The sequence below is a fragment of the Somniosus microcephalus genome, chromosome 18, assembly GCF_052327205.1.
Source record: "Somniosus microcephalus isolate GS21.2 chromosome 18, FLI_Smic_1.0, whole genome shotgun sequence".
NCBI classification, from domain to species: domain Eukaryota; kingdom Metazoa; phylum Chordata; class Chondrichthyes; order Squaliformes; family Somniosidae; genus Somniosus; species Somniosus microcephalus.
In genome coordinates this window covers 27,354,990-27,418,910 of record NC_141004.1, presented here as the reverse complement: position 1 = coordinate 27,418,910, position 63,921 = coordinate 27,354,990, and the positions used below count along the sequence as shown (strand labels likewise).

General features: G+C 44.7%; 1 protein-coding gene across 2 annotated transcripts; it reads right to left on the bottom strand.

The window, feature by feature from the left end:
• Window positions 1-10,896: 10,896 nt before the first annotated feature.
• Window positions 10,897-59,813, bottom strand: lamb3 (laminin subunit beta 3). 2 transcript variants are annotated; one of them, XM_086011261.1, is made up of 22 exons: window positions 59,757-59,813; window positions 56,826-56,989; window positions 45,987-46,113; window positions 41,579-41,652; window positions 39,550-39,735; window positions 39,194-39,257; window positions 38,146-38,345; window positions 35,358-35,478; window positions 32,553-32,741; window positions 31,404-31,559; window positions 28,592-28,788; window positions 27,045-27,153; window positions 24,824-25,193; window positions 22,589-22,758; window positions 21,454-21,662; window positions 20,314-20,502; window positions 19,434-19,578; window positions 16,937-17,144; window positions 15,900-16,041; window positions 14,793-14,969; window positions 13,249-13,399; window positions 10,897-11,432 (listed from the first exon to the last, which is right to left on the bottom strand). In XM_086011261.1, exons 1-22 carry the CDS (start codon window positions 59,785-59,787, stop codon window positions 11,293-11,295), a joined length of 3,519 nt encoding a protein of 1,172 aa, XP_085867387.1. In that variant the 5' UTR covers window positions 59,788-59,813; the 3' UTR covers window positions 10,897-11,292. The 2 variants fall into 2 exon arrangements, with proteins under 2 accessions (XP_085867387.1, XP_085867388.1); XM_086011262.1 differs by lacking the exons at window positions 56,826-56,989; window positions 59,757-59,813 and adding an exon at window positions 53,011-53,191.
• Window positions 59,814-63,921: the final 4,108 nt, after the last annotated feature.

The window sequence follows — 63,921 nt, the reverse complement described above, 5'->3', positions numbered from 1 at the left end:
ACTTCCCCATGGTGCAGGGCGCCATTGACTGCACGCATGTGGCTATACGGGCACCTATCGACAATGCCGAGAATTACCGTAACCGGAAGGGCTGCCATTCCCTCAATGTACAGCTGGTGTGTGACCACAGGCAGCGCATCCTAGCTGTCAATGCCCGCTTTCCAGGAAGCAGCCACGATGCATTTATCCTGCGCCAGACTACTGTGGCTGACATGTTCGAGGCACAGCCTCCACCAAGGGGATGGCTTATTGGGGACAAGGGCTACCCTTTGTGTACATGGCTCATGACCCCGCTCCGCGCGCCCAGGACTCCTGCGGAGGAGGCATACAACGAAAGCCATCAAGCCACAAGGAACATCATAGAGCAAACGATTGGCATCCTCAAGCAACGGTTCCGCTGCCTGGATCGCTCCGGCGGATCTCGACAGTATTCGCCGGATAGAGTCTCCCAGTTCGTCGTCGTTCGTCGTCGTTTGCTGCATGCTGCACAACCTGGCTATCCGCAGGACTCAGGCACTGCCACCTCACGTTGGACCACCACCTCAGGAGGACGAGCAGGAGGACCATGAGGAGGAGGAGGAGTACCAGCCCAGGAGGGAGCCACAAGGTCCAAGGGCCGTCCGCCAGCGGCTTATTGAACGACACTTCTAGGCCCCCTGTCAGGGAATGGCTTGTGGCAATGAACGCACCTGAATGCAGCCGCTCCGCAAGCCCTCAGCCGCTTAACGCAACAACCACTGGAAACATGACACCTGGACAAGCTGAATAAATAAAAAGCTTTATTTAACAAACTCAGGGCCCTTCCCACATGAAACAGAAAAACAGACAAGACCCCCAAAAAACAGTCACAAAAATATCTCACTCCCACAACCTGGGGAGGAATAACAAAACTTGCCCATCCAATTGGCCTTCATCCTCGGCCTTACCAAAATAAGCCCCCCCCACAACACAAACACCCCCATATAAAAAAAACCGTTGCCAACACACTCTACTGGGTGTGCCGAGAGGGCGAGTCCTTGTGCAGCCTTGTGCGGCCCCTGCCCGACCTGTTGCTCCGCCTCAACCTGGGCCCTGTGGGTGCTGCAAGGCTGGGGGAAGGCTCCTGAGGGGCAGAATGCGTGACGGCAGATGCCCTTGGGGGTCGGCCTAGACGAGGACCGGCCCTGGAGGGGCCGGCTGCTGACTGCTGCAGCTGTGGCTGGGCAGCATCAGTCTCTGCAGCAGCTTGTCGCACCTTGGCTGGGGGAGTTGCAGTGGCGGCTGCAGCAATGGGGGCAAGCTGGCTGATGCCAGGCGCTCGCTGGTCGCCAGAGACACTGGCACTCAGCCGGGCTGGCAGTGCAGCAAGCGCAGCAATCTGGTGGAGGCCAGACCGCTGTGCTGCAGCAGGGCGGCGGGTGCCCTGGCGATGCTTCCGTGACACAGCAAGTGTGGCAGAAGTGAGTGCCCGAACTGCCCTGGTCTGTGCCCGCATCAGATCAGTGAGTGTCTGCACGGCACCACTCATGAACTCGTGACTCGCATCCTGCGCTGCCGCGAGTTGCTGGACACCCCTGTCCTGTGCTGCCGCGAGTTGCTGGACACCCCTGTCCTGTGCTGCCGCGAGTTGCTGGACACCCCTGTCCTGTGCTGCCGCGAGTTGGTCGACACCCCTGACCTGTGCTGCCGCGAGTTGTTCGACACCCCTGGCCTGTGAGTCCCCGAAAGCGGCCACACTATGAGCCAGGGACTCAATGGCCTGAGGCAACTGTCCCACAACCCCCATGAACTCCTTGTGGCGGCGCTCAGAATCTGCGGACATTTCATCTAGGAGGCGCACCTCCTGGGCGAGGATTGTCTCCGGACTGGAGGCCGGACTCTCCCTCTGGGGAGAAGGCCGCCGTTCTGCCCGACCCTTCCCACGTGCCTGGACGCCACTGGGCCCAGGAACTGGCCTCCCCTGCAACACTTGCCCCCTCTGGGGAGAAGGCCGCCGTTCTGCCCGACCCTTCCCACGTGCCTGGACGCCACTGGGCCCAGGAACTGGCCTCCCCTGCAACACTTGCCCCCTCTGGGGAGAAGGCCGCCGTTCTGCCCGACCCTTCCCACGTGCCTGGACGCCACTGGGCCCAGGAACTGGCCTCCCCTGCAACACTTGCCCCCTCTGGGGAGAAGGCCGCCATTCTGCCCGACCCTTCCCACGTGCCTGGACGCCACTGGGCCCAGGAACTACACCCCCCTGCAGCACTTCCCCCTGGCTCTCCTCCAGGCAAGACGTCTCCCCTCCATTGCCATCCCCTGGCGCGGATGAGGCTTCGCCCGATGTGCCGCCTTCCTGTTGGTCCTCGTCGTCCTCCTCTTCCGAGGGACTGGCACTCTCAGCTTCAAGGACCTCCTCCTCACCAGCTGAAAGCAGGAAGGCACAAGAGTAGCTTTAGAGTGAGGACAGGGCGTCAGCGAGGGAGGCATGAGTGGTGGCATTCAGCGCATTGGTCGGACAGTGGCAAAGGATGTAGATCTGATGCGCTAGGGGAACGAGAGAGGTCCAAACGGTCATGTCCTTACCATTGGGTCGCAGCACAGGGTCGGCATCTCCAATGGCAACAGGGCCAGTCACCCGGCCACGCATGAGTCGAGCCACGCTCTCCTCCAGCTCACTGAGCTCCTGGAACTGGGCACGGCCTCCCCCGGTGACATTCTGGCTCTTCAAATTCCGGGCCATCTTGGCCTGCAAGAGAAAGGACGGCCTCTAAGTACATTGTGGTGGCCTGTTGTTGTGTGCACTGCCTCCCATGGTGGAATAGCTTGGCCAGTGTGGTGGCCTGTTGTTGTGTGCACTGCCTCCCATGGTCGAATAGCTTGGCCAGTGTGGTGCCCTGTTGTTGTGTGCACTGCCTCCCATGGTCGAATAGCTTGGCCAGTGTGGTGGCCTGTTGTTGTGTGCACTGCCTCCCATGGTGGAATAGCTTGGCCAGTGTGGTGGCCTGTTGTTGTGTGCACTGCCTCCCATGCTCGAATAGCTTGGCCAGTGTGTTAAGTGCAGAAAGTGCTATTGAGGATCATGCCAGTGCCATAGCTGCGGGAGGAGGGCTGGCCATTAGGCCTTTGAGGTCCCTTTGCCCATAATGTGAGGTGCACATGCAAGGATGAGGAGGACACTGGAAAGGCTACTCACCTTGACCATCCGAGTGAGGTCGTTGTACTTCTTGCGGCATTGGTCACCAGTCCTGGGGACATCGCTGTTGACTGACACCCTGTGGGCGATTTTCCTCCAGGCTCTCCTGTACTGCCTCCTGGGAGCCTTCTTGCCACTGTCTGGGCACAAGATCTCTTTGTACCTTTCCAACCCCCTAACCAGCACCCTCAAAGCATGCTGGGAGAAGCGCTGCGCTCGTTCACGGGCCTTCTCCATGGCTTCAGGCGCTATTTGGGTCCACCAGCAGTGTTCAGGCCTAGCTGCAGGGCTCCACTATCCAGGGCGTGGCTGCAGACCAAGTCGACCCTTCCCCCTTTAAGAGCTGGCCGGCGTCAGGGTGTCTGCTGTCAATCAAAACATGACCGCACCTGCGCTGCGCCCGGCCTCGGCGTTATCAGTCCGCACCGCCGGCTTAGCGCCTAAAGATAGGAGTGCAACGCCAGTTTCAGCGCTCGCCCAAACTCTTGGCCAAATCTACTGAATTTCGGCGAACTGACCTGCACTTTCCGGCGGGCGCTAACTTTAGCGACCGCCCGACTTTACCGCCCCAAAAGTGGCTATACTGAATTTCTAGGCCATAGTGTCAGCTGTGGCTCAGTGGGTAGCACACTCGCCTCTGAGTCAGAAGGTTGTGGGTTCAAGTCCCACCCCATGAGACTTGAGCATGTAAATCTAGGCTGACGCTCCAGTGCAGTGCTGAGGGAGTGCTGCACTGGCAGAGGTGCCATCTTTCGGATGAGATGTTAACTGAGGCCCCGTCTGCTCTCTCAGGTGGATGTAAAAGATCCCATGGCACTATTTTGAAGAAGAGCAGGGGAGTTATCCCCGGTGTCCTGGCCAATATTTATCCCTCAATCAACATAACAAAAACAGATTATCTGGTCATTACCACATTGCTGTTTGTGGGAGCTTGCTGTGTGCAAATTGGCTGCCACATTGCAACAGTGACGACACTCCAAAAGTACTTCATTGGCTGTAATGCGCTTTGAGACATCTGTCGGTTGTGAAAAGCTCTATATAAATGCAAGTCTTTCTTATTTAAATTGTATAGTATAATCATGTGAAATAATAGTTATAAAATTTGTGGCTGGTGGTCTTTGTATTCGCAATCACGCTACTTGTGTGTCCAACAGTTGGGTCAGGTCCATCAATATAAATATATCATGGGCTCTCTGTAAAATAAATGAACGTCAATCTTATAGGCAACTAAACAGCAAGTAGAACTTAGTACGGCAATGAGAGCTTCCATAAAGGCAGAAATTAACAGTGAAATTCATAGAACAGGCCCACCAGACTTGTACTTAATATTAAGTGAAATAGTTTTGTAACTCTGAGTAAAGGTGTATTTCACATATTCACTAGTGAATCTGGTAAAATCAAGAACTGTATCCAAACTCCCCTCGTTATAATTGGTTCTTTATATACAGTAAAGGGGGATCATAGAGTCATAGGCCTAGAAATTGGGTTTGGGCGCCAAAGTGGCGCAAAAGTCGCCTGAGCGCAGGATTTAGCGCAGCGTTCGAGGCTTTAGCGATTGTCAGATATTCAGTTTCATTGCTCCTCGAGGGACACGGGGCGAGGCTCGAGGCGCTCCGCGTCCCTCTTAGGGCGCTGAAACTGAATATCGCAGCGCAACGTGCCACAGCGCCACACGCTGCGGCACGGCACGCTGCGGTACTGCAGGCCTTCCTCCCACTGTTAAGGGGGAGGTGCCTGCAACAGCGCGATCCCCGCTCGCGAGTGCCGGCAAATAAGCCCGGCACCAAGGAGAAGTGCCGGCCTCTTGGGAAACAGCCGGCAATGCCGCGGGGGGGTGGTTAGGAGGTCAGGGACGGAGGTGCTGGCAGGCGGCCGCCCCGCACCTCCACCTTAACTTGCGCCGCTGCCGGCACAGTAAGACCCCGTGAACCGGGCGAGGGTAGTGAGCGGCGCAACTGCGGCGTTTGCTACCAAATATCGCAAACGGGGCACATCATCGGTGGCGGCGCAGCACAAATGCCTAACGCCACCATTAGCGCCCCTACTGAATATCGCGGGAGACGCAGCCAGTGGCACTACAGCCACTGACTGCCTCTTTAGGCGCTAACAGGTGGCGCTACTCACCCAATTTCTCCCCCATAGAGTCATAGAGTTATACAGCACAGAAAGAGGCCCTTCGGCCCATCGCGTCCGCACCGGCCATCAGGCCCTGTTTAACCTAATCCCATTTTCCAGCATTTGGTCCGTAGTCTTGTATGCTATGGCATTTCAAGTGCTCATCCAAATGCTTCTTGAATGTTGTGAGGGTTCCTGCCTCTACCACCCTTTCAGGCAGTGAGTTCCAGATTCCAACCACCCTCTGGGTGAAAAAGTTTTTCCTCAAATCCCCTCTAAACCTCCTGCCCCCTACCTTGAATCTATGCCCCCTTGTTACTGACCCCTCTACTTAAGAATTAAAATAGTAAGAAAACCAATCTATCTTATTTGCAGCATGCGGTCCTTTTTTGTTGGAAACACAGTGCAAGATTTCTATGTCCTCTCACTTGAGTGATTATATTTAATCAGTGGGATTTGGCAGCAAAAAGTGAAATAGTCTTCAGGATAGCAGGCCTGATTTGTAAACAAAAGATTAATTTGCAACATTCTGTCTTTTGGGAGCTGCTGTTTCCTAACAGAGCTGTTTTTCTTACGCCTCCTAGTTTCACAGTTTGTTGCAGGTCTGCTTGATGTTTGTGCTGATTCTTTGCTGAGAAAGCAGATTGGGCACGAGTAGAGTACACGTTGTTGCTTTAAGTGGTGCCACAGACCCAAACTGCCATGATTCATGTACTGTATTTTGATTTACACCAAATTCTTTGTGGTAAACAAAGATAGCCATAGTATAACCCCCCATTGATCCAGTGAGAATTGCAGCAGAATACAAAGATAAAAAATACCCTAAGTCAACATGCTGCCACCTCCATATTCTAATCTCCATGGGTGTGGAAATGTGCACTCAAATGTCTGAAACATGATTTACAGAAAGTTACATTAATGAGGCATGCGGTGGTAGCAGTTACTCACCAATGACCTGCTCACTGATGCCCACTTTGGGTTCCGTCAAGACCACTCGGCTCCCAACCTCACTACAGCCTTGGTCCAAACATAGACAAAAGAGCTGAATTCCAGAGGTGAGGTGAGAGTGATTGCCCTTGACATCAAGGCAGCATTTGACTGAGTCTGGCATCAAGGAGTCCTAGTAAAACTGAAGTCAATGGGAATCAGGGAAAACGCTCCACTGGCTGGAGTCATACCTAGCACAAAGGAAGATGGTTGTGGTGGTTGAAGGTCAATCATCACAGCCCCAGGACATCACTGCAGGAGTTCCTCAGGGCTGTGTCCTAGGCCCAACCATCTTCAGCTGATTCATCAATGATCTTCCCTCCAACATAAGGTCAGAAATAAGGTCAGCACGGTGGCATAGTGGTTAGCACTGTTGCCTCACAGTGCCAGGGACCCGGGTTCGAATCCGGCCTCGGGTGACTGTCTGTGTGGAGTTTGCACATTCTCCTCGTGTTTGCGTGGGTTTCCTCCGGGTGCTCCGGTTTCCTCCCACAGTCCAAAGATGTGCGGGTTAGGATGATTGGCTATGATAAATTGACCCTTAGTGTTAGGGGGATTAAATACGTGGGGATAGGGTGGGATATGTGTAGGGGTTACGGGGGTCGGGTGGGATATGTGTCGGTGCAGGCTTGATGGGCCGAAATGGCCTCTATCTGCACTGTGGGGTTTCTGTGATTCTGTGAAATGGGGATGTTCGCTGATGACTGCACAGTGTTCAGCGCCATTCGCAACTCCACAGATAATGAAGCAGTCCATGCCCGTATGCAACAAGACCTCGAAGACATTCAGGCTTGGGCTGATAAGTGGCAGGTAACATTCGCACAACAGAAGTGCCAAGCAATAACTATCTCCAACAAGTGAGAGTCTAACCACCTCCCCTTGACTTTCAATGGCATTACCACTGCCGAATCCCCCACTATTAACATCCTGGGGGTCACCATTAACCAGAAACTTAACTGGACCTGTGAAGGAATAAGCCATATTCAGAAAAATACACCATTCTATGAAAGAATTCTGGCCTTTGTAACATGACAAACTGGGCTTGAAAATCTAAAAACCTAACAATGGAGAAGCTGTGAACAGCATTCAGGCTATTGAGATAAGATAAGTTGTTGACACTGAATCAATAGCCTTGTTGAAACAGAAGGTTAAAGGTTCCTGAAGTCTGAAGCTTTGGAAAGAACACAATGGTACACCCTGTTAAGGTGCCCTAATTACACTTTGGAAAGAATCACATAAGATTAAGAAACATATGCCTTTGTAAAAATGACATCAAATGAAACACAGGAGACATGATTCTGTGTTGCAAACAGCTGAGGTAAATAAGAATTGCATAGGTCACCCTGGTTGAGGAGTTTTAATTTACATGTCATAAAAAGACACAAACAGAAGTCCTTGGTAAGAATGACATCAAATAGATGCACCGGCTGGTTACACCGTTTTTATGATAAGCTTCGAACACCTAGGATAGAGACATAATTCTTAATGCTACCAGCTGATCTAACTGTAAAAATAGCAGGGGTCAGCAGAAAAATGACTAGAGATAATGAGCTTACATCAGCAGAAAACTTCAAAGGAAATACCACTGCAAAAGGGTATAAAAATTGAACTTTCAAATGGGATGATAGACTCGCTTGAAGGGGCAAAGCGATTCTCGGCTTCAGAGGCAGGCTCTGTAAGTCTACACCTCTTGGTACCTCGGGTATCAAAGATTTGATTTTGGTGGATATCCTGGAATAAACTAAGAACTGTAAAACTAGCAAAGTTAAGATTTGAGAATAAGGATCTCTGATAATAGAATGGTAAGCTTTTTGTATTTGGAACTGTTAATGTTGTGATTGAATCACCAACTGTAAACTGCATGTCGGTTCTTTAATAAATCAATATATTTTTAGAATTGTCTCACATAATACTTCTGTATCAAACTCGCAAACTCAATCTCTGTACGCTCCTTGGTGAGGAGTTGCAGAATTCTGAGGGAGTTTTCCGGACCCTCATAATATCCAGAACATTACAGTCTAGCTAAACTTATGAAAAGTGCTATCTGGAAGACGGTAACATCTTCAGGTTGTCCCTTTCCTTTAGGGAGAGATAGTCTGGATCTTTAGACCCAGCTAAGCGTCTTTAGGATTCGGCTACCTCAAACTTTAGTTGAAAGTGAATGTCTGGGGAATACGCCTGATCTGGGGTAGCCCTAAAGGGGCTAGGGCTAGTAATTATCCCTTCAGACCAGCCACATAAATACTGTGGCAACAAGAGCAGGTCAGAGGTTAGGTCTTCTGCGGCGAGTGTCTCACCTCCTGACTCCCCAAAGCCTTTCCACCATCTACAAGGCACAAGTAAGGAGTGTGATGGAATACTCTCCACTTGCCTGGGTGAGTGCAGCTCCAACAACACTCAAGAAGCTCTACACCAACCAGGACAAAGCAGCCCACTTGATTGGCACCCCCTCTAGCACCTTAAACATTCACTCCCTCCACCACTGGTGTACCATGGCTGCAGTGTGTACCATCTACAAGATGCACTGCAGCAACTCGCCAAGGCTTCTTTGGCAGCACCTCCCAAACCCACGACCTCTTCCACCTAGAAGGACAAGGGCAGCAGGTGCATGGGAACACCACCACCTCCAAGTTCCCCTCCAAGTCACACACCATCCTGACTTAGAAGTATATTGCCGATCCTTCATCATCGCTGGGTCAAAACCCTGGAACTCCCTACCTAATAGCACTGTGGGAGTACCTTCACCACATGGCCTGCAGCGGTTCAAGAAGGCGGCTCACCACCACCTTCTCAAGGGCAACTAGGGATGGGCAATAAATGCTGGCATTGCCAGCGATGCCCTGATCATATAAACGAATTTTTAAAAAGTTTGAAGATTTATACAAATCTGCTAGATGATGCATGCTACCCTTGTGCATTTTAACAACTGGGCCCATATTCTTCAGCTGATTGCCGCTTTAGGATGCCTTGCAGTGTAGGCCAGTTAATCTCCATAGCCACTCAAACTCCAATCATTTATCTAGCTAATAAATGAGCAGAATTAGCGAGACACTCGGCTTAATGCCAACCATTTTGTAAAATTAAATCATTTTTGTTCTACGTTGTTTGCTTTCAATACTTTATTGCTGTGTGAAGGCACCAAATCTAACTTTAGTTAGAATTGGATTGAGCTGGGAACGCGATGCTTTGGAGTAGATTTTGAACTTGCTGCTCGGAATTAAAACTAGCATTGTGGATCAGCCACCCATTATAGAAACTGCATGATTTTATTTCCCTTGATCTCAATGGAAATGAATTTGCTTTGGTTGCCTTGGCAATCAATGCTTGCAGAGCTGGTGTCTGTGGGTCGGATTCTCTCACGTATTTTTTGCAGGATGAAGCCATTCGGTTTGAAGCGGTGGATTTAATTGACTCTCAAAGCTGCATTTTGTAAATTTAAACAAGTAAATTATGGTTTGTGAATAGCCTATAGTGTGTTGAACAAAGTGGCAAGTATTTTGTCTGAGAAATGTTGCTGTAGATATAAAGATTAAAGTGCGTAAAATGAAACTTGTTTTTTTCATTTAAGGGTCTCACACAAGTCGTTTTTAAGCAAGTCACTTGAGACTTGTTAATTTTAAATCTGTGTCCTCTCTTTCTCTGTTCACAGTCTAAGTCATATAGCTTGCTTCTGGCTACATCATTTATGCCGCTCAAGATTTCAAAGACCTGGATTATATCTCCCTTCAATCCTCTTGTCCCCATTGAAAACAAGTTCAGGTTTATGAGTTTTTCTTCATTACTAAGAGTCTTAAGAACACAAATCATTCTTATTCTTCTGAGCCCTCCCAATGCAGTAGTGGCATTTTAACGGTAGGGGGCCCAAAATAGGGTACATTTTCTACTTGGGTGCCAAACGGGTGCAATATTGGCGGTGCACCCATGGTGCTTGCCCAATGCGGCGGCCAGGAGGGTTGAAATATTTTCAGGTTCGGGCCTCATTAACATTTTTCTGGCGAGCTACGGTGCCAAACAGGTGCGCCACTGCAGCTTGCCCTGGTATCCTGCCGCTTGTAGCATGCAGCCAACCAGCAGGCAAGACCGGTTGGGGAGGGAGCAGATGCTGAGGTTCTACGAGAATGGGCCGGCAGTGGGAAGAGAAGATTTTTGTTTGTCCTGGAGGAGCATTCCTGCTCCTTTTGGCCCCACAAAAATCTTTTTTTTTAAATTACCTTTTCAGAGAGGCCTCCAACGCTCCCTTTAAGGACCACCAGTTTGGCCTCTCAATACCCAGAGATACTGGGACTAACATGCTCCACCCATTTCTCCATGAAAATTGCAATCAGGGTCCTACAGCAGGTGAAGGACCCCAATGTGCATATTTAAACAGCTTCTCGCCTGCTTTGGAGGGGAGTGCTGGGTGCCGCTTTGAAGGCCTGCCTGGAAATTAATTCAGGCAAATGGGTACAAAAGGTTCCCGCCAGATGTTCCTCTGCCATCGCCCATTTTTCAAGCGAGAAGCAGGGAGCCAGCAGTTGAAAAGTCCCCCAGTTCTCCAAATAAGGCAGTGCTGTGTCTAGGAACAACACTGGGATGTAAAGCTCAATAAGTCACTCTGTTGTTGATCACATATTTTCAGTGATCTCTGCAATTAATTCCAAGAGTCCCAGATTGTATATTGAAGACGTGATAAATTAGCATTTATTGAATCACAGCAACTCAATACAATATTGTGTTTTAGACAGGTTCTGAAATATTTAACATTGAACATAAAGGTTCTCATTTTGTAGCCCGGTAAAGCTACATTTTTTATTCACTAAAATTGGACTCATGGTAATGAAAAGATGGAAACGTGCAAGTGAAAATTAAAATATTCAATAGGGTATTTCTTATTCATACTTGATGAGGGCAAAGTTGTTTCCAGGTACTGCTGAAACACACAGTCCTCTTGAATTGCATATTTAAAGGCCCAACCTGAATATAGTTTCAATCTTCAAAAATAAAGATGACTATAAATGAAATACCCTCTGTAAATCTCACCCAATGCCCATGAACAGTTATGGTGTGCATTGGTCATAGAAGCGTGCTTGAAATTCAATATATTGCTTGATCTTTGTCACTTGATTCTGATAATCTTCCAGTTGAGCAGATTTGTTCTCCAGTTGCTTATTTCCCGTTGCAAGAGATTCTTCAATTGCTAAAATAAGAACAGATTCAAAATGTCAGGGTACTATTTTGAACTCAGACCATGATATGGTCGATTGTTAGGTACAAATATGCAAATTAAACTCTTATTTTTGTAACTGCTCCCTTTAAATGAGCGACTGGTACCAACATTCCTGTTAGCTGCTCTGCACAGTCTTGCATTCAGCTTCTGAGTTTCTGAGAACTCAGTTTAAGATAGTTATATCTTGGAACCAAGCCCTGTGTCTTGGGGTGCCGAATTATTAATGAGTTTTGTTGATCAGTCTTAAGCTATTCTTTATTCATTTTCGGGATGTGGGCGTCACTATCAAGGCTAACATTTATTGCCTGCCAGAGGTCAGTTAAGAGTCAACCACATTGGTGAGAGACTAGAATCACATATAGGCCAGACCGAGCCAGGAGAGCAGGTTTCCTTCCCTAAAGGACGTTAGTTAACTTGACAGTTTCACGGTCACTTCTACTGATGCCAGGTTAGATTTTTTTTTAAATCTTGAAACATGGTGAGATTTGAACTCACATTCTATTAGTTTAGGTCTCTGGATTATTAGTACATTAACATGACCGTTACTCTAACATACCCATTCTGTGTGAGCGATATTTAAAGGAAGGGGATAATCAAAGGGGAAAGTCACAATACGATGACAAAACTTCCGAAAGGTTTTTGAAAAGCTCAAGAGACATCTCAACCTTTGCCAAAGCTGGTCAGAAGTGCCAGGCAAAAATGAAGGGAAAGGGAACCCCCAGAGTGCAGTATCCATCTGTAGGGCAAGTGGTAGAGCAGCCCAGCACCCAACCCACTGTTTGATTGTTGCTAAAGTTTCAAGCCACAACTGACAATTTCAGTCACTGGCTGGGATAGACCTATATTGCACAGTATCCTTGTGGCATAGCACTGCATCTGGCTGCCTAATGACCAGATCCTTTGAAGACGGTTCACACATGTTGTTGCCAGGCAGCTGTGCCAGAGCCTGCAGCTATGACTGGTGACACCTTAGAAGATGCAGCCAATCAGGCTATGGTGACGGCTGGCCAGGGCCTGTTGCGCCTCACTTCATGCAGCGCTACTGATAGAACAGCGGACTGAGGAAGCAACCAACATTAATGGTCGTGAGGCAGTCACATATTCAAGTCATGTCATGAGGCCTGCTGTCCTGGCATCCTTTGGAAATAGGAGCCTTCATTGTTATGCCCCTGTACTAATCATCTGCCAAAGTAAGGGAGGTTAATCCCTGTCTGCAGATGTGGGCATACAGCTATTGGCAGTTGGGTACAGAGCACCTCTTGTGCAGCCTGATGATTGTCAGTTCTCTGATTCTTCCAAGAACCTCAGACCGGGGTATTCCCATTGAAAATCCCATTAGTGCCAGTGATGGTGTGGGACCAAAACTATTGGAACAATTGGCATGAAAGCTCGTGGAAACCAAAGTGCCAGCAGAAAAAGTACATTAAAAAATAAAAACCAGTTCCCTTTTTATTACCCTACCCTGCTGTTTGACATCAGTTCCTCATGACCCTGGATGCCCAGTTTCCGCCGTGTTATTTGCACTGGACATTCTGCATGCCCAAACGTGTAGGACGCCCTGTCCCACTGCCATACTTAAATGATTTTCCAGACAGGAGCTTCTGCTGCCAACCTCAAACACCACTGGGAACTTGAATGGTGTGCAGAATGGGCACAGATTGGTCCTAACTGATCTCTGCCCAAATTCAAGCACTTTGCAACTTTGCTTATTTCCAAGACATACCAACTAGTCTTTTCATAAAATATCTAACTCTGACTTCATGGTAAATGATTTTCAATAACTTACTTCCAATTTTCTGTAAGATCTGTTGAACCTCTTTAAAATAACGACCGGCCTCAAATTTAATGTAATTTATTCGATCTAACAGGTCATCTGGGAGTGATTCTGGAGCCTTATTTCGAAGTTTCTCGTACAGGAAAATAAGTTTATTCATATCCTGAACAAGAAGGAAAAAAATCGATTCAAGACATGCCCCCTTGAGCTTTAGTAATATATAAGGCACACATTTCACACTAGAGATAACCAATCGGAACTATGCATTTGTTGTTGATTTCCCCATTATATCTAAGTTTCTTAAAGGCTGTAGTTTAAAAAAAATTCTCTGGAGAAGCAAAGACTGATGGCAACAATTCATTCGATTTCCAGCCTGGTCGTGGTCATGGAGTTTACCATCATTTTTGTAATAACTAGATTTCTGAATAGTTTCAGAAATTAAATGTACCTATTGAAACTATTTGAACTTATATTCTGGTGGAGTCCATCCCTGTGTCATTTTGAGCCTTTTAAGTATATACTGCAAAACAGTACAACTACTTTAAAGTAAGTCGCTAAGCTTTTTTTCTAACACAGGAAGCCTGTCATCAGCTACATCACATCAAGGACAAGGCACAGGGATGAACTGCAAGCAGCACATCATGCACTTGTTCAGGTGACATAAAATAAAAACTCATTCTAATAACCAATAGAAAATCTTCTGGCATTCGTACAAAGGGTAATCTAATACGCAATATAGTCACGTTGTTGAGTTAAATTTAATTAAAGTCAACAAGAGGCTGTTTGAAAATTGCATTTACCAGTTTGCAATCAGTGATAATACTGTGTCCTCCTTACTGCAATTATATAGGGCTCTGGTGAGACCATACCTGGAGTATTGTGTACAATTTTGGTCTCCTTACCTAAAAAAGGATATACTTGCCATGGAGGGAGTGCAACGAAGGTTCGCCAGACTGGTTCGTGGGATGGGGGGATTCTCCTATGAGGATACATTGAGTAGACTAGGCCTATGTTCGCTAGAGTTTAGAAGAATGAGAGGCGATCTCATTAAAACATACAAAATTCTTACAGGGCTTGACAGGGTAGATGCAGGGAGGATGTTTCCCCTGGCTGGGGAGTCTAGAACCAGGGGTCACAGTCTCAGAATAAGGGGTCGGCCATTTAGGACTGAGATGAGGAGAAATTTCTTCACTCAGAGGGTGGTGAATCTTTGGAATTCTCTACCCCAGAGGGCTGTGGAGGCTCAGTCATTGAGTATATTCAAGACAGAGATCGATAGATTTTTGAATATTAAGGGAATCAAGGGATATGGGGATAGTGCAGGAAATTGGAGATGAGGTAGAAGATCAGCCACGATCTTATTGAATGGCGGAGCAGGCTCTAAGGGCCAAATGGCCTACTCCTGTTCCTATTTCTTATGTCCTTATGTAAGTCTAGTAGTTTAGATGAGAGGTAAGTTTCTATTAAATTAATTAGTGAAGAATTAAATATATAATTAATAAATGTTGAAACCCCATTAAAATGCTTTTTTCCTATTTCATTTTATGATTATCTACCAGCTGAGCCTTTTCACCCATGTCCTGTGCGTCGGTAGCACGGTCTTCTAATGTTCCGGCCTTCTGCCGGTTAAGATCGTTTTGCTTCTGCAGGTTGGTGATTTTATTAGTGAGATCCCTTAGACGATCTGTTATATCCTGCAAATTAGTTTCTGTCTGAGTGAGCTTGTTCTCAGTCTGAAAGATAGATGGACATGTTATCATCACAGCCACAGAATGGAAGCACAGACAATCACAGTATCTCGTGTACGTTGGGTAACCATATATGGTGTGCCAATTATCTGTAATATCAACTTATGCGTTTCTCGTAATGCACCTGCAATGTACGTCTGCAAATTATGCATGGAGGGAAAAAGAGAGGAATTATCTCTAATTTAGAACAGTTCCGTATTCCTTTACTGTAACACACAGAAAACAAATCTTAAATGTATAATTTTCAGAATTTGCTTAGAAACATTCCGAACATCAGTTTATAGCTAAATGAATAAAATTGGGCAATGTCACCATTTCAGGACTAAATGAGTTGTTTTATTTTTGAGTAACGATGTGTTCTCTGTCACAAAGAGATGCCAACAAAATAAAGATGAAAAAATACGTGCTCATGCGTGGTCGGCTAGTAACGTAAACGGTAGCGCACTTGGCTTGTGATCAGAATATTTTGGGGTTCAAATTCCAAAGCTAACTGTCAATCAAATCCATCTGCTGTAGTTGGCTGAGTGTTTTTTTGTTAGCTGCACTGGGCAGATACAAAAGCAAGGTCCTCCATCACTGGAGGGGAAGGAGAGAAAAATGGCATTTTATGCTCTGCTCAGTTTGAATTCAGCTTGTTTTGACTGAGTAATATTGAGCAATATTTGGAGCAATATTGAGAGAAAACGTGGAGACATCCGGAATTCAGGCAACTGGCACTCTCTCTGTGTAGGAGGAAACTGTGTCATGGTGTGGAAAGAAAGAAGGGAGAAAAAGAAAACTCAAAAATTAAACTATCTCTGGTTTAGCTACAGGTAAATTCTAATTCAACGTCTTAGGGGGACAAAGTGCAGAAATATTACTGTGATTTTTCATTATGGTTGAAGGAAGTTCGAATTTATAAAGAGTTTCATTTACCTTTGTCACTTGTTCCTGTGCGGTGCCAATAGCTTTGGTGACATCTTCGATCACATTGCTCACCTTCTTCAGGGCATCATCGGCATCACGCAGAGCATCACGCGCTTCGCTGATGTTATTCTTCACTCTGTTAGCTCGGTCCCTGGATCACAACATCAAAGAAAGAAGAATGAGGTCACCTTAATTTGAATGTACCTTCAATAATCTCGAGGCCAATGACTGTTAGATCGAGAAACTCTTTAAGGCTTAGAAAGATTATAGATCCCTTTCAGGATTGAAGGGCTTCTTTTAAATTTCAATGTGCGAGCATAGTTCTCTACTGATGGTGGTGAAAGCTGCACAACATACTATAGGAATTAAACTACCTGCTGTGCAGGATATCTACCCTGAGAGGTGCCGGGGGAAGGCCCTGAGAATCATCAAAGATGCGAGCCACCCCAGCCACAACCTCTTCACCCTGCTCCCGTCCGGTAAGAGATACCGAAGTATACGGTCTTGTATCAGCAGGTTTTGAAACAGCTTCTACCCCCAGGCCATAAGACTCATGAACGAATAATTTATTATTATTTATTACTGTTGTCTTATTTATTATTACTGTATTTCTATTAGTATTTTTATCATTGCTATGCCATATTTATTCCAATGTTGGGAGGACTTGTAAAAATCAACATTTCATTGTGCAGTACATATGTCTGCTGCATATATGACAAATAAAATAAAAAATTGAATTGAATAATACTGGGGGAAGGGAGCGGATATTTGACATCTAGGTGTCCTTTTACAATCATATCCTACCTTATTTTAGTTGATTTTTTTAGCTAGGACCAGTGTAAAGCACCAAGATACAGCATGACTCTAAGATTGTTGGTTATAAATATATATTATTTTAAATAAACTTTGCTCCAAAAAATTGAATCATTTAAAATAAACTCCATGCAGGAATGCATCAATTGGTAATAGATGACAGTGGTGAAGCATGATAGGATTGCCTCTCTCTCCCAGGCCTGATAATATCTATAATGAGATTCATTTGGTACCTGGCTTTGTTTGCATCTTCAAGAAGCACCTTAGCCTTGAGAACATCATCCTGTGTATTTGCCAGTATTTCGCTTACGTCAGGAAGCTTGGCTGCAATGTTGCGTAAACTGGTAATCCTATTTCTGATGGTAATAGCATCCGTGGGAAGTTTGAGTGAGAGAACATTCTCACTAATTCTCTGAATTTCATCTGGGTCTGCCTGAGTTGCTGTAAAAATTAAGTAATATGTAAATAGATAATGTTATTAGAGCACCTGGGAAATAAAATGGTATCAACCCAATCCATCACCATCATCAAAACTTCATAATTTGGAATCACCCACCCTTGGGCATTGTCAAAGGTACAATTTTTGCTTCCCCTTAACTATCTTTTACTATGCGTCCTTTTAAGATCTTACACCACAGTGAGTAAAGTAAAGTAAATCTGAAGTGAAGTGGGTCTTTATGCACATAAGCTTTAAAACACTGTTGGCCACATTATAGCCTCAAAATAACAACAGAAAATGCTGGAAAAACTCAGCAGGCCAGGCAGCATCCGTGGAGAGAGAAACAGAGTTAACGTTTCAGGTCTGGGACCCTTCATCAGAACTGGAAAAAGCTGGAGATGTAACAGATATTAAGCAGGTGCAGAGCCAGGGGGGGAGGAAGGAATTGAAGGAATATACTGTGCTTTTGTAAGAGGCAAGAAAGATAAAATGTTGCAAATGGGAATGGCAAAATCATACAGCATGAAAAATGGGGGCAGGGGTTATAGTTGTTGAACTCAATGTTGAGGCCAGAAGGCTTTAAAGTGCCTAATCGAAAGATGAGGTGCTGTTCCTCGAACTTACGTTGAGCTACATTGGAACAATTTAATAGGCCGATGACAGAGAGATCAGAGTGGGAGTGAAGCGGTGAATTAAAGTGACAGGCGACCAGAAGCTCAGGGTCACCCTTACGGACTGAACGGAGGTGTTCCGCAAAGTGGTCACCCAGTTTGCGTTTGGTCTCCCCAATGTAGAGGAGACTGCATCGTGAGCAGTGAATACAGTATACTAAATTGCAAGAAGTACAAGTAAATCGCTGTTTCACCTGGAAGGGTGTTTGGGGCCCTGGACAGTGGGAAGGGAGGAGGTAAAAGGGCACGTGTTGCATCTCCTGCGCTTGCAGGGGAAGGTGCCAGGTGAAGGAGAAGGGCTGTTAGGGTGATTGAGGAGTGGACCAGGGTGTCGCGGAGGGAGCGGTCCCTTCGGAATGCTGAAAGGGGAGGTGAGGGGAAGATGTGTTTGGTGGTGGGATCACGTTGGAGGTGGCGGAAATGGCGGAGGATGATCCGTTGAATGTGGAGGCTGGTGGGGTGAAAGGCGAGGACAAGGGGAACCCTATCATGGTTCTGGGAGGGAGAGGAAGGGGTGAGAGCAGAAGTGCGGGAAATAGAACGGACACAGTCAAGGGCCGTTTCAACCACAGTAGAGGGGAATCCTCGGTTGAGGAAAAAGGAAGACATGTCGGAAGCACCGGTATGGAAGGTGGCATCGTCAGAACAGACGCGGCGGAGACGGAAAAACTGGGAGAATGGAATAGAGTCCTTACAGGAAGCTGGGTGGGAGGAAGTGCAGTTCAGGTAGCTGTGGGAGTCAGTGGGCTTGTATTGGATGTTTGTCGAAAGCCGATCGCCAGAAATGGAGACGGACAAGTCAAGGAAGGGAAGAGAAGAGTCGGAGATGGACCATGTGAAGGTGAGGGAAGGGTGGAAATTGGAAGTAAAGTGAATGAACTTATCAAGTTCAGGGCGAGAGCAGGAGATGGCACCGATACAGTCATCGATGTACCGGAAAAAGAGGTGAGGGAGGGGACCTGAGTAGGACTGGAACAAAGAATGTTCCACATATCCCATGAAAAGGCAGGCATTGTCCACTATATTAGCGGAGGTGTTAAGGTGTTAAGAGTCAAAATAGTGAACAGAGGAATTCACTCAGTGTTCATCCACTAATATTAGCAAAAGTCATTTTTAGGCTCCTGTGAGTTGCAGGGCCTGAGGATCTATTGGCTCAGGTGGAACCTAGAGTATCGAATAGGGAAATGTGTGACATTTATGTCGGCAAGAGCAGCATTGCTGATCTTCAGTTTTCAATGTGATATGTTCACATCATTGTAGCAACTAAGTAATTGAATCAGAGTGTGTGGTGATCGCGCTGTTAAATCACTCTTACTGTAATGTAGCTTTCACATAACCTGAAGATAAAGGTTTACTAATACAATGTAGTACAGTTAGACAAATTCCAATGTTTGTGAAGGACACATCATTCCATTATTTTAGTATATTCCACTTCTTGCTTTATGACAAGTGCAATCAGTTCATAGAGACAGGCAAAGGGATAGAGTATGATAGATGAGAACAGCACTGCACTCTCAATCTATCTCAGTCTTAGACAGAACTCTGCTCTGTGCTTTTTTACTCATGACAACCAGGGCAAATTAATTAAAATAGATTAACAAAAGACAGCTGATCACATACACGTCAGGAAATCTTTGATCGTGCTGATGAGGGTCTTGATGTCTGCAATGTTTTTCTGCATCTGATCTTTGGCTGAGACAGCTCGATTTGTCAACCTCAAGGTGTTGCTTTTAATCCGTTGCGCCATTTGGTCTGTACGTTGAAGCTGGAAACAAGCCCAGGTTAGGTTACAGCCCATTCTCCACTACTGAAGTGTTCACTATTTGGTATCAATGTTCAAACCTAACCAGTTAAAAACAGCCAATTGATAACAGGGACATTCAATTACTTATAGTTGCTGGCAAGATTCAATCGTTGAAAGTAAAATTGCCAATATGCGATTCTACCACAAGCAGCTTGTAAGGAAGAACAATGACAATATTTAAACCTGTATATCAGAAGAGAATAGTATACCCTGTGTCACGTCATATACAGGAAACTCTTTTTATCCAGCACCTCAATAACCGGAAATCTCTGTTAACCGGCAAAATTCAGGAGTAGGTTCAGGTAAGTTTTACTTCATATTAGTGGCCTGTTCCTGGATCTGTGGCCGGGTTCCTGCACCTGTTGCTAAGCAACAGGGACGCTTGGATCTTGTGGTCAGAGTTCCTGCACCTGTTGCTAAGCAACAGGGGCGCTTGGATCTTGTGGTCAGAGTTCCTGCACCTGTTGCTAAGCAACAGGGACGCTTGGATCTTGTGGTCGGAGTTCCTGCACCTGTTGCTAAGCAACAGGGAAGCCTGGATTTGTTGCTGTGTACGGAGCTCTCCTACCTTTTACTATACCTCTATGTAATCCGGACTTTTTGATAAACCGGCACCACGCCGGTCCTGTTGGTGCCGGATAAAAATGAGTTTCCTGTATTGTTATTATTTCTGATCATTTTAGATCATGGTCTTACCCTTTGGGAGAGCTGTGTGATTCTGTTGGAGACATCGGGTATGGAAATACTTCCTCTTTCAGCATCTTCAATCGCTTTCTTAGCCAGCTGAAGAATCCCCTGGCAGTTGACACCTTCACAGGTTTCAGGACAAAGGTCACCTAGGCACCTTTCCGCAGTGCAAGGTTCCTTCCTGGAGCCACCACAGACCTGGGGTAAGATCATAATGGCATTAGTTAAAGATAGTGATAAACCTTCAACAACAAAAAAAACATAATCTGTGTTAATAAAATTAACAACAGGCTTTTGAAAAGTCCTAAAAAGAAAGTCTACCAGATTTTCACAGCTCCTAGGTGCATGTGTCTGCAGTCTAGTCACAGAGCTTGAGCTGTTGTGAATTATGCAGAACCAAGGTGCAAAACTCCATGAGGTTCAGTGACCAGAGGCAAAGCTCAGCAAAGTGCTAATGCTCCAGTTTAATAGTATGCAGGGACCAATCTCATACCAACAACTACAGAACAGCATTGCATTTCAGCAAAGGAACTGGTTGAGGTTACATAAACATTTCTGGGGCTAAAAAAACAAAATCGTGTTTGCACCACAGCTGACCCAAGGGCTGGGCCTTCATGAAAGTGGAAAGGAAACACTTGACTCGCTTTGAAATTCTAGAAATATAAAATACTCGTACAGTGCATCATTGTGCTATTGAAAATTGGAGCCCTTGTGAAGAATAAGACACTCAACAAGTCAACCAAAATGTAATCAAGGATGAAGACAGTAAATCAAAAGAAACGGTTCTGTGATGTTACTATTTAGCTGAGATGCAAAATGGAGTGCACTTTGTAACAGGGAATTTATTTAAACATATATTGTGTTTTGTCGGTTATGACAATTGAACTGTAAGTGTTCAATGATCCCTTAACTCACCTGAGAAAAGGAATGCTCACAAAGCCTGTGCCCTGTGAATGGTATGACACGTCTCAATTTGTCAATTTTTACCTAGACTAATATAGTTGTGTCAATTCACTTATAACAATTGTTCTTCGGAGAGGGTCACAAGTCAGTGTTTGAATGAAACAGACAACCCTGTTAAGGCCAGGGCTGCATATTTTGCCCACTATTGACTGTTTTTTGTGCTCTACTATTTAAATGATCCCTTACTTTGTTGATGAGAGGGTTTACATCGGGAGTCTTGAGGCCATCCTTCAGCTTCTCCAGTTTATTCCTGTTATCAGGGTTTATATGTTTAACAAGCTGGCTTGCAGTTAACCGAGCTTCTCTAGATTTAAGAATGGTGGGTTCCACTGCGGTAACCCTGTCTTTTGCTTTTCCAGATTGTTGATATGACGAAAGAATGTTGCTGAATGTACCTGGAGGAAATATAAATTATCAGTAACCCTGATCAGAATGTGTCGAAGCATCAGTGTTCAGAAGAAAGGTGAACAGGAACATGTTCAGATTTTGTACAATTACTAAGACTGATTTCCCTCATTTTGTACGTTGCTTTCTCTGGTAGTCTTAGATTCCCTATCCACACTACCCTACAGGGAGTCTGGGCAAGTACCATATTCCCAGGTATCTGCCAATATTGCTCCAAGCTGTGTGAGAGAGAGTGATGCAGGAAGACATCCCTCACCTCACTACAGAAAGCCTCCTCCCGATGCACTGGCTGAGACTCAGAGCTCCCAGTGTCAGGCCGAGAACCTTCTTCCACTGATTGACATGTCATGCTCGCACAGCAATATCCTGTGCCATCAGATGCAACATCTTTAAACAATGTTCCTTTCCAATGATCTCTCCTGACATCCTGAAGGTGCAACCTCAGACTGCAGTATGGTTCCACAGGTGCCAGTTGTTCCCTGATACTTGCTAAGCGGCCTATTGCCAAGATGAGTTTTGATGGTGAATCTTCACAGGCTATTCCAATCTGGGGGTGGGGACCATCACAGCCCACACACAAGCCTGTCCTCACTGAACATCTGCACCCACGCACCTTCTCTCAGGAGCTGTTAGATAGTGAGTGACCTGCAGCAGAAAACCTGGCTGATTTATTTTTACCTTCTTAGCCGGCAATGCTTGACCGAGATTACTCAGCACAAACTGGGGATCAATCTAGAACCTTCCAGGTCAATTCCACACGGTGCTTTTAACAATTAAAGGTGCAGCATCTTTAAATAATACTTCAGTTTAAAAACTTGCTGCACTCAGACTGTGAATGTTGAAAAATGACACAAACTGATCATTTACGAAAATATAACACTAGCACAAGCGTACTATGGACTCCTGGGTGTAATACCTTGTGTGCCTTGTGAGTCTTCACTGATGAAGTGCTCCATTTTCACCTTCTTGCTCTGTAATCGACTATCAATGTCTTTTACATTACTGTTCAAGACATCCATTTCGCTGCGCAGCCGATAACTTTGATCCACAATATTGGTGTCAGGGTTGATCTGCTCAACCTCCGTTCTGTGAAAAGAAAGAAAGATTTGCATTTCTATAGCGCCTTTCACAACCTCAGGACGTCTCAAAGCACTTTACAGCCAATGATGTACTTTCGAAGTGTAGTCACTGTTGTAATGTAGGAAACGCGGCAGCCAATTTGCACACAGCAAGCTCCCACAAACAGCAATGTGATAATGGCCAGATCATCTGTTTTAGTGATGTTGATTGAGGGATAAATATTGGCCAGGACACAGGGGAGAACTCACCTGCTTCAAAATAGAACCATGGGCTCTTTTACATCCACCTGAGAGAGCAGACGGGGCCTTGGTTTAACGTCGCAACCTGTCAGCATCTCCAACAGTGACTCCCTCAGTACTGCACTGGGAGTGTCAGCCTAGACTTTTGTGCTCTAGATTCTGGAATGGGATTTGGACCCACAACCTTCTGACTCAGAGGCAAGAGTGCTACCCACTGAGCCACGGCTGACACGTTACCCAAAGACAAACAAACAGCCTGAGGAATAAAGTCCCGACTTTACTGCAACACTAACAGTGGTGAAACGCGGATTGTACAGAACCCTTACAGGTTTTGTTACGGAGTTGTCAAATTTGTATTTTTGCTCCAATCTCACCTCTGATACAGGAACAGTGAGATGCTGAACATGTTGGCATAGAACCGACTGATAGTTTTACACATCAAAGCCCGAGTCAGGATGTTGCAGCCTTATGCTACAGTCAGAGGTTTGTTTTTTAATTCAGATTTCAAAATGAGTGAGTCAGTCTAGATTCAGATGTTTGATTCAGCTTGCCGCCTTTCAGCTGCACTTAAACCAAATCACTGTGAGAAAAGCGGAACTGCACACCTGGTGTGTAACTGTACAATCTTAAAAAACAACTTTAAAAGTCAGGGAAATCACTCCGTATATCTCTGCCATGGAAATAGTTTACGGAGTGACACTGCGGATACACAACTCCAAAGTAGGTTAAAAGTTTCCCAGACTTTTTAATTATTTTTGTGTATCTTACCACCCCTAAATTTGTTATTTTATTTATACTATGCATTAATATGATATCAATATTAAAAAGAAAGAACATGCAATTATATAGCACCTTTCATGGCCTCAAGATGTCACAAAGCTTTTGATGTGTAATCATTGTTATAACACTGTATAGGAAAACACTTGCTCTTCTTAAAATAACATGGGATATTTCACATCCACCTGAAAGGGCAGACAGGACCTCGGTTTATATAGAAACATAGAAGATAGGAGCAGGAGTAGGCCATTCGGCCCCTCGAGCCTGTTCCGCCATTTAATGAGATCATGGCTGATCATCCAAACTCAGTACCCTGTCCCTGCTTTCTCCCCATATCCCTTGATCCCTTTAGCCTTAAGAAATATATCTAACACCTTCTTGAATATATTTAATGAACTGGCCTCAACTGCCTTCTGTGGTAGAGAATTCCACAGGTTCACCACGCTCTGGGAGAAGAAATTCCTCCTCATCTCAGTCCTAAATGGCTTACCCCTTATCCTTAGACTGTGACCCCTGGTTCTGGACTCCCCCGCCATCGGGAACATCCTTCCTGCATCTAGTCTGTCTAGTCCTGTTAGAATTTTATAAGTTTCAATGAGATCCCCTCTCATTCTTCTAAACTCTAGCGAATACATGCCCAATTGACCCAATCTCTCTTCATAAATACAACAGAAAATGCTGGAAAAACTCAGCAGGCCAGGCAACATTCGTGGAGAGAGAAATAGAGTCATACGTTTAATGCCTCATCCGAAAGGCGGCACCTCCGACAGTGCAGCACTCCCTCAGTACTGCACTGAAGTGTCAGCCTAGATTATATGCTCAAGTCTTTGGAGTGGGGCTTGAACCCGTGACCTTCTGACTCAGGCAGTGGCAGACAAATGAGAGTGAATTACCTGCCTCTGTCAGGTGGAGAACTGTAGGCACTAAAGGGCGCCCATAGAATAGGGAAACAGGGTGAAAACTAAAGTCCTGCACTGAAAAAAAAGTCAATTTGTAAAAATATACAGTGATAAATAAATTATGAACATTTGATCAATTATTTCATCCAATCCTACCTGAGTTGGTTGTAGTTCCCATACACCTCTGAGATTGTGTTGTCTGTCACGGCTGGATTGTTAATTATTGCCCGAACCTGTTGCAGTTTATTATCTATGGCATGTATCTCAGAATCATAGCGATTGCCCGCTTGACCTGGCAGCTTTATGTTTACCAGTGCCTTGTGTCGAATAGTTAGTGTGCTTAGTTGATTATTGACAATCTGGAAACACGGGTGACACTGTTGGCAGTTTGGAAAGTTAGAGCAGTAACCGCGGGCCTGCTTGCACTCGTTGCAGCGCCTCCCCGTAATACCTGCGCGACACAGGCACTGTCCTGTGCTCTTGTTACATCCGCCAGTCTCTGTACCACTTTGGTCACAATCACATCCTGTCAGGAGAGCAAGTTTCAAAGAGGATTCATTCAGAACATTCAACTGATATCACTATGACATCAATGTTAATACGCAATTGTATCATGATCAAAACCAGGAAATCTGGAGAAAAATCTGGATTCAGTTACTAATACAGCAAGACTTATAGGTGCAGATTTTCCCCTGTGTTTCTGCCTATATTGGGGTGGTCAGGAGTGGGAAATGTGGCAGGCAGTTACACCTCCTCGGCCTCCGCCGCCACTTCTGGGATTTTCTGTCGGATGTGACAGTGGAGGCTCAATAATGTCAGGAAATGCATCGGATGACACATTCCTGTCAGCAACCTAGCATGTGAGAATGCTCACCCATATTTGGAGGGTGTATTTCAATGATAGATTAATGGCGCATTTGTTGTCTGGGTTGTGTTTCTGGCATCCAGTATTGCGAAGGAGGCAATAGGGGATTTAAAAATTAAAGGGTTGTTTGAAAAAGAGAGATATTAAAAGGAGTGTGTGGAGAGCAAGCAGGATAGTGGAATTAGACTAGGTGGCTTGTGTGGAAAAAAACACCAGTGCTGACTCAATGGGTCGAATGCCCTATTTCCATTTTATAATTCTATGGCCAGGGTTTCTGCTTCTGCGCTCACCAGTTCACGATAATAAGCAGAATATCATGGACTGGCGAGTGCAGAAGTGACAGATCCTTACTGATGACTCCTATTAATCTGAGGGTTCAAGTTTGCACTGCCGTTCTCAATCAGACCAGTAGATGGAGCTCCTCAGCAGTCGAAGACTAGCTATTAGAGGAAGAGATCCAATGTGGCAGCACACACAGCTGCCTTGAAGCTGTTTGTATCTGACCAGCCCAGTTTCCCAGCTGGAAGAAGATAAGTTAAGAAATAAGAAAAAAAAATGAAGGATAAGAAGAAGTTATTGGACAGGAAGAAACAATGAAGGGAATGAAATCAAGGGTTAAGATGATTACGTCAGAGGTACTGGGATGAATTTTCACAATACATTTTGAGATCAATCACAATTGAGAAGACTTAGAATGGTGAACAGGAAGGAGAGAATGCTAATGTAACACAAAGCGTTTCAAAACACAACATAAACTGCAAGAGAGAAGTTTGAATGGTTGGAGCGGTCAGCTGAGGAGTAACTTAAAACTGACTTTTATGACTTCAGACCTTAACTATCACTCTCACCTTCTTAATGGCAGCAGATGCTGGTGAGGAGGGATGGGTAACCGTCAATGTTTCCGGGGGGGTCGGGGGGGGGGGTTTATCATGGGGTGGGAACCCTCCACTGGAATACTCTTCTGCCTGTGTCTGCCTGCTGTTTGCTTCTCCTCGAGCTGTTGGATCCTGTTCCACTATGTCAGCCCCTCCCGTTTCCCTTTCAGACTTGCCTCAGCTGTACTATGTCATCCAGTGAGGATTTACAGAGCTAACAGATATACTGTTTGATGTGGTCCAGGTAGGCTGAGTCAAACCCAGTACAGCTTCACAGTATGTTCTTCTCCACACTGAAAATAGTCACTTCCATTGTAAAAGACATTCCTTACTTATGCTTCATTAATACAACCATGTTAGAATACCCACTGCAGGTCAAAGGTTAAGGAATGGTATGATGTCCCAGATTGAGGTACTTGATCCAATTCATGATAACACTTTTTTTTAACCTGTTGAGGCTCTATAGCTTATTTTTCCTGTTACATTGTACTGAATAGAGTGAGCAGGACTTGTTTCAGAAATCTACATGAATCCAGTTGGATCTGACAGGACAGGAGACTTTGACAGAAGATGTTTCGATCAGGGTAATTATGCTTGTTGCAGTAAAATGAAAGAATTAAAGGCTTGGGGTACTTACGCACGCATTCTGTACCCACGCTGTAGTAGTAGTCCGGGCATTTTCGCAAATCTGTCCTGCCACAAGTTCTTCCGCTATTGGCTGTCCTGCAGGGACACTGGCCTGTGACCTGGACAGAACAACATAGTAATGCATCAGTTCTCTGTTACATTGCATCTGGGTGAAGAAGCCCCCCCAAAACATGTACCTTTTTGGTATTTCAGTGAAGGCTGCACTGTCTTCAGAGAAGGTTCACTCGGTTGATTCCGGAGAGGAGGGGGTTGACGTATGAGGAAAGGTTGAGTAGGTTGGGCCTCTACTCATTGGAATTCAGAAGAATGAGAGGCGATCTTATCGAAACATATAAGATTGTGAGGGGGCTTGATCGGGTGGATGCGGGGAGGATGTTTCCACTGATGGGTGAGACTAGAACTAGGGGGCATAATCTTAGAATAAGGGGCTGCCCTTTCAAAACTGAGATGAGGAGAAACTTCTTCACTCAGAGGGTAGTAAATCTATGGAATTTGCTACCTCAGAGAGCTGTGGAAGCTGCGACATTAAATAAATTTAAAATGGAGATAGACAGTTTCCTAGCTGATAAGGGAATTAGGGGTTACGGGGAGCGGGCAGGGAAGTGGACGTGAGTCTAGGTTTGGATCAGCCATGATCCTATTGAATGGCGGAGCAGGCCTGCTCCTACTCCTACTTCTTATGTTCTTATGTTCTTATGTTGCTCTTTGTCATACTGTCAGCATTGTGTACATGACGACATAATGACTGCACATATCAGCAAGGCTTTATAAAAGATCACCCAAGATAAAGACACTACTCACAATCCCAACAACAAAACTGTAGATTTTAACCTGTATTGTTAGGGCCCATAGATATCATGTAAAGATGTCAAATTGTGTTTGATAACGTTCCTGTGAAGCGCCTTGGGACGTTTTACTACATTAAAGGCGCTATATAAATACAAGTTGTTGTTGATTGCTAATTTCATCACACTGGCAACATTTATCACATATTACACATGCTGTAAAAGTTGGGATACAAATTACACCGGAGTATGAATCACATGTCCAGTTTAAACATGTTTTAATAAAATATATTGATGTAAAGTTACATTTCATAGCTTTACACCCACACTACAATGTGACAACTCTAGCGAGACATCAGTACTTCAAACAATGCGCCATACAGTCCGAGACCTTGGGCTGGATTTTCATTCAGGAGTCGGGAAAGAGGCGGGACTACAACTTTAACCCCCCGCACGCCTCCAATCCCGACTCCACGGCTCAATGAAAATCCAGCCCTATGTGTTTAAGGTTATATATTGCTTTTCCCTGCCTTAAGATATAGCATCAGCAAAATCTGAAAGCCCTTGCGATGGGAAAACTTTAGAAAAAGCTTCAAAACTCATCTCTGATGGCTCATTACTGCTTTTGTGCAATTCAACACTTAAATGTTGAATTCAATAAATTAGCAACAGTTTGCTGCTCAACGTAAACACATCTTTATTTGGAATGGCTAGCAGTACTTTTAGCGGTGTGATGGGAGTTATACTGTACCTCATCACATCGCTGGCTGTAAGAGTTTCTGGAATCACAGCTGCATGCCTCGCAGCCAACTCCTCTTCTCAAGTTCCAGTGGCCCTCAGTGCACCTGTCGCAGTTTGAACCGATCACGTTTGGTAGACAATTACACTGGCCTGTGGCCTGGTCACATCTGCCATCAAGGTGGGATCCCAGTCCATTGCATGTGCATCCTGAAAAATAAAGCAAAAATCTTAAACAGTATTCATCTTAGAATATTCTGTTTTCCCAGCTTATGGGGCAGACCTCCCTCATTAGTGCTTGGGCGTGAAAGATCGCATGGGTGGAGGGTGTAGAAAAATCGGACAGGAGGGATTGTACGCCCGTAATGCAGCCTGCCTCATCTTCTGGCCATTTACATTTCGAACTTGTCAAGATGGGAATGTCAGTGTTGGGGAATGGAACTCTTTTCCACCTATTGTAGCTCAGTGTTTACATCAAGCACTTTCAGGTCAGTAATAGAGTGGCCCAGATATAGAGTAATATTCCCTCTGTTCTGCCTCAACAATATGCCCCAATCTCACAAGAGTATCTTCTCTCTACTAAGGTGCCAGCCGTGGCTCAGTGGGTAGCACTCTTGCCTCAAGTTAGAAGGTTGTGTGTTCAAGTCCCACTCCGGAGACATGAGCGCATAATCTAGGCTGGCGCCTCAGTGCAGTCCTGGTGGTGGGGGGGAGAGCTGCACCGGCGGAGGAGATGTTAAAGCAAGGCCCCGTCTGAGATGTTTTCTTTCATTTTTTTTGTGCACGGTTCCTTTAAATTTGCTGAGCAGGCGCGCCATCTCTTCCAGCGGCAGGAGCTGGTGAGCGGCCTGCGCAGAACCTCGTGATTGGTGCGTGGCTGCGCACCTTAGCGGGAACACTGCCCGTCTGCCCTCTCAAGTAGCTATAAAAGATCTGATACCACTATTTCGAAGAAGAGAAGGGGAGTTCGCCCCAGTGTTCTGGCCAATATTTATCCCTCAACCTACCTCACTAAAACATTGGGCCAGAAATTCGGGTCCCCACGGGTGAGTACGCGCTGGGTACTCACGCCTAGGGCCAACGAAAGTGCCGGTTTCATGCATGCACTGCGCATGCGCGGGAAACCGGAACTTCCGTTCCCTTGAAGGAAGGGGTTCACAGGTCAAACGCATGCGCCGGAGAGGCAGCGCGTACGCCTGGAACTTCCATTTTTTTCCAGGTTTCCCCGGGAGGGTAAGTCTCCAGCAGCTACGATTTTAAAAAGCAGTCGCAAGGCCTGCTTTTAACAAGGCAAGTGGTGAATTAAGTAAAATTAAAACATTTTTTCCACAGGTTTATTATTTTTAAATACTTTAAAGAAAGGTAAGTTTATTTTTATCCCTGTTAAAAACAGTAATTAATTTTTTCAAAAATTTAAATTATTGTTTAAAATAGTTATTTTATGTAATTTATAGTTATTTTAAAAATGTGATTAAAAAAAAAATGTATTTGAAGTTTTAGTTAGGTTTTGGGGCCGATCTCTATTCATAGATTTGACAGGTCTTCCTGGGCGAGACGACACAAGCTGGGCGGGAGGGTAAGCTGCGAGGAGGATGTCGGGAAACTCCAGTACGATTTGGACAGGTTGGGTGATTGGGCAGAAACATGGCAAATGCACTATAATGTGGATAAATGTGAGGTTATCCACTTTGGTGGCAAAAACAGGAAGGCAGATTATTATTTGAATGGCAATAGATTGGGAGAAGGGGAAGTGCAAAGAGACCTGGGTGTCCTTGTGCACCAGTCGCTGAAGGTAAGCATGCAGGTGCAGCAGGCGGTTAAGAAGGCAAATGGTATGTTGGCCTTCATAGCAAGAGGGTTCGAGTACAGGAACAAGGATGTCTTGCTACAGTTGTACAGGGCCTTGGTGAGACCGCACCTTGAGTATTGTGTGCAGTTTTGGTCACCATACCTGAGGAAGGACGTTCTTGCCATGGAGGGAGTGCAGCGAAGATTCACCAGGCTGATACCTGGGATGGCAGGAATGACGTATGAGGAGAGATTGTGTCGATTGGGCTTATACTCACTGGAGTTTAGAAGATTGAGAGGGGATCTCATCGAAACCTATAAAATTCTGTCAGGTCTGGACAGACTAGATGCAGGAAGGATGTTTCTGATGGCCGGGGAGTCCAGAACCAGGGATCATAGTCTAAGGATAAGGGGTAAGCAATTTAGGACTGAAATGAGGAGGAATTTCTTCACCCAGAGAGTGGTGAACCTGTGGAATTCTCTGCCACAGAGGGCGGTGGAGGCCAGTTCATTAAATATATTCAAGAAAGAGTTGGATATGTTTCTTGAGGCTGAAGGGATCAAGGGATATGGGGAAAAGGCGGGGACAGGGTACTGAGCTTGGATGATCAGCCATGATCACATTGAATGGCGGAGCAGGCTCGAAGGGCCGAATGGCCTACTCCTGCTCCTATCTTCTATGTTTCTATGTTTCTATGAACTGGAAAGTCTGGGCTTTGACTGGAGCGGCTGGAAATGTCTAAAATGTAAACTGGATACCAAAATCAGACCCCCACCACCCCCACTCCCTGACCCGTCTGAGTGTGACTCCCAATTTAATGCCAATTAGTGCTGGGTTTGAAACCACGCTCGCTGTGACCTAGTTTAAGTAAGTAGTCCTCAAGAAGCTAAAGAAACGAGGCGCTGTTGAATATTAGTGAGAAGTCCTGCCACTGACATTATTCAAAGACATTTTCTGCAGAGAAATTCATACAATAGTGGGCCAGATCTTGCTGGAACAGTAATGGTGTGTAATCATGGATTTACACTTTACTTACTCAGGCAGCCCAGGGGATTGCTGGCAAGCAGGCCATAGAAACCAGCTTTGCAGCGGTCACATCGAGGACCCTCCACGTTCTCTTTACACCAGCACTGATTGGTCCGCGGGTCACACATCCTGCCATTCACAGAGCCATTAGGGTCACAGTCGCAAGCTAAATATTATTAATAAAATACATATTAATTACCAGGGTCCAGCTAAAGTGTTCTGTCTTTAATACGTGGGATCATGTTTATGCTCTATTTTGTTGTTGTGTAACACTTAATATTTTCATTAATTCTGTCCATTATACTACAGTCCTGAGGAGTTGAGCACTTTTAAATATTGCAATAAGATGTGGACAACAGCGCTGCTCATTCAACGTGGAGACTGAAGAGCTTTCATTCACTGTACATTCGGCAAAGCCCAGCTCATAACAGGAAGAAAGGGTTTACTGATTTCCATATGCCCAACTCTGCTTTTTTTGGACGTAATCCTGCTTGGTTTTTTTTTCCCCAAAAAGTACTCTTTCAGGCATTGACCGTTTGTAAATAAGAACCAAGCCTTTGTCCTTGTGGCGTGCGTGCTGACCTTGGTCAGGCCGAGAGAGGGAGGGGCCACGCAGCACTGAGAGATTTCCCAAAAGGCAGGGATAATCACGAGGAAAGAAAGACTGAATAATCGCTCTTCGACATCGCATGCGCATTTATAGGATCCCGTACAGCTCTCGTGCACACCGTCAGCTGCTGGTTACACATGACACTGGCAGAAGTCTAGGATCTGGTTACTTGCTTGACAACTCTTTTTAGATAATGGTATATTAGCACTTGATACCGTCTCCCACCTCCCCACAAAATGGGAGTAAAATCAGATGATTGGGACCCAAACCAATAAAGAACAATTCATCTGAAACCCCAAATTCAAGTCAACTCAGATTTCAATTTTGTCTGTCATTTATCCCGAGTAACACACTCCTCACATTTTTATGACGAACCCTGACATACAAAACAAAATACTACGATAATGAATGGGCTTTGCCGTATCATGAAAACTGTAGTAAATGGAAAGTTTGCCAGGCCCGTATATTTTTAATCAATTTATTGGTCTAGAATGTTGTTCCCAATCTCTTTGCTAACACTGATTCTGATACTAGGTGGAATTCACTTACAAACGCAGGCGTCGGCTGCTGAAATATCCCGCTGCGGCCTGTGGTGGAAAGAGGGTTTGCATTTCTCACAGTTGTTTCCCATTGTGTTGTGCTGGCAGTCCTCGCAGACTCCACCACTGATTCCTCCGCTGGCTCGGTACACCTCTGGGTCAAAGCGACACTCCCGGGAGTGATTGTTACAGTTGCACTCTGAAGGAGAAAGTAAGAAAAGCAAGTTATAGCTAAAAACTGCACCCAACTATCGCACAAAGTGAATCACTCAGGACGTCAACAGAGCAGTACACTGGATCGTTTTCTTTCCATCCCTGTGACCAGGAAACTACAGTACTCTCACAATATGCTTATAAACCCAAACTCCAATCAAAGGCCCTGCCGCGCCATCATTTCAGCCTCCCACAGTATCCTGCTGTCCTATCTGAATAAGAATGACTCTTTACCAGCTAGGTGGAATTTTCCCACTACAAAATTATGGAAATGTACTACAGAATTTAATTAACATAAGAAATAGGAGCAGGAGTAGGCCATTCGGCCCTTCGAGCCTGCTCCGCCATTCAATAAGATCATGGCTGATCCTCTATCTCAACTCCACTTTCATAGAGTCATAGGGGGTGATTTTCATTCAGAAGTCGGGAAGGAGGCGGGACTACAACTTTCGGGGTTGTAGTCCCGCCTCCATCGAGATGCGGCCAATCCACGTGATTTTAACTTGAATGACCTTGTTGAGGCTGCCCAGCGGGCTCAGCAGGCCAGTTAAAGGCCACCCGGCAACAGGTGACGTCACAGACTGAAATTTCATCTGTCAAGACATTTTGACAGATGAAATATCAGTGTTTCACAGCTGTTTGAAGCTGTCTTACTTCTAACCTGAGTCCTTCTACACAGACTCAGTTAGAAATCTCACCGGCACAGAAAGCTGCAGGCTGTCACTTTTGACAGTTTGCAGCCGTTCTGCTTTCTGTGCCAGTTAGATGATGGACTCCCGAAACCTAGAGGAAGGAAGGCTAAAAAGATAAGTACAGGTAATTTAAACTTCTTTACACACTTTAGACACACCAAACACACTTACCTTTGCACTCATGCACCCATCACTCACCTGAACACTGACATCTCGACCCCTCCAAGTCCTTCAACCCGACGGCCCGCCTCCTCTAACTTGGCGTGGTTTGGAGCCGTCGGGAATCCCACACTTCAAGCTTTAAAATAGCGATTAGGCTAAAAACTGCCTGTTAACTACCTGTTAACAGGCAGTTAATTGTCTCTAATCCCTTCCCGCCTTGGGTAGGCGGTTCCCAGTGCGGGGCGGGTACCCGCCTCCTTTGAAACTTACATGGAGGCGGGTTTGGGGGCGGGATGGTGTCGGGACCTCCGAATTCGGGACTTTAACCCCCCGCACACCTCCAATCCCGACTCCACGGGTCAGTTAAAATCGAGGCCATAGAGTCATAAAGTTATACAGCACAGAAAGAGGCCCTTCGGCCCATTGTGTCTGGGCCGGCCATCAAGCCCTGTCTATTCTAATCCTATTTTCCAGCACTTGGTCCGTAGCCTTGTATGCTATGGCCTTTCAAGTGCTCATCTAAATGCTTCTTGAATGTTGTGAGGGTTCCTGCCTCTACCACCCTTTCAGGCAGTGAGTTCCAGATTCCAACCACCCTCTGGGTGAAAAAGTTTTTCCTCAAATCCCCATTAAACCTCCTGCCCCTTACCTTGAAACTATGCCCCCTGGCTATTGATTTTTCCTGCACTATCCTCATATCCCTTCATTCCATTAACATTCAAAAATCTATCGATCTTTGTCTTGAACATACTCAATGACTGAGCCCTCTGGGGTAGAGAATTCCAAGGATTCACCACGCTCTGAGTGAAGAAATTTCTCCTCATCTCAGTCCTAAATGGCCGACCCCTTATTCTGAGACTGTGACCCCTGGTTCTAGACTCCCCAGCCAGGGAGGCATCCTCCCAGCATCTCCCCTGTCAAGCCCTGTAAGAATTTTGTATGTTTCAATGAGATCACCTCTCATTCTTCTAAACTCTAGAGAATCTAGGCCTAGTCTACTCAATCTCTCCTCATTGGACAATCCCCCATCCCAGGAACCAGTCTGGTGAACCTTCGTTGCACTCCCTCTATGTAATACATAAAATAATTGGGTTTGTAAGTGGTCATTTTACAAATCTGTTCTCCCAGCACGGAGCTTCTCTGCCAGGAGTGCATTTTGGGAATTCAAAGGATGATTTTCCATTCATTCATGTTGATGGATTCCTGATGTGCGCTCGTGGTGAGTGAAGTTTCACAACAGGAGCAAGAATTTATAAAACTACCCCTAAAAACGGGTATAAAGGAATAGCAACACATTAGCAAAAACTAATTTGAAGAACCAGCTTCAAGCCTGATAAAGATGACACTTGCTGTTAGGTGGAGAACTAGGTGCAGAGTGAGAGAGTGGGCTAGCGAGGGCACTGCCTCCCGTCCTCCAAGTGCCATGCAACCCCCGCTTAGAGAGACAAATATTGGACACATAAAATTATTGCCCAGAACACTATTAGCAGATGAATGATTCATGTATGGGACTCTACTAACGGGGTCGTTAACCCATTAAAAATAAACAGGTAAATGTCTCCGACAAAATAGCAGACAGAGGAATGTCATGAACATGTGAAGCCTTCGTCCACCAATATCACCAACAGTAATTTCTCAGCTGATATTTTTTATTAGCCCTCTGAAATCAGCCCATGTCTCGCTACCCTACTCTAGATCCAGGAGATCCTTCCCAGGAGCCACAGAAAGATTCTAGGATATTTACTCACTTTTACACACGTTGGTACTGTAATCATCAGCTGGCTTCCAGGGTTGGTCATTGTAGAAGCTCGCACACATCTCACAATGTTTACCTGCAGTATGGTGCTTACAGGCACATTGTTCTTGAATCTAAAAGAAAATGAACAGTGAGCTACTGACAACTCCACTCTAAAAATACAAACAAGTAGCAGAGGCCAGGATTCCGGCCCAACTGCTGGGAGCAGCTACACAACACAAGTTTCTCAAATATACAGAAGCCTTTAAACTGCATTACAATAGATGCTCCTATACATAAGCAATGTGTGGAAATGTTTGAATCCATTTTGATTCCACTCATGAGCGACCGCTCCTTGTGAGATTTGGGGTCAGCCTCATTCATGGAATCAGAATCATATCAGACATCTCATCAGGCAATATTCTGCATTTCTCTCAGTGTAATTCTACGGGGGTGATCTTGCCAGCCCTGTGGAGGCGGGTTTGGAGACGGGACTGCCGGGAAAATGGCAGAATCTGGGGGCGGGTACCCATCCCGCCTCCGTGCCATCTTCCCGGGAGGCGGGTAGTCGACTCGCGCTGGGTCCCGTCTCCTGGAGGCAGGAAGGGGATTACAGCCATTTAACTGCCTGTTAACAGGTAGTTAACAGGCAGTTAAGAGGATTATCCTCATTTTTCCAACAGAGGTGCAGGCTTCCCGACGTCAGGAAACCTCGCCAGGGTCACCGAGGCGAGCAGTGGGTCTGTGGGGGTCGGAGGGGTGCAAAAGTGCACTGTGGAGGTAAGTAATGGGTGCAAGTGTGGAGAGGTGAGTATGTGAGGTGAGTGGAAAGTGTTAGTAAAAGTTTAGTTACCTTTGTTTCTTCCTGCAGACTTCAACCGTTGGGGATGCGGAGACTCTCGCATCTCACCGGCAGAGATGACAGATGGTGGCTGCATTCTCCGATGCAACAACCATCTAATTTCTGCTCACAGAAGAGGTTTGATGAGTCTTGAATACAAGGACTCATCAAACAACAGAGAATGTCAGTGTTTGAAGCTTCACAGAGCTGTCAAACGATGACAATTTTTTGACAGGTGAAACATCATACGCTGACGTTCTCTGTAACCGGCTTCCCCTTAATTGGCCTGCTAAGGCTGCTGGGCGGGTTTAACAAAGTCAATCAAGGGAAAATAGCGTGGGTTGGCCACAAGTCGATGGAGGCGGGACTAAAACCTGACAAGTGGGAGTCCCGCCTCCAAAAGCTCCCCATTGACAAAATCCAGCCCTTTCTCATTCTGAAAGCCCTAGAAAGGTGAGATATTGGCAGAAATTTTTGGCTTCGAGAATTAAAGATAATGGAAATTCTGTCTTGACATTACTTTTACTCCCTAGACTGCTGTCTTTACTGCAAGCAATGTGGCAGGCTTGAATTTCCACTGTCATCTTCAATTCTCAAGCAGCAACAATTTCCATTTGTATGGTCTCTACAATTTCCCAAGGGGCTTTGGAGAAGAAGAAAAGAATGGATGCTGAGCCTGGGTGTGAGCCTTAGAAGATGTGATTGAAAGCTTGTGGAAGAGATCATTTTCAGACAGCGTTGGAAGGTTGAGAGAGAGGTAAAGATATGTTTAGGAAAGGAGTTACAGAGAGTAAGGCTGAATTGGCTGTGACAGAGGGATGCACAGAAGGCCAGAATAAGAGGGCTTGAGGACATGGGATGGATGCAAGGCTGGAGGAGGTTGCAGTGGGGTAAGGTTGTCAAGGGATTTGTACACAAGAATGAGGATTTAAAAACTGATACATTGGGGGACAGGGAGCCAGTGTAGGTAACTCCAAACTAGCAACTGTTTGTGTAAAGGAACTTACAGATTGCAACCCCAAACATTCCTGCCGTCAGGATTGATGTAATGTCGAGGGTGGACTTTTTCCACGTATCCTACAGAATATCCTACTCAGGAATCCTACAGCATAATTAAAAGGATTTATTATAACCGAAGCTATCTGACAAATGGTGAAGGACAAGATTTATGCTAGTTTTCATAGGCTGCAGTAAGCAGCTGATACTCTAGATGGAATTGGGTTTCATATTTCTGCCATTATACAACTTTCATTTTGATATTATTAATGCAGCTCTGTGAATGTTCTTCCTATCTCCATAGTACAATAACCACATGAGCATTGCATAGAAACATAGAAGATAGGAGCAGGAGTAGGCCATTCGGCCCCTCAAGCCTGGTCCGCCATTCAATGCGATCATGGCTGATCATCCAAATTCAGTACCCTGTCCCTGCCTTCTCCCCATATCCCTTGATCCCCTTAGCCTTAAGAAATATATCTAACTCCTTCTTGAATATATTTAATGAATTGGCCTCAACTGCCTTCTGTGGTAGAGAATTCCACAGGTTCACCACTCTCTGGGTGAAGAAATTCCTCCTCATCTCAGTCCTAAATGGCTTACCCCTTATCTTTAGACTGTGACATCTGGTTCTGGACCCCCCTCCATCGGGAACATCCTTCCTGCATCTAGTCTGTCTAGTCCTGTTAGAATTTTATAAGTTTCAATGAGATTCCCCTCTCATACTTCTAAACTCTAGCGAATATAAGCCTAATCGACCCAATGTCTCTTCATACGTCATTCCTGCCATCCCAGGTATCAGTCTGGTTGCGGAATAACATCCAACTTAATTCTTCTGTACATGAAGGTATGGTAGTGGTCAGTATTTTAGACTAAGGCATGCAAAGAGGCACAGTAAAGACTGTCAGTCTGTTGCCTATTTGCATCTTGAAGTAAGGACAGGAAATAGTAATGGAATTCTCACCATTGGTCTGGGTCCTCGTGGAGTGTACACAGAATTATCCTCTGAAATGCAACTGGAGGCATGTCCGTTACAGAAACAGCTGCCTTGAACCTTCATTTCATACACAGCATAGAAGTCGTTGACATTGCGAAGCTCTTGGGATGAAGCTGGCTTGAATGGTTTGATAAAATTAATCCTCAGGTTTGTAAATGGTGCTAAATCTAAGAGAGAGACAGCGTTTGTTTACTTAAAAATACAGCAAGGGTCTCGTGATCCCTCTGGATGTGCTGAAACTATAAGAATCAATTTTAAATCATGACAGTGAGTGCAATTTGTAATTGAATAATAGTCTTTATGCGGGTTTTGAAGTATCAAGGCTATCGGCTGAGGCATTTAAGCAGAATGTACAAGCCCCCTCACACTGAGTGTACACAACAAAACTGCCCATAATCTTTAATAAATATCTGTAATAGGTCTACACGCACTTCCCGTGTATAAAACTTTACTTCCCTTTGTCATTCATAATGGTACCTGCCATTTTCTGTCACTGCTAAGCTATAATTACACTCTCCTGCCAGTGGTAACACCGCAGTGCCTCATTTTGCATCTCCCTGTAGTTGCAGAGAAATTCCTATGTTCCAACCAATTCTTCTTTTCTGCTTCCCAAATTGCCCTCAGTTTTGCTATTTAACTAGCAATAAAAATGAGGGACGGAACATATGATTTTAAAATGGAGATTGAATTACGTATGCACACCCTGATCCAATTATCCACTGCCCTCTAACCCTACTTTATCTGAAGGCTAGATCTATCTTGACAATTAAATCAGAAGTGCATATCTATTCAGGAAGAGTAGCTTCCTTCGGTCTACTTAGCAGCTTCTCTGCCAATGCAAGAAAGATTAGAAATTCACTGTGTGTGAGTATAAGTGTAAGTTCTAATTAATCTGCTAAGTATTGTACTAAATACTGTAAATATTTACAAAGGCATCCAAAAACTCAGAGGTCATTTAAAAGTTGAGAGATCATAAACGCAAATTGGGATTTATTAGGTCAAAGAAGTGTCTTACTGTTAATCTTGTCACTCTTTGGGCTATTGATATAATCAGCCAGTGTGAGTGGGCGAAATGTCACCTAGAATCAAACATGGAAAGTAGAGACAGTCAAAATGCTTCATTCAATTAAAATAATTTATGCTAGCTTTCATAGGTTGCAAGTTAGCATCATATTCAACAGATTTTCCATTTTGTATTTCTGGCATTATATAGCCATCAGCTCTCTGATTTACGTGTTACAGCAACGTGTTTACTCACTCTCCCAGCTGAAGGAGGGTATAGGTGGGCGGAAAGTAGAATGGTGATGCTGAGAATCATAGGTTGAAAATGTTTAGATGTGATCCTCAGCACATTACTGTGGATGGCTGTACCTGCTCATCAGATGAATCGCGTTTCCGGGGCTGCACTTGACAGCGCACATCATCAAAGCTCCGTGGCTGTCCTGTTTGGATGTGAGGGAAGGAGGCAGCACAGTCATCAGCAAAATACTGGTATGGTTTCCAGGTTTGACCAAAATCCGTAGAGCGCTCAACCATCATGGCAGCCGGTCGTGGAGACTGAAGGGAAAAATAAAGCAGAAAGCATTAAAAGTGCATTCTCTTCATTAAAATAATACAAATTATTTGAGTTCAGAAATGTTAGGAGACTCACATGTGCGCTGAGATAAACAAACTCAGAATTTATGACCATTGTACAGCGCCCTTAGTCATTCCCTGAAGCATGCTATTTAAAAGCGGTCTAGCTAAATAAAATTAAGAGATACAACTGGGAATATTGCTTCAGTCAGTACTGGTGAAGGGAGATGGGATCAACAGAAGTCAAAGAAGGAACAGCACTGGCAGTGACCTATAGCATATTACAACCCAGCAGTGACAACAGGCAAGAACACAGTACAGGTTGAATGGATCAGGACAAATTTGGAAGTAGTATACATAGTAACAGTAATAAATTAATAGATACTTCCTTTAGAACTAATCCGAAGGGTCAAAACCTTCAGTTGCTATTATCTGACCAAACTGTGAGTGCAGAAACTACTATTTTGTATTTCATTACTGTACTTGGATTTGGTCATTTTTCAGAGAAATTGTTAATCATATTTTCTCTGGGTTTCACTGGGAGTGTAGCAATAATAACATTAGAGTTGGGATTCCTGAATCAACTGACATTTGCACTTCAGCTTCTCCTAATCAATGGTGTTGGTCCAGGATACCTGTGGGATGGAGAGAAAGTCAACGGCTTCTCACACTGGGCAAGTGCGCTACCTAGTTGGTTGGTTTATATATATATATAAATGATCTAGACGAGGGAACTAGATGGAATATCTCTAAGTTTGCAGACGACACAAAGCTGGGTGGACGTGTGTGCTGTGAGGAGGATGCCGAGAAACTCCAGTATGATTTGGACAGGTTGGGTGATTGGGCAGAAGCATGGCAGATGCAGTATAATGTGGATAAATGTGAGGTTATCCACTTTGGTTTCAAAAACAGGAAGGCAGATTATTATCTGAAAGGCAATAGATTGGGAGAAGGGGAAGTGCAACGAGACCTGGGTGTCCTTGTGCACCAGACGCTGAAGGTAAGCATGCAGGTGCAGCAGGCGGTTAAGAAGACAAATGGTATGTTGGCCTTCGTAGCGAGAGGGTTTGAGTACAGGAACAAGGATGTCTTGCTGCAGTTGTACAGGGCCTTGGTGAGACCACACCTTGAGTATTGTGTGCAGTTTTGGTCGCCTTATCTGAGGAAGGATGTTCTTGCCATGGAGGGAGTGCAGCGAAGATTCACCGGACTGATACCTGGGGTGGCAGGAATGACGTATGAGGAGGGATTAGGTCGATTGGGCTTATACTCACTGGAGTTTAGAAGGATGAGAGGGGATGTCATTGAAACTTATAAAATTCTAACAGGACTAGACAGACTAGATGCAGGGAGGATGTTCCCAATGGCGGGGGAGTCCAGAACCAGGGGTCACAGTCTAAGGATAAGGGGTAAGCCATTTAGGACAGAGATGAGGAGGAATTTCTTCACCCAGAGAGTGGTGAACCTGTGGAATTCTCTACCACAGAAGGCAGTAGAGGCCAATTCATTAAATATATTCAAGAAGGAGTTAGATATATTTCTTAAGGCTAAAGGGATCAAGGGATATGGGGAGAAGGCAGGGGCAGGGTACTGAATTTGGATGATCAGCCATGGTCTCATTGAATGGCGGAGCAGGCTCGAGGGGCCGAATGGCCTACTCCTGCTCCTATCTTCTATGTTTCTATGTTTCTATGCCTCCGTAGAGTTGCCTGCTATTGTTCCATCCTACTCTCCAGCTGAGGACAATATAGATACAGGGAGAAAATAGGCACAATGCAGAAAAGAAAACAGCTACATGGCCAATATATTAAAGGATGTGTCTTACCTTGAACGATAGAAAAATATCACTAAGTTGGAACTTCCCATCCATGTCTAACTGTATAGATACTTGCTCCTGATCTGTAATTGCAGAGATAGAGGCAGAGTCAGATGATAGCAATCAAATAAGGTTCATTAAATATTACAGCACAGAAGGGGATCATTCACCCTATCTTGTCTGTACCAGCTCTATGCCAGAGCAATCCAAAATTAATCCCAATGCCCACACTGTTCCCTTAACCCAGTTTTGCCTGTAAAAAATTGCAATGGTCTCTGCCTCAACCACACCTTGTGGCAAATTATTCCATGCTTGACTGACCTTTTGCATATAAAAAACACTGTTTCTTCACCCTCTTAGCGCCAATTTTAAATTGACAACCTCTCATCACAGACTCCCCAGAGAAAATAGTCTTTCTCTATTCACTGTATCAAAACACTTTATAATTTTAAAGACTTCTATTAAATCACCTTCCCTGCAATAGGGGACTTAGTTCCAGTATCTCAAGTCTCTTCTCATAACTATAGTTTCCCATCACTGCCCTCACACAGATCGCCTACTTCCACCTCTGTAACATCGCCCATCTCTGCCACTGCCTCAGTTCATCTGTTCTGAAACCCTCATATCCGTGCCTTTGTCACCGCCAGACTCGACTATTCCAATACTACCTTGGACCGCCAGACTCGACTATTCCAATGCTACCTTGGACCGCCAGACTCGACTATTCCAATGCCACCTTGGACCGCCAGACTCGACTATTCCAATGCTACCTTGGACCGCCAGACTCGACTATTCCAATGCTACCTTGGACTGCCAGACTCGACTATTCCAATACTACCTTGGACAGCCTCCCATCCTTCACCCTTCATAAACCAGCTCAGCCAAAACTCTGCTGCGGGTATCCTATCAAGCACCCTGTCCTCACTGGCCTAAATTCCCTCCCGGCCCCCAAAACCTCAAATTTAGAATTTCTATCCTTGATTTTAAGGCCTAGAAATTAGCTATAGCCCCGCCAGCTCGCTGGCGGCCAGAATTTACCACTGGGCGCGGAGCCACTCGCGCCCAGCCGATATTCAGTTTCAGCGCCCAAAGTCGAGGACGGCCGCTGTTCAAGGGTGTGGCCGCCCCCGCTTGGGGCGCTGAAACTGAATATCGGCGCGCTAGTGGCCGCAGCGCCACCCGCAGCGGAGCGGCAGGCTGCGGTACTGCAGGCCTTCCTCCCTCTCTTAAGGGGGAGGTGCCTGCAGCAGCCGGAGCCCCGATCGCGAGTGCCGGCAAAAGAGCCCAGCACAACGGAGAAGTGCCGGGCTCCCGGAAACCAGCCGGCAATGCCGTGGGGGGGGGGGGGGGGGTGGAGGAGGCCGGGGAAGGAGGTGCGGGCAGGCGGCCGCCGAAAAAGCGGCCGGCCGCACCTCCACCTTAAAGCGCCCCACTAAGGCTGCTGTACGGACCTGGTCTCCGAATGTTATTAGCGGCCGCCACGGAAGAGGCGGCCGCTACTGAAGATGGGGATCGGGCCGGTGTCGGGGCGGAACTGGGGCGCTGCGCACACCGATGACGTCATCGGTGGCGGTGCAGCGCTAACGGCTACCGCCGCAATTAGCGCGTCAATGAAGTTCGCCCGAAGTTTGCAGACTGGCGCAGAAGCCCTCTTTGGGCGGTAACTGGGCGCAAAGCCCACTGAATTTCTAGGCCTAAATCCCTTAATGTCCCTACCCCTCCCAATTTCTGTAACATTCTCCAGCCCCACAACCCTGCGAGAACTCTGTGGTGTTCGAACTCTGGCCTGTTGGGCATACCTCACTCCCTTCACCCCATCATTAGCGACTGTGCCTTCAGCCATCTAGGCCCTATGCTCTGGAATTCCCTCCCTAAACCTCTGCGCCTCTCCACCTCCCTCTCTTCCTTTAAGACCTTCCTTAAAATCCACCTCTTTGACCAAGCTTTTAGTCATCTTTCCTAATATTTCCTTCAAAATCCATATACTCTACATTCTCATGATTTCCTTCAGTATTGTTAACTCTATTTTTAGCCTCTCATTTAGGTTTCAATTTAATTTTAATTTCTCTACTTAATTGCAGAGCTCCATTCTTTGATGCATCCCCTTTTAGCCTTACAGGAATGCATTTACTTTGCACACGGTCAATCCCACATCTGAAAATTTCTTAATGCTGACCCATTGACGTACTTCCTAATTTGTTTACCCAGTTAAATTGGTCCAGGTCCCTTCTTATCTCACTGAACTTTACCTTTTTCCAGTCCAATGCCCTTATATTTTTGGTCGGGGGCAGCTGCCTACGGAGGCACGACAGGCGCTGGCAGCGCGCCACGATTATTTAGATCAGGCCCGAGGGCCAATTTCTCTCGATCCTTACGCCTCCATCCCCGGATGCTGGGGCCGTTCCCTGCGCCCATTTGCCGCCTGCAAACTGGCCTAAACTAATTTCTGGTCCAATGTGTATATATCTGCTGAGCCGCACTGGCTACTGAACTCACTGTTTGCCGGAGAATTGGTGAAGTTCAACCAATGAGAGTGAGCAGGTTCAAAAGTTTCGGTATCGCCCCGTTTGGGGCGCCATTATCGGCCGTGCGCAAAGTTTAGCGCCTGGCGCTAATTATCGCCTCCGACAGCAAACTTGGCTTTTATCGCCCCTGGAGGTGATTGGAGCGCTAAATCAGGCGCTTCACACCTGTCTTAAGGTGCAAAGGCCGAGGAGCGAGGCGCTACCTCAGAGCGCTGGCGAAGCAAGGAAGGGCAAATCAAAATAAACCTGCAAAGTGTTGCTCAGTACTCAAAACTCCTTCACACGGCGTTGAATCTCTCCAGAAGTCTCTCTCTCTCTCTTTCAGACTGCGTGGTGCAAAAATGTCACCAACAAAAAAAGGCAGGAAGCGGTCGCCTTTAAATAGCGCTCCCTAGTCCCTTTCTGACAGCATAACGCTCCCCTCAACCTGTTGTTGCTAGCGGCAGGCGGTAAGGCAGGGGGCGCCACTCAATATCCGATCCGGGGTGCTAACGGGGCGTTGCGCACTCGACTGACATCACAATCTGTCGGCGCAGGAGATCGTGGCGGTAGTGTTTAGCGCCGCCGCAACATGTCTAGTTAATTTCGCGAGCGGCGCAAACATCGCCGCGCCCGGGCGCTAGTTGCTTTGCGCCCCATTAGCGCCCTCTTAAGGCGCTAACGGGAGGTGCAAACAACTGAATTTTTCCCCCAGTCAGCCTTAGGGTTCAAAATCATAATCTGTAAATAAGGAGTCCTATATTCCACTGCTAGGGCTAACAGGCCATTTTCACAGGGAAATCTTAATGGGTATTCACTGTTCCAAAGTAAAGTGTCCTGCATGCTTTGACACTAAGGTGAGTGCAATGAGGTCTCATGCGGCAGCATGGTAAAACCTGAAATGAATATCTGGAAGCTGAACTAACAACACTTACCCTGGAGTTAATGGGCCAGTAATCCCGGTCCCAACGCGTGAGTACGGACGATGTACTCATGCGTGGGCCCGTTGGAAGTGCCGGATTTCAGCATGCACAGCGCATGCGCGGGAAACCGGCATTTCCTCCAAGTGGTTCAGAGGTCCAATGCGTGCGCGCAGGACTCTGCGTGCACGCGTTGAACTTCCTTCTTTTTGACAGGTTTGCCCGTGTGCAAGGGCCTGAACTTTTTAGACATATAAAAAGGAGGCGTAAGGACTTGATTCTTGAAGGTAAGTGGTCTGTTATTTAAAATTATAACATTTTTTCCACAGCTTTATTGTTTTTAAGGACTTTACAGTAAGGTAAGTTTATTTTTAGACCCGATTTCTTAAAAAATTATTTTTTTCAAAAATTTGATTAATTGTTTAAAATAGTTTTTTAAAGTTATTTATCGTTTATTTAATTATTGGGATGTTTTTTAAAATTTTATTTAAAGTTAAACTAGTCTTTTGGGCGCCCGTACTTTTCATGAGTTTGACAGTTCTTACTATCAAACTCATGAATGAAGTTTCCCCTCCCCTGATTGGCTGCACAGTGCTCACCTGATCCCAGCCGGCACATCGCACTAACTACGCCGCTGGATCAGGCAAGCACATCGCGCCGACATCTGAACCGGGCCAGTGACAGGAATTCCAAGCAGGCCCAGGCTTCAGATGTCGGCACGCCGGGTGAGTGCACATCGGGGGCTTGCACGCGCGGCAAGCACCCGATCCTAATTTCTGGCCCAATAAATTGTCTGCTACAGCACAGGGCTTCAGAGTAGGTTATTGCTAGCTATTCCTGGGACTGCACCCACTTGGAAACTATCTCATTCTGTACTGCTTCTAACACAAACTTTTTTTTTGCAGGAGGTTTTCAATATTGGAATATAATTCCCTGAAAACATGGTACCTTATGTTACTGTACGTCTTACATGAAGTGAAAGGTTAATCTTACCATTTTCTGATTGCCACCAGCTCCTCAATGCACCTGAAGGAACCACATTCTTAATTTGATGGCTGTTTGTGGAATATACGGGATTGTATTCATTTCTGGAGTCACAGATACAGCACTGCAGCAACTCCTGAGGCACAAAACAAAAGTCATTTCAGTGGATTATTTCACTCTTTAAAAAAATAAACTGTTTCCCACAGTTAACGGAAAAGAGGAATATTTTATTCAATCTTTATTGATTGCTCTGCTCCAGATAAGGTGGTATTGGCACAGAATTGCTCTCATCCATGAACCATTAGTGCACTAAAGTAAACAAGAATCGACAGGTCCCAATGCTTGCACCTTTAACCTGACGATTTGTTTAATACAGGAATGTTGCAATAATCAAAGGCAAGTTTGTGTACTGGATATTTTCAGTAGTTAATTGTTCCAATCCTATATTCTTATTTGGGTAAGTCTGTTATTGCTCAGAAACTTGCATCTTCACTGCCCCTAAGAGTTTTAATGCAAAACTGTGGTACTTGAGCAACATAAGCAGTAAGTGTAAAGATTTGTGGGATCTCCAACCAATCCAATCACTTGCCCCAATCCTGATAGATGATGTTCATTTTTACATATATCCCCATGGTTCGAATAAATGTTTGTCTTGTATCTGTGAAACACAACTATGATACACACCTAAATTTTGCAAAGTAACTCTGTGGAATCATTCCATTGTAATACTTATGATATTCCGGCCAAGTTGTGGTGGTGGAGTGGGAACAGCACCGAGAAAATTCCCGCTCTTGGTTTTTCCACTGCTCGTCATTTCACAACACTCATGGAAAAACAATGGCACTATGAAAGTTATAGATTTTTAAAAATGTTTAAACTTATCCTGAAATGTTTCCCTTTCATTTCTAAGAACATAAGAAATAGTAACAGGAGTAGGCCATTCGGCCCTTCGAGCTTGCTCCGCCATTCAATATGATCATGGCTGATCTTCTACCTCATCTCCACTTTCCTGCACTATCCCCATATCCCTTGATTCCCTTAATATTCAAAAATGTATCGATCTCTGTCTTGAAGATACTCAATGACTGAGCCTCCACAGCCCTCTGGGGTAGAGAATTCCAAAGATTCACCACCCTCTGAGTGAAGAAATTTCTCCTCATCTCAGTCCTAAATGGCCAACCCCATATTCTGAGACTGTGACCCCTGGTTCTAGGCTCCGCAGCCAGGGGAAACATCCTCCCTGCATCTACCCTGTAAGAATTTTGTATGTTTCAATGAGATCACCCCTCATTCTTCTAAACTCTAGAGAATATAGGCCTAGTCTACTCAATCTGTCCTCATAGGACAATCCCCCCATTCCAGGAACCAGTCTGGAGACCCTTCGTTGCACTCCCTTTATGGCAAATATATCCTTCCTTAGGTAAGGAGACCAAAATTGTACACAATACTCCAGGTGTGGTCTCACCAGGGCCCTATATAATTGCAGTAATTTAGGTCTTCATGTCCCTCAAACCATTCACCAGCCAAAAGGATGAGCAGTAACTTGCTCCCTATGTAACTAACCACTTTGAGATACATGAGGGTACCTCAGGAAGTACCTCAACTCCATCCCATGGTGAAATGGCTGGGATTAGACATTTGTCATGTCAGGAAGCACAAGCATGAACCTGTGCCCCATTACTCTGTGGACCAGTATGTTACAGAACCAGTATGCTGAGTTACTGTCCAATATTACAGGTAGTTTCTCTTCCTATTTATGTTTCACTTTGTTGTTTTTGCATACTATGTAAATACCTGTATAAGTAAAGAGAATGACCAATCGAAAAACTTCGGAAAAAGTCAAGGATGCAAGAAGAACATTCATCTCATCACACTCATCCAACCAACCTAGCCTAGAGTTCAATTACATTTAGAATTCCCCCAATTTCTTTGACACCACTGCCTTACATAAGAGATTATTTCAAACATTTTTTTCTCCTTTGAATATGGACACCTTTCAAAGATTGATTTTAAATGTACTTTTCACTAATTTGAATTTGTGTCCACTTGTCTATGGAAGTGATATTCTAGGTTCACCTTATCTTGACCCTGGGCCATATGGAAAGACTGTGCTCCACTGGTGTAAGTGTGGCAGAACGGAACAAGAACAAAGTGCATTTATATGGCGCCTTTAATGTAGTCAAACGTCCCAAGGCGCTTCACAGGAGCATTATCAAACACAATTTGACACCGAGCCATGTACACATTAGGGCAGGGTTTGGTCAAAGAGGCAGGTTTTAAGGAGCTTCTTAAAGCAGGAGAGAGAGCTAGAGAGCTGGAGAGGTTTAGGGAGGGAATTCCAGAGCTCAGGCCCTAGACAGCTGAAGGCACGGCCGCCAAGGGTGGAGCGATTAAATTGGAGGATGCACGAGAGGCCAGAATTGGAGGAGCACAGAGATCTCAGACGGTTGTAAGGCTGGAGAATGAGGGGCCCTCTCTATACCATTTAATACTTTATATACCTTGATGTGATCTGAATTTAAACTAGTTTCCTTCATACTGGACAGTTTAAGCTTCTATAATCTTTACCTATAGTTTATCACATTTAAATTTGGGACATGCAGCCTCTCCAGTGCATGTGTGGCCCTTTTGAAGTGTAACAATCAAAATCGTATACAGTACAACAAATGTGGCCTGACCAGTGCATTATAAGCCTCGGAATAATCTTTTGCCCATACGTAACTTAGAATTTGATTCACTGTATCCCCACTTTCAGAATTGAAAAGGTTTTCTACTTTACATTTTTTTCTGAATTTCAGTTTTGCTGATTGCAAAATGGGCAAGAATTCCAGACAGCAATTGCAGCCAGCATTATTTTTCAGACGGTCATGGTGAAATATGTTGAGTAAAGTTTAACTTTTGCCCTATAGAGCTAGTTGCGAGGCCGTGTGTGCCTGGCACTCTGTTTGAGTTGCTTCCAATCAGAGTGATAATCCCACACTGAAATCATTTTCTAAAAAAGCAACTTCACCATGGAGGCTGTGGACTTGAGTGCCTCAGCCATGTACTTTTAATACTCAACATATCTCGTATGATCCAATAATTGATTACATAAAGCTCTCAACATTTCATTACAGTCACTTTAGCTGAGCAGAAAGTTGCCTACAGAGGAAGTAGCACGATGGCAAAATTACACAGCCTTAGAATGATGGGTAGTTTCATGTCTGGTAGTAATTAAACTAAACACTTTTATTTAGTGAGGCCTGAGAGTACTACAGCCCCTACTCACTGGTCTCAGTATTACTATGTCTGCAACTGAGACTGGTTACAAATGAATCCTACACCTAACGTGGAAGAAATTTGGTAAGTGATGGATGATCTTATGAATGCCTCCTATCAGCAAGTTGCCTGCCCACTCTCCACAATTTTCTATTGATTAAAATGAATGGGCGGAAAACCACGGGCAGCAACTTCATTGATTTCTTGATATGCTAACTGATGGGTGAAGTCCCCTTCTGATCGTACCCATTCAAAAACAGGCCCCTAATTAACAGAAATAAAAAGCTCAATGCCCCAAGAATCTGCGGCACTTCCATTGCACTCCCTCCAACATGCCTGGTGGGGCTGAAGAAAATGGCCTACAAATTAGGCCAGGACCAATCATCCGCTGGGCCTTGGCCTCTGTGGCTAACTTCTGCCAGGGCCTGATTGGGTCAGAAACTCCATCCACCTCAAACATGGTCCCTAACATCAGAGGAGGAATGGCTAAGACAGCAGACCCTGATACAACAGATAGAAGAAAGCAGACTGGGTTCTGGCCTGGTTGTTCAAAGAACAAGTGGCATATTGGTGGGTGTTATAGGGGACCGGAGGTGTCCAAAAACAATATTATTCATACCAGTGGTGCCAGCACAGATACAAATGGCTGCAAACATCAAATTAACACCCCCTGCTATGGCGGGCTTCTGAGATGTGCTCATAATGGTGCAGGTGTCCATCAATAATATTCAAGCAGGGAACATACCCCTGACCACGGATACACCAGTGGGTCAATCCAGGGAGTTACGCTGGGATATAAGGCCTGTGGATTATCAGGGCCCAAATCTCAGAGAATGCTGACTATGGTATCAGGGAAAATGAAACAATAACATTTATAAAGTTTCAATGTCCTTCGATGATATTTCCCTAGGTCATTGTAGGTGCTACATCAAAATTTTAGGAGACGTTTTCTTGACAACAATTTCCCACAAATGAGAGATGATTATCTCAGCCGGCTGTCCTGGGGACTGTCAAAGAGGAGAACGGTTCTTTATCCCTGTTGACTACTGTACCCTCAGACTCTGTTTCCTCGGTGCAAAAATAATTTCACTGAAACAGATCACTATGGCTTTTCATTTTAAAACAAATATCCTTGGCATTTCAATCAACTTATTTTAGGTACTTGACTGAACAATACTAAAACAACTTGAAAGATATGCATTTTTTTCATGTGCTTTAGTTCAGCCCAATTTGTGAAGATTTTCTATAGCACATCTCTTACCATCTAGATTTGAATACACCAAAGTCAGCAAGAGGGATGAGTACACGCAGTGGTTGGACTTAATCCAAAGGGTTTCTGGTCTCAGACTGTTAATTTGCACAGTGGTGCCAGCACTTTGATATGACCTGTATTCAGCTTCTAATGAGCTTTGTCCAAATCTAATTATATATCACTTATACTGTAACACAGAAAAGACACATATGGAATTTTTTCTTCACTCCAAAATGTGCTACTTTGAAATATGTACTGTGTTCTTTTCCATATCCTGTTTTGTGAGTGGCTGAGTCATTGGGGTTCCAGTAAAGACCATTGTATAATTTTACACTTTGATAAGACTGTGACCGATCTGGCTGGCATGGGCTCTATGGAGCGTCAATGTTCTGAATGTTCAGCACGTAGTCACTGTTTAAAAGGACAACTTTCCTGTTGCTGTAAACTAATTTCACAAAAGATATGCTAAACTGGGATCTGTCCTGTGCCAGCATTTTAGCAACTGTGGCAATTTTTCCTCAAGTGAACTTGCAATAGGAATTTTCCATCAGAATACAAATATGTATCCTCAAATGTTCTCGGCATCCAACAAACACTGCTGATCTGCCTGTGCAATTTTTCCAATTTTGACATAGTGATTGTATATAAAAATTTATTTAGCTATAGTCAACTCTTCTCAACTCAAAAATTACTTCATTCAAATTATCTGATGATTTAAAATAAATCTTCTTTCTTCTTAGGCAGTCCCTCGGAACCGAGGATGACTTGCTTCCACATTAAAAAAATGAGCTCGCATGTGACTGATTAGTCCAATGCAGGACCTACAGTCTCTGTCACAGGTGGGGCAGACGGTGGTTGAAGGGGCGGGTGGGTGGGGTGCTTGGGTTGACGTGCGCTCCTTGCGCTGCCTGCGCTTGGCTTCCACTTGCTCCCGGCGAAGAGACTCGAGATGTTCAGCGCCTTCCCGGATGCTTCTCCTCCACTTTGTGCGGTCTTGGGCCAGGGATTCCCAGGTGTCCGTGGGGATGTGGCACTTTTTCAAGGAGGCTTTGAGGGTGTCCTTGAAGCGTTTCCTCTGCCCACCTGGGGCTCTCTTGCTGTGCCGGAGCTCCGAGTAGAGCGCTTGTTTTGGGAATCTCATATTGGGCATGCGGACAATGTGACCCGTCCATCGGAGCTGATTGAGCGTGGTCAGAGCTTCGATGCTGGGGATGTTGGCCTGAGCAAGAACACTGGTGTTGGTGCGCCTATCCTGCCAATGGATTTGCAGGATCTTGCGGAGGCAGCGTTGGTGGTACCTCTCCAGTGCTTTGAGGTGCCTGCTGTACATGGTCCATGTCTCTGAGGCATACAGCAGGGCAGGTATCACTGCTTCCCTGTAGACCATGAGCTTAGTGCCGGGTTTGAGGTCCTGGTCTTCAAACACTCTCTTCCTCAAGCGACCGAAGGCTGCACTGGCACACTGAAGGCGGTGTTGGACTTCGTCGTCAATGTCTGTCCTTGTTGACAGTAGGCTCCTGAGGTATGGAAAGTGGTCCACGTTGTCCAAGGCCTTGTCGTGGATTTTGATAATCGGGGGGGCAGCACTGTGTGGCAGGGGCAGGTTGGTAGAGGACCTTTGTCTTACGGATGTTTAGTGTAAGGCCTATGCTCTCGTATGCTTCGGTGAAGGTGTTTACGATGGTTTGGAGTTCGACCTCCGAGTGAGCGCAGACGCAAGCATCGTCTGCATACTGTAATTCGACGACAGAGGATGGGACGACCTTGGATCTGGATTGGAGGCGACGGAGGTTGAACAGTTTCCCATTTGTTCTGTAGATTAGCTCCACTCCAGTGGGGAGCTTACTGAGGGTGAGATGGAGCATTGCAGCAAGGAAGATTGAGAAGAGCGTTGGTGCGATGACACAGCCTTGCTTGACCCCGGTTCGTACGTGAATTGGGTCTGTGGTGGAGCCGTTGGTCAGGATCACGGCTTGCATGTTGTCGTGAAGCAGGCGGAGGATAGTGACAAACTTTTGAGGGCATCCGAATTTGAGGAGGACACTCCATAATCCCTCACAGTTGACAGTGTCGAAGGCCTTTGTGAGATCAAAGAAGGCCATGTACAGCGGTTGGTGCTGTTCCCTGCATTTCTCTTGTAATTGACGTGCGGTGAAGATCAGATTAAAATAAATGCAGCACTAAATTCCCACTTTGCCATGTTATTTGCATTGCTTAATTAAAATGATTGGATAATTCAATTTTCTGGGGGTTAGTCTATAATTTATGCAGGACTGATGTGATGCAGCACATTCTTATCTAATGTTAGATCAGTGGGGGGGCTTTCTGGTTAATCTGTATTTGCATAGTTATTCAATAGGGCTGAATAACTATATATATGTAAATTAATAAACACATTTTATTTCTTATTAACAATGATTTTCACAACATCTGTAATACTAAGTATTATTTTAACATTAAGTTTGATTTAAATAATACACAGGTCTACACTGCTGGGCTTAAAATGAAAGTAACCATAGTTACCAATACACAGGAATTACAGCCTCGAGCTTTCCCACAACGCTCCCTACTTGCGGAACAGCGACCTATACTCCTCATAACTATAGTGAGAAGACCACCAGTAATTCCGGGCACAACGCGTGAGTATGGACAGGGTACTCACGTGTGTGCCCGGAGGAATTGCCGGTTTTCAGCATGCACAGCGCATGCGCTGAAAACCGGCATTTCCTGTCCTCTGACCCAAGGGGTTAAGAGGCAGAACGCGCGCGACTGCACAGGCAGCGCGTGCGCAGTGAAATTCCTTTTTTTTTTCAGAGTTGCGCGTGTGTAAAGGCCTCCGGTCTTTACGCATTGAAAAACCACACGTAAGTACTTAGTTTTTCAGGTAAGTGGGCATTTAGTACAATTGAGAATTTTTTTTTCCACAGGTTTGTTATTTTTAAAGAATTTACAGTAAGGTAAGTTTAGTTTTAGCCCCGATTTAAAAAAAAAAATTATTTTTCAAATTTTAAAATTATTGTTTAAGATAGCTTTTCAGAGTTCTTTATTGTTCATTTAAGTAGTGCAATGTTTTTTTTAAATTTTCTTTCAGGTTTAAGTAGTGTTTTGGGGCCAGGAGTTTTCATGAGTTTGACAGCTCTTTCTGTCAAACTCATGAATGAGTTTCCCCTCTCCTGATTGGCTGCAGAGTGCTCACCTGATCCCAGCCGGCACATCGCACTAACTACGCCACTGGATCAGGTAAGCACATCGCGCCGACATCTGAACCGGGCCAGTGACAGGAAATGCAAGCAGGCCCGGGCTTCAGATGTTGGCGCACATCGGGGGCTTGCACGCGCGGCAAGCTCCCGATCCTAATTTCAGGGCCCATAACTAACAGGATAGTTCTTAAATGCTCTTGGTAGATATTAAAGAATTGGGATCTTGTAATTGTTTACATTCTACTGCAGAAGTGATACTACAGTCCCGAATGGGTTAAACTGTTGCTAGTGAGCACATTATAGAATGAATCATGCCTTTGGGTAAACAGAACAAAGACCCACCCTTGCTGATTAAACAGGGAGCCACGCCCCAGTGTCTGCATCCATTAAGCATTATGTCATTTAATATACTGCAGAGTGAAAAACTGGGCTAGGCAATAATCAAGTCAGAGCAACCCAACAGAAATATTCGGGTATAGCTTAACATGTGTGGCGTCCCGGTACGCTCAAAGTGGGATAATAACCCCAGAGTCCAGTGTAAGGTCAGATTGATAAACATCACTGAACTCTCATCACAGCCCAATTCAGCATGATGTACATGGTTACTGTGCTAGTGAAAGAACCACAGAAATATGTATATATAATAATCATGGAAGTTAATAGAGTGAGACAAGTGTATTTTGAAAAAGTAAATCACTTCTGTAGCAAAATCTTAAATGAATTTCACTTTACTTTATTATGCTGAACATTTCTTATGCCCCAAGCTATTGATTGCTGGCCATTAAGATGTTTGGCAGTGGTATCGTTTAAATCAAATTCTACTTTCTAGTTTTCATCAGAATTTTGCCAAGCATTGTTTTTTGGAGTGAAATGCTGGCAAATACATACATTTTATTTAAATTATACAGGAAATGCAATGCTAAAATGGTTCCTTCCATATCTGGGATATATTCTAAAGTACTACTCACCAGAGTATGGATGTATTTGTGATTCAAATTAAATTGGCCAATCAGAATGTGTTGCACCATACATTGGGTCAATTTTGCAGGTCAGAACTGGCCCAGAGATTGCTTCAATGGCTCAGCAGGTTTATCCAGTGAGTAACTGAGTTATAAAGTCCCACTCCAGAGACTGGAGCACAAAAACCTAGGCTGACACTCCAGTGCAGTGCTGAGGGAGTGCTGCACTGTCAGAGGTTCCGTCTTTCAGATGAGACGTTAAACCGAGGCCCCGTCTGCTCTCTCAGGTGGACGTAAAGGATCCCATGGCACTATTTCAAGGAAGAGCAGGGGAGTTATCCCTGGAGTCCTGGCCAATATTTATCCCTCAATCAACATCAATAAAACAGATTATCTGGTCATTATCACATTGCTGTTTGTGGGAACTTGCTGTGTGCAATTTGGCTGCCGCGTTTCCTACATTGCAATAGTGATTACGCTTCAAAAAGTACTTCATTGTAAAATGCTTTGTGATGTTCGGTGGTCATGAAAGGCGTTATATAAAATGCAAGGGGGGAAAATTTGGTTGGTTAGCGCCTCCCATTAGCACGTCCAGGGGGCATTAACGGGACGCTAGGAACTTAGCGCCCGAGCGCGGCGATTTTAGCGCCGCTCACGAAATTGACCAGTCATTTTGCGGCGGCGCTAAACACTACCGCTACGATCTCCTGCGCCCGCAGATCGTGATGTCATGCGAGTGTGCAATGCCCCGGTAGTGCCCCGGACCGGAAATTGATTCACGCCCCCTGCCTTAGCGCCTGCCGCTAGGAACGACAGGTAGAGGGGAATGTTTTCAAGTCGGGAACGGGCTGGGGGAGCGCTATTTAAAGGTGAGCACTTCCTGCCTTTTCTTGTTGGCAAACTTTTTGGTACACGCAGGTTGAGAGGGAGAGAGACGTCTGGAAACATTTAATGCTGTCCTAAGGAGTTTTGGCCCTCAGTACCACTTTTGTGGTTCCTAAGCGCCAAGCTCTTTTCCTGGGCCTACCCATTAGTGCTTCCAATACAATTGCTTTAGAGGTCTCTCCAGGCCGAGATTCAGGGCTACAATGAGCAGGGTGTGGCTGGCCAGCAAGATGGCCCCTCCCCTTTAAGAACTGGATGGCGCCAGTCTGTCTGGCTTCCATGGTAACTGACATCACCTGAGATTCGGTAGCGTTCTGAGGTAGCGCCGCGCTCCCTGATGTTAGCGCCTTAAGAGAGGTGTGTAGCGCCTGATTTAGCCCTCAAATCACCTCCAGGGGCGATAGAGGCGAATTTTGCAGTCGGAGGCAATAATTAGCGCCGGGTGCTAAACTTTGCGCCCGGCCGATATTAGTGCCCCAAAATGGGCGATACCGAATTTTCCTCCCTTTCATTCTTAAAAGACTAGGCAGGGCCCAGGTTCTTGGTTTACGCTGGATTACCTGATTTCAGCTGAAATGATGGCAGGGGTGCTACAACTGGCCCTGGCACCCTTTGCTAGGAAAAGGGTTAAGGTTCCCAATCATTTCTGCTATCCAGTAAATTGTAATCCTTGCTGGAAATGAACACGTGAACATTGGATGAGGACAGGATAGGACGGGATTGGGATTAAGACTCCCCCAAACCCCTCCCAGGCCAATGGCCTGCTGAGATTCACGATCCAGGCTCACACGTGAATAATGACCACTTGGGGAATGTATCAGAACACGCCTGCTGCCCATGCAATCATATTTCAGCAAGGAGTCAACACTTTCAGCAGAGGAGTGGCGAAAAAGGAAATATAATAGCCACTATGATCATGTTAACAGATTATGGTAGAGATTTCTATATTTAACAAGAACTTTTATAGTGCCTTTAACATAGTAAAACATCCCAAGGCATTTCACAGGAGTGTTAAAATACAAAACTTAACTAAATTTTGACCTTTTCCACAAAATCTGTCAAATGTCGTATGGCCAGATATACATCTGCTTTAATGTTGTATTTAAAACAATTCTCTGTCAAACATAGGAATAGTATATATTTGAAAAATTAAATATATTTAATGGTAAAATACTTGGTAGCCAGATTAATTAACGGTCAACAAGGATGTTAAAAATGTGACTCTAATTAATCATAGTTATTGTCACTAGCCAACAACCCAGGAGCAAATGATTACTACATTACTTTAACTGACCCGTCCATAGTACGTCCTTGGGCTGCAGTATCTCTCAGATGAATAGAGGCCACATGTAGATGAAGCTTGAAGCTTATTCACTCGACCTATGATTAGATCTCCTGGTGTGGGGTAGCATGCTTGTCGAGAGCAGTCTGTCTGAGCAGTTACATAACTTGCAAATACTGAAAACAAAAATAGTAACAGTAAGAGTATAAAAAAACTCTACTAATTAACATCGCATTCAAGCAATGTTAAAAATCAATGAATAAATAAGAAGTACTTTTCGTAACCTTTATTAGTGGAAAATGGGTTATAGGAATAAATAAAAAATGAGCATGTTCTGCACACTTATAGAAGGAGTTCTGCACACTTAGCTAACACAGTGGATCAGTGCTTTTGTGTCTCACGGCACCATGCCAAGGGGAATAAGGAGTTCTGTGTGCCTGCTGCCCTCTGTGCCTTGCCTAAGTGGCCATTTTTTACATGGCCCAAGTATTGGAAAGTTGGGGACATCATAGCCAGACCCAGCCCCGTCCTAAATCTACATCCACACACAAGCATTTTTCATCAAGAGTAACTGGTGTGGGAACCCGGTTCACCTCCAGAGCCCAGCCACATTGAGGTTAATTACAATGCACTTACTGCCACCAAGACTGTGACCAAATAACTCAGCACTGGCTGGTGATTGAACCTGGCATGTTTTTTCCTTCTGTACCATAACACAATGGGCAACAAACTTAACCACTGCTGGCACTTTTTGTTGACTTCTTAAGTGGATTTTCGATTTCATGTCACATTTATTTTTCAAAAGTTTGTTGAACATTTAGCAAACTACCCAGCTAGATCCAACACACTGCATCTTGGAGTAATCAACTAGAAATGCAATAAAATGCTAGAAAACAAATGTTTGCACTTTCACAATAAACAGGTTGGTTCCTAGCACTTCAGTGTTAACAGACACAGTGAGTGAAAGTTTAAACTGTGCATTGACTTATGGCCATGAATATAATTACTTTTTACCTCATCCAGGATTGCAGACACTGTGGCATTCTACTGGCATACAGATTGCAGTTTTAGTGCACTGTACATTACAAATAAATAAAAAGAAATTCTCCTATTTTGCTAACTATTTTCCTCAGGAATATGTGTAGTGTACAGATACAGTTTACACCTGTATGATATAAGGATCTCACTGTGTTTCGTTTTGAATTAATGAGGTTATACAGACATCTGTGAACATTGAACACTTCAAATCATAATTGGACTTTAACGCTTTACAACAGTGATTTGGAACCCGATTAAACAAATCCAAAGTCAAACAATCAATGTTTCCTTTAGGAACTCTTAACTAATTTTCTCTTAAAGCTATAGGCAAGTGGATGGCCAGGTGACCCAACATGTCGGTGTGCAATCCCATGGGTTGTGAGTTCTAGGTTTAGATTCCAGCCTCAGTGAATATTTACACTTAAGCTTTTCCTTGGCCGTTAGACGCAGCACTAAGTAGAGATGAGATGTTTTCTCTCAGCAGGAAACAAAGAAAAAACTAATCATGGTTCTAGCTTGGGTCAAACATCGGCATTCTTCTCAGCTATACAAGAAAAATGGAGGTTGAATCAACCCAGGCTCCCCCAGGGTAGGACTGAAGGGCAGAAAAACAACCAAAAAATGGTAAAAATAACTAGAATTTTACAGAGTTGAAGGCAGTAGTGTTTATGGTTCACTAGAGATACTTTCAAAAGTCAATATGGTCTTTGAATTGCCCAATGACATGATTGTTTTGGGATACTTTTGGGAGATCTTACTCCTGTCATCAAGAATACTAAATGACAGCCTTTTAGCTTTTGCCTTACTGCCAGGTTTTCCATCTTTAGATCAAATTCATATTGCTCATGTTCAAGTTCACATTTGTATTTGTGATCTATAGTATCAGCAAACTTAGATATTTTTCTGTTGTATGGTTCACATTTTGCGTCCTTAATGATATTCATGGCTACCAATGGGCTTTAAAATTATATGTAAAAAAAAGAAAGACTTGCATTTCTATAGCACCTCTCACGACCATCGGACGTCTCAAAGCGCTTTACAGTCAATGAGGTACTTTTGAAGTGGAGTCACTGTTGTAATGTGGGAAACGCAGCAGCCAATTAGCGCACAGCAAGCTCCCACAAACAGCAATGTGATAATCTGACCAGATCATCTGTTTTTGTTCTGTTGGTTGAGGGATAAATATTGGCCAGGACACCGGGGGGGGGGGTAATTCCCAGATTACATAGCCTTATAGTCAGGTATGGTGACAAATCATTATGGACCCATAACCAAGTTGGAGCTTGAGTTAACGAAGGTAGCCATTGGTGGACTGACACATTTAACAAACCATGTTACCATACTTCAACCAATACAGTCTCAGAATGATAGCCCTGACCCTCACTGGTTGGTGCCTCAAGTACAGATAGAGTTGGATGGAACTGCTCACCTTTGTTTTTGCTTATTGAAGGATTGATACTCAAGAATATCGAATTAATCCAATAAAGCTAGCAGAAATAACATTAGTGCTGACTGGCTGATAAGTGTACTTAACTCCCCGTTGGACTTCCCTTTAGTAACAGTGTTAGCAGTGTGAGCAGTCATGACACACCTATAAGAAAATCATACTCAAAATGTATTTACAGTAAAAATATTGATAAGGGTTTGTGTGTGACTGCCTCACTTGTTTACTGTTAGAAAACGTGCCCAAGCCAGCCCAGAAATAATATGTATGTGTGATGTTTCTTTTGGAATGTTGTAAGTCTTTTATCTTAAAGTAGATGCATTAGCTCCCGAGAACTATTCGTTTTCAGAATGAAGCACAAAATGGTTATCGAAAAGCAGAACAGTGACAGATAAAACCTCGCTGATATATTTAATTATCCATCTATTTTTATGTTCAATTTTAATGATTTCTAAACTCACCCAGACTCAGGAACAGCTGCAACATCTCCATGTTGAAAGGGAACCTCTTAAAATAGAAAACCTATGGGGGGGAAAATAAATCCGATACAGTCTAATATTTCTGAAGAAACATTCCTGTCTTTCTTCTGACATTTGATAAGCCATCTTTAATTGCATGAAGATTTTTAAATATATTCAACCTTCTGTAAATGAAATCAAAGTTCAATTGCAGCAGGAATCAAGCTAAAAGTTTTGAGCTATTACATGGACTTGAGCCTTTACAGATTTTTGTGGCTTCTCAATCTGATAAGAGCATGCAGCTGAAAAATTATCAAAGTCCTTATTCAGTGCTGTAGATTTACTGAGGTGAGCTGACAGTAATTCTTAGGGAAAAACTTCTGCTTATTATCCAAATTTATCAGAAGCCACTAATTCTGAAAGTCAATCATTACCAGCATTAAAATCTCTTTACTTCTACGTTAAACTCCCCTCTTGCTGGCTGTTCCTACCTGTCTCGGTCCCGTCTCTACCTCTGGATGTGTGAGTTTCTCTTTTAACTGACACCCTCACCTGGGAGTGTTTTAGGTTGAATGAGTCTGCGGGTGATGCCGGAATGTCTCAGGATCACTCATACACACACCCATTGGCAGCAAAATCCCCTGGTGACACACTGCCAGCAATTACAAACTCTTACTAATCTTACAGTTCTTACCTAAAATATCAATTAAGTTTAATCTCGTGTGCGTTCTTTCAAATTTGTGAGGAAGGAAGTTAAATTTTATTTAAGGTATTTTTCATTGTACAGTATTTCAAATTTCCCCTTATGGCTTATCATAATCTCTCACCGGTACTTTAAAACAATTCCAAAACAATAAAATTCCAGAAATCTTGCAGTACTCTGCAATAACTTTCACAGCTCGGACCACGTGCCCTTGATGAAAAGCTTTTACAGAAGAAATACATTTCTCCTATTTCAGAGAGATTGATAAATATTGTTCAGAGCTGGTGAAAGCTGTCAATCAAGAGTAGACTGAAGAGTAGGCCATTGACAGCTTGGTGATCAATGTTAGATAATATAGATAGCTCAGTATTAAATGCATCTAGGTGCATATGCTATGACCAGGAGACGCTAATTCCGACAAGTGTGCACCTAGCTGGCTTTTGAAACTCAATGCTTATTTGGATGGTTCAGCAATTAGGAATAACTACAGTATCTCCTCCTGAAGTGGTAACCTTACATGTATTAACAAATCATAAGGCTGATGTGTCTGGCCCGAGAAGCGGGACCTGATGAGGAACTATTTATAAATAAAGATGTAGCAAAAAGGGCAGCCGAAACCCCCTCCCCCCCAAACACTCCACTTCAATGGCAACTGAGCAGACCACATATTCTCTCCCAGAAAGTAGTCTCAGACGAATTTTTTAAAATTGTTACGATTCTGACACAGTACACATTCCTGAAAAATATATCTATAGAAATTATGATTTTAACAGATCTCTGATCTGTCACAATTCCATTGTCTGTGATATTAACTGCAGTGATTACCTATTTTTGAATAAATGATCCAACACCTCCGGTAAGATAGTGTCATTCAGTAATATCTAAGCAACATTCTTCAAGAGTGAAATTAGGGTCTACTTTTGATTCTACAGCACTCGCTCTATCAAGATTTAAAGTGTTAGGCTAAATTTTGTAAGGCGCTGTGCTGCTGGTGAGGCCTCACATGCACCCACAGCGCACTGGAAAATCACAGGCGTTGTCCCAAATTTACCTCATTAAGGTTAGAATCGATATTTTCATAAATGTGTTCATATTCAGAAAAAAAATCCCTTATCTCTAACATTTATTTAAAAAAATTCATTATTTTTAAAGGAAATCATGATGGCCCATGTACAGATTCTGATTGAACTAATTTCAGTATATTTAGGATTACTTGTTGACTACATCTGTGAATATGATTCACTCAGAGCTTTCTGAACAGCCTGTCTAGACAATCATCCCCGGATGTGTTCATGTTGAATAACTGTTTGCTCATCAAAAAAAAGACACCGCCCTGCTATTACAGCCCAATGTGCCAACTTTACAGGTGTTACAACTTGTCGGAGGAAAGTTACTGCAAAGACCTGAAGGCACAATTGAGTTTATACTGTAATCCGATACTCTGGCTTTGAGAGGGACAGCACTCATGTATCACAACGTATCAGTTTATAACTGGATAAATCCAGTAAATGGGAGCGATACACAACCCATATCTTTGAAATACTATAAATTATATACATGTTAGCAAAGTATTTGACTTAGGCTGTGAGTACAGAGGGAAGGAATTACATAGAAATCGCAATATGGAAACAGTGCGTTCGGCCCAGCCTGTCCATGCTGGTGCTCATCCTCTACACGAGCAGTAGTTGTAGTCTCATGCACCCGCTCTGTGCCCATATCCCCTTCTTCCCCTTTCCTTTAACCACCTATCTAATCTATTCTTAAATGTTGACACTGCATCTGCTTCAATCACTTACTCCAGTAGTGCTTCCCACGGCCTCATAGCACCTGTGTGCAAACAAAACAGTTTCTCTTTGTCCTAAATCTCTGATCTTTAATCTTATATCTATGACCCCTTGTTCCTCAACCACTGAAAACAGTGGCCCTGATTGTTACGTCCGTGTATAATAAGACACAGACTGCGGAGAACGGTACAACAGGTGTTTACTCAACGTGGCTCACACTGCAACTGGCTGTACAGATTACTACTCAGTGCTATATACAGGTGTGGTCACTGCCGGTACTACAGTATACATGAGCTGTAAAAAGTAGTTCCCCCCCTTAAAGGTACATACATTACAATTCCTCCCCTTTTAGATTAACAGTACCATAACACTCATTTAACAATTAAATATCAAACTAATTACAATGAACACTTTTAACATGCAACATTAGCTGAAAATAGTCTATTTATATATTCAGTCTTTGGGGAGGCCTCCTGATCCTATCTGGATAGCGCCTTTCCCGAGTGTCTTGCTCTTGGTGCGGAGGCAATTCTGGCCCCCTGTTGTCGGTTGGTTCATCAGCTTCTGATGCTACTGTTTCTGGGGTAGATGCGACCTGTACATCGGGTTCATCACCAGGTACGTATGGGCGAGGCATGGGGTTGACTTGTTCCTGTGACTCTAGGATCTGGTCAGCATGGTATCTCACGATGCTCTCCCCAACGTCCACTGTGTACATTAGTGGGCCCTGCCGTGTGCATATCGTTCCTGGCTGCCATTTTTCTGTTCGGTAGTCACGGGCCAAGACTGGTTGCCCTACATTGAAGCTCCTTGTTGGCTTCTCATGGATGTGCTGGAATTGCTTACTCTCAACATCTCTTCGTACATTTGGTCTGAGCAAATCCAGGCGAGATCTTAACCTTCGGTTAAAGAACATCATGGCTGGGGCCTGGTTGGTGGCTGCATGTGTCGCATTCCAGTAGGCGAACAGGAAATTGTCCACCTTGTGCTGCAGCGGAATGTTGTCATTGTACATAGCATTTATTGCCTTCTTAAAGGTTTGTACGAACCTCTCAGCCAATCCATTTGTGGCTGGATGATACGGGGCGGATGTGTAATGCCTTACCCCATTCTTTTTCAAGAACCTCCGGAACTCTTCGGACACAAACTGTGGTCCGTTGTCAGAGCAAATCTGTTCTGGCAAGCCATTCCTGGCAAAAATGGTCCGTAGGACTGCAATAGTTTTCTCCGTGGTGGTGGAGGATATTTTGATGACCTCAGGCCATTTCGAGTGCGCATCCACAGCTATTAAAAACATTGAGTCCATGAATGGACCAGCAAAATCGATATGCACCCGTTGCCATGGAGATGAGGGCCACTCCCATGGGTGTAGAGGGGTCTGTGGTGGTGCATTTTGGACTTTCTGGCATCCTGAGCAGCTCTTGGTCAGGTCCTCGATTTGTTTATCGATTCCCGGCCACCACACATAAGCCCTGGCTAGGCTTTTCATTTTTACCCCTCCCAGATGACCCTCATGAAGCTCATTGAGCACTCTATCCCTTAAGTTGGGTGGAATTACCACTCGGGATCCACACATCAAGGTCCCCCGGCACACTGACAGCTGTTCTCTCCTTGTCGAGAATGCTGGCAACAGTGAGTCGCCATGTGCTGGCCATCCCTTCACCGTCAAATCATATACCCG

Excerpts from the sequence above, each read along its gene's own strand:
- lamb3 (XM_086011261.1), bottom strand. The coding sequence starts at position 59,787 with ATGGAGATGTTGCAGCTGTTCCTGAGTCTGG. Across the intron at positions 41,653-45,986 it reads CTGGTGGCAATCAGAAAATG|ATCAGGAGCAAGTATCTATA; the intron begins GTAAGATTAACC and ends CTGCAATTACAG. Across the intron at positions 14,970-15,899 it reads CACAGGAACAAGTGACAAAG|ACTGAGAACAAGCTCACTCA; the intron begins GTAAATGAAACT and ends TCTATCTTTCAG.